Consider the following 72,089-nt stretch of genomic DNA (forward strand, 5'->3'; position numbering starts at 1 on the left):
GGGTGCAGTCATTGTCAATTGCTTACTCGGCTTCCTACAGTGTGTGATTGAGGCGCTGCACCCATGGAGATGTATAAGTACAGGCCCGTACAGAAAAAGAAAAGGACAGAAATGAGAAAGGGAGAGGCAGAGAGGGAAAGGAACTTTGGGCGAAAGAGTGAGGTCAGCGTGGTCAGGAGTCTCGTGTGGAGCAAAGGATCGGCGCTCGAGGGAAGGTTAGCACCCACTGACTGCGAGGAGTGGGTTCGATTGAGGTGGAGTCCTTCCTAGGGATCTGAGAGATGACTGCGTGTGTGAGAAGTAAGACAGGAGGACAACCGACCCCGAGCGGTTTGGCAGACGCCGGTGGAGGCAGCCAAGACGGGGGTCAGTAGTGTGAGGACCACAGCGGCTGAAGTCTCTTCAGCTGAGCAAACCTTGGGTGAGCTGGAGAGACTGGGAAGGAGCTGTGTTTGGCTGGTGTAGCCCCAATGTCTGCTGCAGGTTTTTATTCTCATGTTTTAGCCTGGTTTTAAACATTTGAGATTTTTACCTTTTTATGGATTATTTAACATTCTGAAGCACTGCACTTTCACTATGGACACAGTTTGAATTTGTTTTTATTTTAATAAAAGCACTGTTGCACTTTTCCACCATCCTCTTGCTAAGTTTGACTTGTCCCGATCAGACCAGCTCATCCGGTTACATTACCGACGGGGTTGGAGAGGCTTCCAAAAGGGAAGATGGCGTATGGAGCAAGACCCACATCGTCACAAGCAAATCACATAACACTTTAAGAATTTCAAAAACCTCTAAAGCCCTTCTAAGTAAAAAGGTCATGACCATTTGGTGTATTGCCATGTTAGAACATACATGTTTTTTATCTAGGTTATACAGTACCATCCATCTTGGGATGCTGTCTTTGTAAATCTAATGTCAAAGTCTTCAGTGAACAGTAGATTATGACAGCAGATTATGACATCTTCACACCTGTACTGCAAAGGAAGGGATTCTAGTGCCAATTGCCATAAAGTTTTTCTTCACAGCTCAAATCATTTTTCTGTCATCAACTATAGCTATTCTTCACTTGTCCAAATGCTGCAAAATACTGATATCTATTATGCCCAGTTTCTGTCTTACAGATCAGACAGAATGCTTTCCAGACTCAAATTACTTTCTTCACAACACAATTTTCTAGTCTTCTAGAATTTATATCAAAACAAATCAGTTTCTTCCTAGAGACAAATAATTCCTCAGAGGTCTCTGCAGGGATACTCTGGGAAACTCTAAAGGCCTTCTTAACACTAGAATTACCAGAGCCTACAAAAAAACTTGTAGATCCGTCCCACCTTAAATCGCTTCGCACCTCTCCATCAGCATCTTTTGTCCTGTAAATGTGTCGATAAGCAGCAAGCAGCCTGTTATCAAATCCCCCACCGCCACACAGTTTTCTCAGCTCAAGTCTGTTTACCTGTGTGTCAGTTGTTTAGAGTTATATAGAGTAAGAAGTCAAGCAAAATGACACCTTTTATAAATACTATATCGTTATTTGGAACACATGCATTTCATGTGTGTTCCGTGTCTACAACAATCTATGTACAGTAAACACACTTAAGAACAGAAACGTTTTTCATGTTTTAGTAATAATTAACAATATGTAAACATGAAGTGTATCATGTAATAAGCCTGAATTCCAAATATCAAATAAACACTTTCACAAAAGGTACAAATATAACAGAACAAGTGTGCTTCTATTCAAGAATATAACTGCAGAAAAAGAACCCGCGTTCGGGTGCGACATTGACACGCATTTGCTACGACCACTTCGGTGGCACAACGGTATCAACTGTTGACTGGTAATCAAAACTTCACGGATTCGACCCTGGACAAGTCTATTTTGAGAAGTGAGCTGCTCTTATTCTTACTATTTTAGAATAAAAACATACATTTGATTTCAGTCTGTAACTGCCGGTGTAAATGTATGATACTTGTAAAGGTTAGCTTTGTTTTGTTTTTTTTTTTTTAATTCAGTTTTATTCTCTCAGTCGCGTTCATGATTGTGGTGTTGTGGGTCCACAGCTCACTCAGCAAAGGCCAGTTTTTAAATAATCATCGCACTCGCGGCTTAGCGAGGGGGCGTGGTAGTTGTGGCTAAAGCGGGTCTCAGGACGATCTGCGGTGTGGGTGTTTCTCACCTAAGTGCACAGGTGAGAGACTGCCCACATTTGTGATTGTTCCTGGGGATGCTAATGTGCTGCAAGCTGCTATGCCCTCTCGACATAAATAGTAGCGTGAGCCAGCTAGGAGGAATGGAAAAAGAAAGATGTAGAGGAAGAGACGGAGGTTGCTGGAAGGAAGGGAGGAGAAAGCCAGTGTGAGAGAGAGAGTGCAAAGGCGAACGAGCGAGAGCATGCTCGAGTGCAGCTGGACTGTGGGCCCTAGCGAGGTGTGTAGCTAACACCTAGGACAGTTGATTATAGTCACTCCCGCTGAGCATTTGGAGAAGAGCGGGAGTGACTAGCGAGGAAGGTGACTCGCCGTGGAAGACAGCAGGAGTCGGGAGACTTAGGCATTTAATCTTCAGCGTGGGAGTCCTGGCCGTTGGAGAGAAGCTAAGTCCTGGTCTGGGATGAGAGCGAGACCGAAGCTAGGATCGGGAGGCCTCCAGACCGGAGTGATTGAGAGAAAGGTCAGCTGCAGAGAGAGTGTCTCGCCTGCTGCAGGGCCCAAACGGGAGAAGCAGGTGAGACGCTAGTATAACAGAAGCACTGGGCTTTTAATTGTTTTAAAGGACTGCTTCCAGCCATTGTTTTAACCTCGATTTTTAAAGGATTGTTTTTGTAATTATTTTAAACCCCCACATTTCTTTTATGGATTATTTATTGAACTTTGGACACTGCATTATTGCACTTTGTTTTCGTTGATTTTAAATAAAAGCACTTTTCCACCATCCCCTTTGCTATTGTTGCCTCAATGTTTAGCTCATCTCGGTTATAACTATCGACGGTGTAGGGTTCAAGGGCTCCCAAACAGTGGATGGGAGCATGGAGTCGAACCCGCATCGTCACAATGATCCCACCCCCCGCTCCCCATCTGACACTGCTGTTTTCACATAAAGACGCACTATAACAGAGGTGAACTCAGATGATGACGACAGTTCTACATCGGAGCAAGAACGCACGTCACACTTTTGCCATCACTGTACTTTGTATATGTACACTGGAAGCTCTGCAGTCTACTTGTGACTTTATGCTGTAGGAAGTAAACAAATAAAGGTAAATAAGTAAATAACATTCTATCTGGCTCTTATATACAAAGCACAGCAACGGCAGCTTCCACCTGCTGCTATAGACTCTTCAGTACGCAAGCGACTCTCCACGCTAGTGTTTAGATATGGACAGTGTATGTGCCCAAAAAAAAATTTAACTGCATTCTCGTACCATTGCTTGCATACTAAAGTGTCAGCAGGCACTTTCGTGGCATTACACATATTTTTTGAGCATGCCCGTGTCGATCAAACACAGGAAGCTCTGCAGTCTACTTGTGACTTTACGCTGTAGGAAGTAAGTAAATAAATCAAAGTAAATAACATTTGATCTGGCTTTTATGTAAGTAACATAGTGAAAAGTCAAGCAAAATTACACCTTTTATTGGCTAACCAAAAATATTACAATATGCAAGCTTTCGAGGCAACTCAGGCCCCTTCTTCAGGCAAGATGTAAATAACATATTAATGTTAATGTTTTGGGCACATGCACTGTCCAGATCTAAACACTAGAGTGGAGAGTCTATAGCTGAAGGTGGAAGCTGCCGTTGCTGTACTTTGTATATAAGAGCCAGATCGAATGTTATTTACTTATTTACCTTCTTCCTACAGCGTAAAGTCACAAGTAGACTGCAGAGCTTCCCGTGTACATATACAAAGTACAGCGATGGTAAAAGCGCGACATTCATTCTTGCTCCGATGTAGAACCGTCATCATCATCTGAGTTCACCTCTGTTACAGCACGTCTTTATGCGAAAACAACAGTGTCAGATAGGGAGAGAATAAAACTGAATAAAAAAAAAAAAACAACAAAGCTAACCTTTACAAGTATCATACATTTACACCGGCTGTTACAGACTGAAATCAAATGTATGTTTTAATTCTAAAATAGTAAGAATAAGAGCAGCTCACTTCTTAAAATGGACTTGTCTGGGGTCAAACCCGTGAAGTTTTGATTACCAGCCAACAGTTGATACCGTTGTGCCACTGAAGCGGTCGTAGCAAATGCGTGTCAATGTCGCACCCTAATGTGGGTTCTTTTTCTACAGTTATATTCTTGAATAGAAGCGCACTTGTTCTGTTATATTTGTACCTTTTGTGAAAGTGTTTATTTGATATTTGGAATTCAGGCTTAACACATTATACACTTCATTTCTACATTTTGCCAATAATTACTAAAACATGAAAAACGTTTCTGTTTTAACAATGTGTTTACTGTACATACTGTAGATTGTTGTAGACACGGAACACACATGAAATGCATGTGTTCCAAAAAATGATATAGTATTTATAAAAGGTGTCATTTTGCTTGACTTCTCACTCTGTACAACTCTAAGCAACTGACATGCAGGTAAACAGACTTGAGCTGAGAAAACTGCGGCTGTGGGGGATGTGATAGCAGGCTGCTTGCTGCTTATCGACACATTTACAGGACAAAAGATGCTGATGGAGAGGTACGAACCGATTTAAGGTGGGACGGATACTACGAGTTTTTCCGTAGGCTCTGGTAATTCTAGTGTTAAGAGTACAGATTATTTCATATCTTTCCCACAGCAATAAATTAGAAACCAAGAAGGTATCAGAGTTAACCAGCGAAATTACTAGAATAGATCAAGAACATGCCAGGTTTCCAAGCGAGGCTCTTCATAGGAAAAGACAGGCTTTGCATTCAAAGCTCAACCTCTTAACAACCAAAGAAACTGAACAATTCATTTTTAAATCAAGACATCATTACTATGAACATGGAGAGAAAGCTAATAAGCTCTTAGCTCAACAAATCCACAAGCAAGAAGTTCGCAATACACTCCCAGCAATCACCAACACGAATGGAGATAAAATCATTGACCATAAAAATATAATGCGCACATTTAGAGACTACTATAAATCCTTATATTCTACGGAGTTCAAATAAGACAACACACAATCTAATGCATTTCTGGATACATTACAGATACCACAAATAGATACTTTTATTGCAGAGAAATTGGATAAACCTCTGGCGCTATCAGAATTACTAGATGCTATAAAGTCACTTCAGAGTGAGAAAGCAGCAGGCCTTGATGGCTACCCTGTCGAATTTTATAAGAAATTCTCCACTCAGCTAGCTCCATTAGCAACATTTACAGAAGCTAGAGACAATCAAATTCTAGCTCAAACTTTTCGCCAAGCATTAATCACTGTCTTTCCTAAACAAAACCAGGACTTATTACAATGTGCATCATACAGACCAATTTCACTTTTGAATAATGATGTTAAGATACTCTCCAAAGTCCTAGCTAGAAGGATGGAGAAACTGCAGCCTTCGGCAATATCACAAGATCAAACTGGATTTATTAAAGGCCAACACTTAGCTTCCAATCTCTGACACCTGTTTAATGCAATATATTCACCTGCAAAGTCAAACACCCCGGATATATTATTATCGTTGGATGCAGAAAAAGCATTTGATATGATTGAATGGAACTACCTTGTCACTACATTACAGAAATTTGGGTTTGGCCCGAATATTTGTGCATGGATCAAACTACTGTATACCAATCCAGAAGCTTCAGTTTGTATTAACAACATTTGCTCAGACTACTTTAAACTAGAACGTGGTACCAGACAAAGATGTCCCTTGTCACTACTGCTATTTGCAATCGCCATTGAACCACTGGCAGTTCACTGTCGAAATGCTTATCAGATAAAGGGGATTATCAGCGAAGGACTGGAACAGAACATTTCTCTATATGCAGATGATATGGTTTTGTATATATCAGACCCACAAAATACTGTGCCTGCAGTCTTAACAGCACTTACAGAATTTCAAAAGATCTTTGGTATCAGAATTAATTTGAATAAAAGTGTGCTCTTTCCAGTGAATTCTCAAGCATACAATATTAGATTGGACACCTTCCCTTTTATTATTGCAGATCAGTTTAAATACCTAGGGGTAAATATCACAAGTAAACACAAAGCTCTTTATCAACAAAATTTCGCCATCTGTATGGAAAAAATTAAGCAAGACTTGCATAGATGGTCAACCCTCCATCTCACTCTAGCTGGAAGAATTAACGTTGTTAAGATGAATATCCTTCCTAAGCTTCTCTTTTTATTTCAAAACATTCCAATATACATCAATAAATCATTCTTTAAGCAATTAGATTCAACCATAACCTCATTTATTTGGAACCTAAAATATTCATGTATCCAAAGAGCGACCTTACAAAGACCTAAGACAGAAAGTGGCATGGCTCTACTTAATTTTCAGTTTTATTACTGGGCAGCAAACATACAAGCTATAAAAACCTGGAAACAAATAGATGAACATACACAGGCTTGGTCCGCAATAGAAATAAAATCCTGCAGTACTTCTCTGTATTCCCTGCTTTGTGCCCCAATAAATGCAAGTTATCGCCAATATACTAATAATCCAATTGTGCTTCACTCACTCAGAATATGGAACCAATGTAGAAAGCATTTTAAGATGGAGAATCTTTTATCTGTGGCACCTCTGCATGAGAACCACCTTTTTCAACCCTTGCAAACATATGCAATTTTTAATATCTGGAAAACATTTGTGATTAAATTGCTTAGAGATCTTTATATAGACAACATCTTTGCATCCTATGAACAATTACATTCCAAATTTAATTTTCCAGCAACACATTTCTTTCACTATCTTCAAATTAGAAACTTTCTCAAACAGAACCTCCCCGATTTTCTCCATCTCCCACCTTCCTCTATGCTGGAAAAAATATTGCTCAGTTTTGAGGACTGAGGCAGCATTTCTGTAATATATACAAATATTTTACAGTCCCTCCCTTTCAAAGATCCAAGAGGACAATGGGAAAAGGATGTCTCACTCAACATATCAGAAAAGGAGTGTAAGGTAGCAATGCAGAAAATTCATTTGAGCCCCATATGCGCAAAGCATACAATTATTCAATTCAAAATTATATATCGAGCACATCAGTCTCACTTGAAATTGTCCAAAATGTTTCCAGGGCAATATCCAACCTGTGAACGCTGCAATCAAGCTCCAGCCTCACAGGGTCACATGTTTTGGGCCTGCACCAAATTAACATCATTCTGGACAAAAATTTTTAGTGCCTTTCTGACAGCCTTGGTGTCACAATCCCTAATAATCCACTAACAGCTGTGTTTGGTGTACTTCCAGATGGGCTTAGAGTGGAGAAGGACAAACAAACTGTGATTGCCTTCACTACACTATTGGCACGCAGACTTATTTTGCTAAACTAGAAGAATCCCAACTCTCCTCTTTTTAGTCAGTGGGTAACTGATGTTTTATATTATTTGAAATTGTAAAAAAATCAAATTCTCACTTAAAGGATCTGTGCAGAACTTTTTCAAAACCTGGCAGGATCTAATCAATAATATTTTAGAATAAGCTTTTAAAGCACTGAGAAAGTAGATTCTCTCCCCATTTCTTTTTCTTCTTCATTTATCTATACTGCCTATTAAACTCAACAATTTATTTTTTATTTTTACTATTTTTAAGTTTTATTCCGTTGGCCATGCTCTCTTTCTCAGGGGTGGGAGTTGATTTGTTTTCAATCCTATTTTTTTTTTTGTAAAAATTGATCTATTTGTATGAAATGATTACAATAAAATTTATAAAAAATTTTTTTTAAAAATTCTAGTCTTCATGCTGTATTAGGCTTATTCACAGCAAAGAGATGGACACTTACACATAAGAAATACCTGCCAGTATATTGATCTAATACCTGTGGTCACCAGGAACAATAGAGTTTTTTTTACTTATGTGCATCTTGTACTTAAATTTGTATGCATACTTAAAATTGATTTTTTTTCTTTAACATCTTAGTAAATAAAGAAGGAATGTACTGAGTGAGAGCATATGTAAAAAAAAAAAAAAAAAAAAAAAAAAGTACATTTATAATTGTTTACCTATTTTTCACCCCTCTTAATCCTGAGGGAACAAAAAGCTTTCCTGTCAAAAATGAGCACAAGCCGGAAACCCACACTGTTTTGCATGTGGTACACTTACAAATCCACAGTTACTCATGTAGGGGTTAAGTTAGGGTAACCAATTAATTTAACCATCATGTTATTGGGATGTTAGGAGGTACTGAAATACTCGGAAAACTCCACTTGGATATAAGGACAATACACACAGAGACAGTGGCAAAAATTGACTGGAGGGAAAGGTAGTAGTACTATCCAAAGAGCCAGTGCTTAGTAAAATAAAGTACTGTAATGTTTTATATATTTTTGAGAAAGTAAGCGCTTTGTATAATAGAAAATTACTGCAATTTATTTGTCTATGTAAATCAACTCTTATTCACTTTTCCTGTTGAGAGCCACGATAGTAATATGCTGAACTGGAGAGACCAGTCCCTCCTATCCTTAGCTACTTATTCCAGGTCCTTCCGAAATGCTCCTAGGACAACCAAGATATATAATACCTCCAACAATGTCCTGGTTTTGCAATGAGGTCTTCTCCAAGTAAACCATGCTTCATCACCATGATCCAGATACAACTTCCTCAAAACTGTTTCTGCACCAGTTTTCCTGTCAATCTTACAGACTTCTCTGTTCTCACTCATAACAAAAAGATTCAAGGTATTTCTATTTCCCAGGATTGTGATATTGGCAAAGTGGAGGGATTTGCATTTCTCAGTGATCCTTACATCAGTGCTGACTGGAGATTTGCGGTTTTGATATGGTTAACCATTCCAAACTGGTCTAAGTGGACACAAGAATCTAAACATAAAACTCTCATAAAAAATCCTAAAATTAGCTTAATCCAATTCAGGATTGCAACATGCCATTCAGACATCACTGGACATAAAGCATGGACCAAGAATTACAGAGTCGTCACTTTTATGATAGTTCTAATAAGTCTAAATGCACCCCACATAGAACAGAGACACCACTCCTGGAGTTACAAAGCGTCAGGAAGAAGGATGAAAAATGATCTCTTCCTTGTTCAATCCAAAAAAACTTATGCCACAAAGTGAGCTCACCATCTACATGGTAAAAGTTGACAGTAACGTGCAATGTCAGTTTGATGACAGGCAAAAGTTTACTTTTTCCACTAATTTAAAGAGAAATAGTTAAGAGAAGAGCCGTCCCCAAAAACAGCAATTGCTTCAGTTTAATATACTTGTAAGTAGATTGCCCTCCATTGCCTCAGATGACACCACTTAAAGCAGCTCTTCAGCTACACCTAAAGTACCTTACACATTTCTTGGTATACCATCCTGTATTTAAGTTTTACTTTGTGATGGTGTCCAATAATAATTTCTACATATAGTATTATACATCTTTTTAGGTGCATTGGCATAAATTGCACAGATCACTTATTGTTGTTGCCATCATGTCTGTCTGACTGTCTGTATGTCTGCAAATAACACACTGATTTACCTGAAATTCAATAACACATATTCCTCAAGCAAAAATGCAGTTTTAGTTGATACATTTTGAACAGAGCATGTTGTGTACATCTTAGAAACCTGATAAACTTAATTAAAAGCATTAGCAAATTTTTAACTTTGTCATAAATCTGAGAAACCATCTGTACAGCTTCAACTACATAATAATTTATTATTCCAAATTTACTTTGATACAGGCAGTTTCAGCTTGCACATTTTTATATTTTCCTCTATTACCCATCCAATAGTTACTCCTGAAATCAAATGGATCCTCAATATAAGTTTCAGAAACACCAGTAAAATTATGCAGTGACTTTAGCTTGCTGAGAACCTCTACCACACAAACTAATTTTGCCTGCTGCTTGAAGTCCTTAAGTTAAATGACCCTGGCAACCACAAAAGTAATAAATGTGAGTAAAGACAGCAAAAGGTTATTAATCCTATGTAGAGAAGAATGGAAGAGGAAAAAGATCTCCCAAATCATGGCCCTGTAATCCATTACATGCATAGTAAATAACCATTTACTCAGTATCTACTTTATACTAAAAACAAACTTATAGATGCATTACCTACAGAATATGATTCAAAATTTCTTTGACACTTATTATTGTTATTGGCAAACCATGATCCACTGTTGCCAACAATGTTATCTTGAGACTGCAATATACAATTGACCTGTGAATTGAGCACTTTTTTCATAGATTTAATTTTTCAGAAATACAAACTAAAGTTAGCCATGGACTGTCCACGACCTACAATTACAAACAGAACAAAAAAATGCATTTTTGTATCACTTGATTTGGTGTCTGGAGTCTATGAAAGCTGTTTCAGCCACCACAAGTTTACCTGGACTTGTTTTTAGCTACAAGATATTATATAATGCTATAAATAATGTGCATTTTACATAATCTACGAATACATGTGACTGCTACCTAATCTTTAGCCAAATCAGCTTTTTTTTTTGTTGTTTTTAATAATTCTGTGTGTATTTCAAGGAAATTGTACTCGTTTGTTATGTAGTTTCTGTAATATTTCTCAAGCTTCTGTATCTGTTCCCCCAGAGGACAAATGAACAGATATCTACGTATGTAATTACACTCGATTATCAATGTTATTTTTAAATAGGGATCATTGTCACAGAAAAATATAATAAACAAAAAACCTGATATTTGTCTCTGTTATTAAGTAAATAACTAAGTTGATGAATGTACCTGAATCTTCCACCATGTATATATTCTCTAACTAGTGGAATATTTCAGTTGAACTATACCTCTTGCCAACTAGTTCTAAAAAAATAATAATAGTAATAATAATCATGTTTCAGCACACAGCACAGTTGGGGGTGTGTTGTCGAGCACCCATTGGTGGTGCCCCCCCCAGCTTTGTTCACCAGTGTGAACTAAACAACATTCCAAGCCAAGCTCCGCCAGACACGAGAGGACATCAGTATTGATGGGATGATGGCAGACATCAAAATCAAACGGCAGCTAGCTAATAAAACACTTAGTGAGCTGGGAGTTCATATCTTTCTGCCTGTAGAGCCACAGGAGTAAGGTAAACCACATACCCCACAAGTAATAGCGGAGCGACGGCACTGCCCACTTAATTACCAGACATTCTTTCTCGATAGTAGACTAATGATGCTCCCTGTGAAGCAACTTCCTGCTCAGAAACATGTTGGGATGCTCTTCCCCAATTAATGTTCTAAGACAGAACAACCCCCAAACCAAATGCACTCGCATCCATCTGCAGAATGAACTCCTTAAAAAAGTCCGGATTCCTCAGAACTGGCTATGACAAGAAAGTGGTCAGAATAGGATCATTCACAATCATCAGACCAGACAATGCCGCAGTACTTTTTGCCCTGTTAGGTCAGTTAGCGGGGCAGCTCTATGTGAAAATTCAGGATGAACCACCTATAATAACCAGTGAGGCCTAGGAAGCCTGAACCTGCCTTTGCGTTTCCAGACATGGATATGCAAGCACCTCACCCACCTTGTTCAACTGAAGTCGAATCAAACCGTTCCCCTTAGATTACCCCAAATAATGTGTTTCTGACATACCCTATTCTATACTTCTTAGGGTTAGCTGTCAACCCATTTTTACTCTTGTGAATCACACCCAATTTAAGCATCTGCTTCATCTCACTGCATTACACTGTCCTGTTTGCTTCCAGTATATGATACAAGTTCATTTGTACCTTAACACCAGGCACAGTCACAATATTGTGTTCCGTAAGTTCAGTCTAGCCAGGCAGGAATGAAAAGACATCAGAGTTCCTTCCGATCAGGGACAGTAACTCGGGTCTTCTAAATGTCCATCAAATCATCACCAATAGCCAACTCAGACTTAGAGACTTCCGCAGTAGTGGCCAAAACTTAATTTGGATCATGCCACTCCTTCAAAAGATTAACATGTAAGATCTGAACAGGCTTTTGCCAGCTGGGAATCCTAACCTTGTAGTTCACAGGGCATATTTGTTCCTCTACAACTGCAGAACCCAGCTTTTTTGCCAGAAACTTATGTGGGTCAGATAAGATCAAAACAAGAACCCAATCACCTTCTTTGAATCGTGAATTTTGCTTTTTCTATCATAATTGTGTTTTTGTGCCTCCTGTTTGCTTTGCTGATTCCCCACAGCGATAGAGGACAACTTACAAATGTGTTCCTGGAGCTGAGTGACCCAATCGACTATTTTCACCCCATGAGTTTCAGTGTGAACACCAGTCTATTCTTCCCAAAAAATGTCCAATACCCCTCATGGCTGCCTGCAAAATAATAGTATAAATGGACTCAAGCCTGTAGATGCCTGAGGAGATTCGAGAACAGTGAACATGGTTTTAAATGTTCCCCACATCAACCATCGTGTGACAGACACATTACACAGTGAGCCTGCGAATTTGCAGTCGAACTGGCAGTGAACAACCACCCCTATCTGTTTTAACAAAGTTTCAGTGCAAAAGCGCATTTGGGGGTTTGTTAAGCACCTGTTGCGGGGGTGCTGGGATCTCTCAACATATACTTAATGTGTTCTGTTAATGTTTTACTAGGTTTTTGACAATTAGATATTTGTCCTGTTTATTCTACATTTTACAGTATTGACTCCACTAACTGCAACATTTACAGTACATATTTAAAGGTTCCTTAACTCAAATCATAGACCTTTAATGAAGTTATACAGATTAATGCACAAAGTGTGGTACATTGCATACTTCTGAACATTGCAGTAATTTAGAAAAAGGAGTTAATTAGTAAAGGAAGTAGGACTGTATTCAGGACGTGTCTGTGACATGGACTTAATCCCATCATTATATACAAATTACTTTGAAAAGGTCATTATTCTTAAAACATACTGCAGCATTGTTGTTGTTGTTAGTAGTAGTTGTGTCCTCATGTGTAAAGAGTACAGTGAAACTCTGATCAATCAACATGCAATATCTTGCCACTCTCCGGTGCCATGACAAACAAAATGGAGACTATAATGAATTACTGGATTCGAAATAACCAGTAAATGAACTTTCAATGCATTAGAACAGTCTGCACAAAATGCAGGTAACCCAGTTTAAGTAAAACTGGAGACACTAATGTGTTTGCTACTGTAAAAATTTGCAGATTTTGCTTTTGTTAACTCTTTAACCTGATTTACATTTCCCAATCCAAGGGGTTAGCAATGCACTAACTTTTATATTCTGTAAAACAGCACCACCTTGTGTAATTTCAGAATATTTTAAATTGCAAAACTGAACAAATTTCCTAGTAAATCAGTCCTGCACTCATTCATATTTTCCAGCCATTAAATCTATCTGTAAAGACATATGCAGTATTTTGTTTTAGGAGGTCAGCTAATAACTTATATCGAATTACATTAAATTTATCCACTCTTGCTCTATCAAACCCATTTAATCCAATAAGGATTTTGAAGAGCTGGTGCTTAACTTGGCAGGACTTTAAAAAAGCAGGAATAAGCAGATCTTGAATGAAAATTTAGACTTAGAATGCTTAGAATGGTATTTAAAACCAAGCCTCTGGAGCTTGCTTAACCCAGTACGCCTGCTCATTGCAAAGGTCACTCACACATACATCCACACAGAGCCAGTTTAGATTTACCTAACACATACTGTACATCTGAAATTTTGTTCTTCTATATTAAAATGCATAAAATTAAAGCATAAATGGAGACCAACACTGCAAACAATACTCATCTGCATAACAAAAGTACACTAGAAAAAAGAAACCTCTCTTCAGGGCTTTTCTGAATACTACCCCAAATTAAAAGATTAAAATTTTAACAATTGTCATGTTTTACTTAAAACACTTGCTAACCTGACAAAAAAAGTAATCGTCACTGCCTGGTACAGTTCTACCAGTTCTACCTTAGACTGAGTAGCCAACTTTCAGATTAAGCACTGCTGAATTACAGCACACAATACAGTATATCAACTTCTTTAAAATTACTTTAGGGGTCATTTAAAAACTAGTCCAATTTAATAAAAATGAATGCAATGTACTAAAACATTCATTGTTTAAAGTACATAAATAAATATCACATTAAAATTTTAATGTTTGCAATATTCCAATTTTAAATATTTTTAATCCCAAAACACACAATCTTTATGACAAACTTCAGTTTGGAATTAATCCTTGTCACTGCCCATATATGGATTTATGTTCTGAATAATATTCTGACACCAACAGATGCAAGGAATGTCATCTATAGAGAGACAGATATGCTTAAAGTATGAGTTTTAGAACTATTGTTGATAACATTTGTCTGCTAATAGTTGAAAATGAGTCTTGCATTAAACCTTCATTTACTTTACACATGTCAAATTGCTTTAAATATATGCAAAAGTCTGAAGACTGTACAGTCCCATTCTTCTTTGCAGTTAAATATGGTGGTTAAATTTATCAGAGATCATTTCCTAATTACTTTTAAAATGTTTCCTTTGGAAATGTAACTCAGAAAAAACAGATGACATATTAGTGCACATAAATAAAATTGAACAATAATACTAAAATTACAGTAAGAGACACACTGCAGTGAATAGTTAATATATGCGTAAATGCACATCAGTGGCCAACTTAACACCACCACTTCCCCCACTGTAAGCTGCATATGTTTTGGACTGTAAAGGGCAAACCTGAGTACCCAGACAGAACCCATCTAGGCACGGGGTTGACACGCAGAACCCTGGATGTGAAACCCAAACCCAGTAGTCTCTTTGTGATGCAGCAGTGCTACCACTCTGCTGCCACCATATACAATACCTGCTTTAATTCTGAAATATTTCTGTGCAGACTTCTACAATGCTATTTCATTCATTTTACAATTAAAATGTTTTGCTGAAATATTTCTGTGCATACTTCTACAATGCTATTTCATTCATTTTACAATTAAAATGTTTTGCTTTGCAAAATAAGTCACTGCTCTACAGTTCACAATGGAGCAGCAAGCATTCTAACTATAACTAGGAACAGTGCCTGCGTAACTCCAGCTCTCATAGTTCTACACTGGAATCCAGGTAAGTTTAAAGTCAATTTAAAAATATACTCCTTTTGATATACTGTATAAAGTTATATGGCTTAGCCCATTCTTCCTTTACAGTACTTTGTAAAGCCAACACTTGTTAAAAACTCATTGATAAAGAAAACTGGGATAGGAGGTAAAACCTTTAGCTACCCCAAAAACCTGGATTGATATACTTGTCAATGTAAGAGGGGTTTCAATAATCTCTTAATTTTGTTTAGGGCTGAAGTTGGTTGAGACTACTCATATTTTTAAACAAATGCATGACTCATGAATGGCTATTACTGGGCCCATAACATTCTCTTCTCTACATTTTCTGTGGTTGCATTACATATTGTTGTCATTTTGATCACATTATCCCTTCTACCTAATCTTTGGAGATTGGGGTGGATTGTGTCATAGGCAAAAATGGACACGGTGTCAGCACTTTATTATATTTGATGGGAACCATCACTGTGTACCTGTGCTGTAATGTATTCTGAAGTCTTACTTTGTTCTCTCCGTCATCATCTGTATGCTTTAAGATGTTAATTTGTATCAGAAAAACTGTAAATTGTATAAAAGCATATTGAATTTAGGTGTTACACAGTATTGTGTATTAACTATACTACCGATTTAAATAACGTAAAAGCTGTTCATGCTGTTATGTGGAAATGTACTTTGTAAAGGTTAATTATAGAAATTGAAAAAAAAATACATTAAAATATTTGCTTTCATGAAGTATGAACATCTTCACCTCTCAAAACCCATTTTAAGAAATATATAATCAAATTCTACAAATAACTCACTTATACACCCACTTCACTGAATATCAGTAAAAACTGAAATATGTTAGAGAAAACATTTTGCTGTACCATTTGGAAAGTTATACAGAGATCGGATATACAAGACATCAATACAATGCTGTATGAAGAACCTGTTCAAATTTTTACGGTTTGGTTTGGTTTAATACTATCACCCAGCTATGGGGGATTAAGGATAATGATGGAAATGTACACACAAGCCAGAAGAGTGTGTTGAGCAGATGGAAAGAGTACATTGAGAGGTTGATGAATGAAGCGAGAGAGAGAGAGAGAAGGTTGGATAATGGAGGAAGTGCAACAGATTAGCAAGGAGTAAGGGTAGCTATTAAGAGGACGTAGAATGGGAAGGCTGTTGGTCCAGATGACATACCTGTGGAAACATTGATGTGTTTAGAAGAGATGGCAGTGGAGTTTTTAACCAGAAGTTTTCTTTTCTTCCTTGATTAAGACACACTAAACACATGGGCACAATTATGAGACAAATACAACAAAATATTTGTATAAATTAAGATGTGATTTGTTTTACACCATAAGAAATTATAAATACAAAACATTATACCACTGCAAATTCAAGCGTTGTAAAATAGTTTTCTAAAGCCTTCAACTTCTCCTCAGAAACAATGTTCTCTTGTTTTAAATTATTTATAAGACTAGCAAGAGAATTTAGCTTGGCTAATGTCACTTCTTCTTTTTTTTCCAGCTGTGTTATCTTTGCATGAAGACTGGCAATTTTATTCCAAAGATGATCCCGATCAGTGTCCTGTCTGCAATATGAATGCTCAGAATGCAAGATGTAACTTGCATAACTGTATATTTTTGTTTCCATGTCCACAACTGTTTTTTTTAAGTCCTGTTCCTCATGTACAGGAATAATAATAAATGAATTATTATCTCTAACCAAATTCTCCTGTTTAGCCTGAGTGCTATTTTTTTCAGAATTTTCACAAATAAACTGAGCTGTCACATTTAATAAATCATGCTCTTTAGCAGAATCTGATTCAGAGCTGAATTCCAGTGAAACAGATTTCAGCTGGTTACTTGGTTCTTCTGTCACAAACTCTGAAATGCATGGGTCCTGCATCTGAAGAAACATTTCTTGTTGTTTAAATAATTTTTCAAGGGTCATATTTTCTATTGTATTTTCTTCACCCTCTACAAGTGTTTTTTCATTTACTATACATTCTAAACTCGCTGTTACTTCTCTTCTATCTTCCAATTTTAGAAGTACTGATTTTTTCTTCAGGGGTGGAGAATGTTTGACATACATATCTGCCTCTTTATGATCCATTTTCTTGCCTTTGCGGAATGACTTTTTCTTTCTTGCATGACGATTTGACCATTCTTCCTGTGAATTAAGTTTACAAGATTAAATGATAAAGTAAGCCGTTGTGACAACCCAGTATAATACTTAATAAAACACTTTTGCACAATGAAAGTTAATTTAATTCTGACACCAGCAATCATTGTTCCAGCCAAAATCAAATAAATAAAATAGCAAAATGTGTTACAAAAACCATATTGCAAGAATTATAGGATATTCTGTATTGACAACAGAGGAGTTGTCAATATGTAATCTAAATAGAAAGGAATTAATGAGTATTTCTAATCCTCATACAAACTCCACTTTACCTAAAAATCTAAGATATTTGACCACAATTTTTATATATTAATCTTTAGGTCACTTGTCACTTTTATGCTTGTTATGAATGTCAGCTTAAAGGTAAATGACTTATGATTATTGTAAAGTAAACCTTTTAACCATTCTTTACAGCAAGAAAAATGGCAATTGGTTCTCTCTCGAAAATGACAACACAACATAATGATCATTTATCCCTTTTCTTGTTTTGATATTTTAATGGGCTTAAAATGAGGAATTTTGAAAGCCTTTTCAATTTGAACAATGCTCTTTTTAGTTACCTTGTCCAACATGCAGTTTTTTTTAATCTAGATGGAGCATGATACATATTCTCCCTGGCTGTTATTTTGACATGGTGTGCTTTTAAAACAATAAACCACAATTAAGCAACAACTGAAAATGGGGCTACTAAAGATTCTAATTATTTTAGTCCAACAACGTATTTCTCAACCACTTGCTCCAACTCACAGTAAAGAGACATGAGGCTCTGTATTGTTGTGGCTTGAACAAGCATGGCTGCCTGTGAAACTTACTCATCAACCGTTTATTACCGTGTCATGACTTCAGAAGTGCATAAAAACATTGTCAAAGAAGCAAAGTAGTTCATCAAGGTAACAAACCAGTAGTCTTACAGTAGCCAAGTTACACTCTTGAGTTAAACTGAAATAATGGCGCATTTTAACTTGCTGAACAGGTAACTTAAGTCAGAAACAAACAATAATTAAAAGTGACTGCAGTGGAGCATCTCAAAACAACATATCATGTACAAGGGCTGTGCAACTGCATGATAAGCGCTTTGTTAATTTTTGTTTAAATTGTTGTTCTATTAATGCTCATCTGAAAATGGGAAGATGTATAAGCAGGAACATTCAAAATATATTAACATTCTGTATATTTTTTTTCTCAAATTTAGCACTTTCAAATCTGATTTTTCAGCATAGAGAAATAATCTGTTTCATTATCCTAAAATCTATGAAAGATACTATAGTACAGACTCTAATATAATACTTGTTGGATAATGAATGCATATTAATACTCGAAGTATACCTAAGATAACTTCATTGTTTTCAAATCTGTTGATCATACTCAGCTCTGAATTTGGTGCCAGAAAAGACAAAAAAACTTGGAAACATAAACACTATGATTTTCTCAATAACAATGTAACCTGTAATCATGTATTAATTATGGTATAAAAAAGTTTAATTATATTTTTTAGAAACTGTATGTGATTACCTGCATTGCTTGAGTTTCATGATGGTCATGAGAGAAGGTGAATATTGTAGGAACAGCAGTATGTTTGAGATAACGTATACCCCAGCGGATGTCAAAACTGTCTGCTGTAAAATGATCGCTACACAAATACTGATGTTTACTTGGCACCCAGTTTTCTCGTTTCATGTTCATTACCCAATTCTTTAAGCGTTCTTTATCCTGAAGTGGAAACCTTGATATATATATATAAAAAAATAATTGTTAAAAAATTCTTTGACTTGCATATATTCAATAATGATTACAATATTTACACATAAGCACTTATCACGACATATGGATTCAACAGTTTTAAAAGAGACACTGTGGCATAGTATAGAACTTTCTCAAAAGGGGCATCTTTGGTGTGAAAGGTGTGCATTTTCTTAAAATACAAAGCATAACAAAAAATAAGTTACTGAGTATGCTCTGTGATTGAGAACTATCTAGACAAGTGCCATATCCTTTCTTCTTTGTGCCAGACTCAGTTAGGCTATACTCTTTCTCCATGCAGATCTGTAGTGGATAAATTGGATCAGGAAAATTGATCTACTGCTTTGTATATATTTTTATGATAAAATATACTAAAAACCTTCCTAGTCAAAAGGATACTAACAAATTAATAGAATAAATATCACACAATGACAGCAAGAATGAACATTATGATTAAGAAAAAAAAAGACTGAAAAATGAATATATGCCTTATATTATATTAACATTCATGAAAATCTGACAATGCACATTGTAAAATGCACATACATACTGCATATTTATTGCCATAACTGATGTTTTCTGCAGAAATAACCTGAATTTGATTAAAAAAAGAATATTTCATAGACTATTAAAATAAGAAATAAAGCAATGTTCTAACTTCTAACAAAGAATTCTAAATAAATATAAGTCTTGTTTCAAATAGTTGTAAATAAGCTCTTCCAAACAAAACTTAAAGCCTCCACCACCTTCTGTGAGGGCATCTGCCACAGCCTGAAAAACGCATTATTCCATGGAAACATTTTGTTTGCACAGGTATAGCCATCCTATCAGTTATTTTTCATAAAAGTGAACAAAATCAGTAAGTACTGATTAAAACACCACAGGCTTAATATAAAAGAAAAAAAAACACAGAGAGCAAAGATGTATTTCTTTAGAAGAACAGTATATACAGTATATACTAAACTTGCAGAATAAAATGAATAGCTAGTAAAACTTCAAACAATAAATTGTTATACAGAAGTACTTGGTTTAAAAGGGAACAAATTAAAAGGGAACAAACTATTTCAAATATCATAAATACAAAATACATCTATAAAAACAGAAATTTAAAACATTCTATAAATCAAATGTGATGATTTGCTGCAGTTTACTAGCATACATAATTTACAATTTAACCAAACTGCCATTTATTGGAAAATTTAGAAAATTCTGTGGAATAAAGCCCTTGTTTGCCATTTAACATACTAGCAATTCTCATCAGTACTCCAGCAATCTTAATAAAATAATTTCTTCTTGTATGTCCACAACTTTCTGGTAAGTTGCTCTTATTCACATACTAAGACCACTTTTTATTTGCACTTGGGTAAACGGCAAATCTTAATAATGGCTAATCACTATAAAAGATAAGAGAAAATAGGAGAAAAGTTTAAGTTATATATCCAGCCTCTGTTTTCTAAGGCCTTAAAGTATGCTACAGTGTACTTTTACTTTATATCTACATTGAAAAATAATCCTGGTATGCTGTTATGCATGACATCAGCATGTTAATAAAATTTCTTTTCATTAAGTATAAAAAAAATCTTACAAATTAATAACAAAAAGACAATGGCTAGAGCAATATACTTTGTTATAATGAAGGATTAAGTATAAAATGTTCTGCTATTTAACTTCTGCAAACACATTTAAGAGTATACAGGGGTGGGCAAAAGTAGGTTTACTTGTGTATTACTAGTATTCATTAATTATTGTATTATTAATTTTTCTTATTTGTCTGTTTCTTCCTCTTATTGTTATTATTTCATATCCTCTTATAATTTATGTTTTAGATAATGATGGCTGTAATTTAACCAATGACACTGTGCCATTGTGACAGTCTTTTGAGTTAATAAAGTTAATAAGCACATTGTATTAACCACAGCCTTTATGTCTTTTTCCAGACAAACAACTATAAACCTACTTTTGCCCACACCTGTACAATATTATTAAGATTAGAAAATATGCAAAATATTTTACTGGGAAAATGAAATTCTGCAATAACTGGTAAATACACTGGTTTTGGTTGAAACAGCTGTTCAGTCACTGCAATGGAAGGAAGTCTTAGTTTCATCCTTTGAAACATTACAAGTTGTAGCTGAACAACTAGCATATTGCTTCTACAGCATGCAGGACTTCGCAGAGGTGACTAAAAGGAGGAGATTTTGATTCTGTGGATTAAACCGAAGTGCAAATCAATGTGGCACGATGCCTAGTATCACTGTGGGACTTATGAAGACATCCTAGCCCTATGTTTGTGTGTGGGATTTCCTTGGGGACTTCAGTTTCTCTTCATCTTCAAAAGTGAAATTTAGTGACCCTAAATTGGTATGAGCAATTGACATGTGTGAGACCTACGATATGCTGGAGATGCAACCAAACTTGATTCCTGTTTGTATATAATATGATTCCAGCTCTCTGCAACCCTAGAATAGAAAATGCAGGTTAAAAAATTTGAAAAGTGAAACTGTGGGTCAAACACCTTTACTTGCTCTTTGTGCTGAATTGTGCTACACTAAATAGTACATAAACACGAAAGAAAGAGAACTTCATGCAGAGAAGCCTCTGTGTAATATCACATATCTGAATATAGTGGAATTTGTCACCCCAATTAAATAAAAAATAAAACATTCATGGCTGAGTGGTGTATGCTCATGAACTCACCAGGCTCAAAGTTTCTGCTTTACAAGCAGCCAGTGCACAAATATTATTTGGAACATTTTCTGTTTATGGCCAAAAGAAAGAAAAAAAATCAAAAGGTAGTCAAATGCATGTGTACAATGTGCCAAAAACATGCTACCTTGTTATGGAAAAGTTTACAACTCTATGTGCCCTTTTCATAAATTCTAGCAGTTGTGGAAGATACAATGGGAGATATGGACTTAGAAACAAGAAACAAGTTGCATAATCATTTTTACTTAACCTTTCTGACTGATGTCAAAAAATGACGAGTGTTGTGCAACATTGTCATCCAAAAATATTACACTGTGTCAAAATGCAAAAGATCATCAGCAGTGCTGCAGTTAATGTTAGGCTATAATACATCTATCTATATATATAATTCACTAAGCAGCCGACAGGGCATGCAAGACAACCATGGGATACGCACGACATAGCCACGCCCGCCAACTCACAGAGACCCGCCCACCAACTATAAGAGCATGGGACAAGAACGCCTGCCCGCCCGCCCGCCTGACTGTTACCAGCACCCCGCCCACCAACTCTAAGACCATGGGATACGACTCACAGAGCCACACTCACCAACTCTAAGAATTCACTAAGTCCATGGCATGCAAGACGCACGCAAGACAGAGCCCCGCCCACCAACAATTACTAAGCAGCCGACCATGGCACACGCACGACAGAGCCACGCCCGCAAACTCACAGAGCCCCACCCACTAACAATTCAAGCGAGAGCAAAAGCATTTGCCAAGAATGTTTTCATTAATCAAGAACAAAAGTCAGAGGTTCGAAGACGATCACATACCGTCGTAGTTCCGACTATAAATGATGCCATATGGCGATCCGGCAGCGTTATTCCCATGACCTGCCGGGCAGCCAACCGGGTATCCAAACTCTTTGGGTTCCGTGGGGAGTATGGTTGCAAAGCTGAAACTTAAAGGAATTGACAGAAGGGCACCACCAGGTGTGGAGCCTTTCGCTTAATTTGACTCAACATGGGAAACCTCACCTGGCCCAGACACAGAGAGGATTGACAGATTGATAGCTCTTTCTCGATTCTGTTGGTGGTGGTGCATGGCTGTTCTTAGTTGGTGGAGCGATTTGTCTGGTTAATTCCGATAACGAACGCGACTCCCTCCTGCTAAATAGTTACGCGACAAAAGAGCGGTCGGCGTCCAACTTCTTAGAGGGACAAGTGGCTTTCAGCCACGTGAGATTGAGCAATAACAGGTCTGTGATGCCCTTAGATGTCCGGTGCTGCACGCGCGCTACACTGAATGGATCAACGTGTGTCTACCTGGCGCCGAGAGGCATGGGTAAGCCGTTGAACCCCATTCGTGATGGAGACCGGGGCTTGCAATTGTTCCCCACGAACGAGGTATTCCCAGTAAATGCGGGTCATACGCTCGCACTGATTAAGTCCCTGACCTTTGTACACACACCCCCATCGCTACTACCATGGTCGGGTGACTTGGTGGATTATATATAGAAAAGCAGCCGGAACCGCAAAGAACAATGATAAGTCAATGTGGCTCAGAGGTGCATGTGGACTGTAGCAGAGACGAAAGCGACTGAGGCGGTGTTTGGAAAATGAACAGTCAACGTGACTCACAGGTGCATGTGAACTGTACACAGACGAAAGTGACTCAGGTGAGGAGTTGGGGGCGGGCACATGAGCAGGCAGTGTGTACTGAACAATGACTAAGAGATAACTAAGAAATCAGCAGACTAGAATGGTGGGGGGGCCGGAATGGGCATCCTTCCCCTCTCCCCCCGTTCCGCCCTCCTCGCCCGAGCACCGTCCAGCCCCGTCCCTCGCTCTGACGGCAGTCCTCCAGTTTTGAGTCACGGACAATTGTATGTTGCCCTCTCCAGAGTTCCATCTTTTCATTCACCTACAGCCGTATCCTCAAACCCACCCCATTTGGACAACTGTGTCTTTCAGGAAGTGTTCACCCATCAATACATAATTATGCGGCGCATACGCCGCGGGTTGGCTAGTATAATAAATTTCACAAAAGTAAGATTTTTTTTTCCTCCAAAAGCTCTCCTTCTGTAACAATGGCCAACAAACAGGGTCTAGCAGCTTTGTTTGATTTTTGGTTGCATGATTATTGGTTGCCTGAGTGTTTCTCCTAGTATAGAAGTAGCTGTATTGTGTGAAAAGACCCAACTCTGTCCAGCAACCATGTCTGCACAGTAACTTGGACATTTTAAACCTCAAAAGGTTCTGACTCAGTGTTTAACTAGTCAACTTAACTTGATTGTGCTCCAGATGTTTAAAAACACCACATAAACAACAATGCTATAACTCTGTACATTGGGACATAATTCCTTTCTGTACTGAAATACTATTTAAAAAAAGTAAACCAAAGAAATATTTTACAACAAATAAGGCTAATACGCAATACAAGAAAACAGCAACCCATTGAAGGCAGGTAATAGAATAAATTTAAAAATATTTGATATGTCTTGCAATACATGTGCCAGCATTCATTCTAAGGATTTTCTCTGTATCCTGGATTGTTTCAGACTCACTGGCCCAAGCACAAGCGCAATGACTGAATAACCAAAGCTAAACTGACCAATCAAATTTCTTGGAGGGCCCAGACACACACTGTAGCATTTTACTATACAGTAGATAGATGGCACGGCAAAAATAATTATTTAATAAATACAAGTATTATACATTCCTGACAGCTGAATTGGGGCACTGCTCTATTAAAAATAAAAAAATAATCGTGAATGTAAGTATGGTTCATTGCATATTGCTTAAAATTATTATTTTTAACTGTTAACAATGACTACATTTCATATATTTTCCTGTAATCAGGTCAATGGAAAAAAAATATACTGGGATGCAATGGCCATTAAAATTAAGAATCTACTACACTTGATAGAAAAAAAATCCCATTAAACTATCAGGATATATATATATATATATATATATATATACACACAAAAACTCAAACACACACACAAGTCATTAGAGAAATTAAATAATACATTAGCTCTACTGCAAAGAATGAATCATACAGTTATCGACATAAAACACATGCTCACTGTATTGATTTTATTAACCGAATCTCCTGAGTAACACAAAATTTTAATACATATAACTCAAGAATTAAAAACAACTTTTAAGGATGTATTCAACATATCACGTTATATAAATACGTTTACAAAAGCAAAAGCTTAATATAGTAGTGATTTAGTAATCTATTGTATCATTTAAAAGAAAATGGGTCTACAGTAAGTACAAACGTAAAAGAAATGGAAGATGACACTACTTATATTTAAGGTGCACCACGATATTATCCTGTTAGTGCACGTTGTTCAGTCTAAAATATCAAATTAAAACTTACGGATAGAAACTAATTTTTCTATTATCTTTCGAAGAAACACCTCCGCGATTCTGACAACAATCAGCAGCACAATATCGAGGCATTTTTGATAACCCTGCAAAATAAGTAATACATTATAGACCTAATCAAATAGACAACACTTTCCCCTCTCCAGCTTCCTGTACGTATAATTATTACTTCCGGGTTTCGCGTCACATAGTATTGGCGCCTCTGAAAGTGGAGCGTTCCACGTGCACCAGCTTTTTTGATCACGTGGTTAGAAAGTGAGCCAATGAGGTAACGCTTCGTGTTGTTTCGGTTCTGGAATGTTTTGTCTCAAAGTTGAATGTCAGTGGGAGTGCTGCGTCACTGAAAACTCGGTAGCCGAGGCGGTAGTGGTGCTGGTCAGGTTAGTGTGCTTTTGGTTTTATTTTGTCATTAATTAAATAATGAGAAGTGGTTTTTGTTTTGTCAGTACGCATCTTGCTTTATAGTGTCGATGGTTGCTTTCCGAACCTTTTATTTCTGAAGTAAGAAGCAGTTTTGTTGAAAACTGAAATTGAATAAAATTATTCAGTTATCCTTGTGCGTAATATAAAGCTTCAATTTTTATTGTATGTTGGGTTTATCCACTGGATTTAAATAGTGTGTTATGTTTTTAATTCATGTTCAAATACGTGATGCGAGCCTTATTTGGGTTTCCTCTTCTCAAATGCCCATCCTAGTTATTTTAAAATATAGAATGGCGAGTTGATGTTTTTTAAATATTAAACATTACGTGAGTGAATTATTTTTAATTATAGTTCTAATTATGAATTTCACCACATTGTGTATGTTTAGCCCGCTTTCTGATTGCTGCCAAAGGTACCCCGTTATTTTTATTCTGATTAGGGCTCGTCTCGCAGTTGACATTTCTTGGGATCACTATACATCTCATGACGTGCAGAAAGTGCATCGAATTTACTACTACGTATCTGCATTCCATAAAGCAGATACCGCAACACAAGATCTCTGGTTAAAGCCGGAAGTTAATGAGAGTTGAATATTTAGTGTCCAAATTGTGCACATTTTAGTAAATTTAATGTTTGTCGGTTGCGACTAACATTAAATGTTACAGGTTAATTCATTTTGACGGATAAAATATTGTGATGTTTGGTATGCTTTGTAAATTCACGTGTAATATAGGTGTCGATTTTTTTCAGCTGATTTGAAAAAAAATACGTATGATATGACGTAATTGTGTTTTTCAAGTTCTGAAGTTTTTTGTATATCCACAAACAGTGTGGTATGGTAATTTCCTAATTGTAGTAATATTTTAATTAAATGTCAAAGTGACATTTGGGGGAGTCTAAACGATGTTATTTTATTACCTACTGTTGAGCACCTATTATTTTGACCTTTCTTTTTTTATCACCGATTTTGTCAGTTTATATTGTCAAACCCAATACAGGTGAGGGTTATTTAGTTTGTTTTATCATTGAATGTCTCCAGCCTAAAAGAGAGCGCAGAATACTACCGTTCTTATGAAACGAACAGATTAAGGTGATTCTTCAGCACTAATCTTGCACGGTTTGTGTTTTCAAATTTTATGTAATTGTTTTTTAAAAATTACAGTGAATTTCTAGTGGATATTATAAAGGGTTAACTTTGAAGTAGTTTGCCTTGGACTGATCGTGGAAGTTGCTATGGCTATAGTTGGTGTGTAACTCGCATGCAAATTCAAAGATGCTTGGATTCAGATTGGTCATATTATGGAAATTAAAGTTTTTGTTTTGTTTTTTAAGTTGTGTGTACCTATTTGTGTTTTGTTTTATAATTATGAAAATGCACTTTTTTGTTTTCAGAGTCAATAATTATGGCAACTGCACAGTCTGTGTTCATGTTTGCAGTATGTGTTTTATTGATTTCGGAGTTGATATTGGCAAAGAAGGACTATTATGAAATTCTGGGTGTACCAAAAAATGCATCTGAGCGTCAGATTAAGAAGGCCTTTCATAAACTTGCAATGAAGTATCACCCTGACAAAAATAAGAGTCCTGATGCAGAAGCCAAGTTCCGGGAAATTGCAGAAGGTATGTGAAATATATTTTGAAATCTAACAAATTTTTTAGTGTTTCCTCAACCACATTTTTAAAATGTATGTTAGTGTGACTGAATAGAACATCTGCCTCTGGCACCTTAGCATATTTGTTTTTCCTGTTTTGTTTTGTTCTTTATTTCACCTTATACAATTTCTTGTGTTAGGAATTTGTTAGTTGGACAGGTATGTGTAGGATTTTGTTAATATGTAGTTAGAGAGGTGCGGTGTGTGTGTGTGTGTGGTGTGGTGTGCGTGCGTGCGTGTGCTTGCACGCATCAGTGGTACTGTGGCCTGGCTGTGCACTGAGGTCTGATACTGGTTATAAAATACTTTTTTGTTATTTGAATGTTTCAGGCAAGCTTGTAATGTACTCCGCAATTGGCAACAAAGCTCAACCTAAACATTTGCATCATTGAAATCCTACAAAAAATTTATTTTTTATTTTTATTTTTTCTAAAGGCCCATAGCTGATTGGAAATTTATAGATTTATTTTTTTCATAAAAAGCAAAGAGCTAAGCTTTAAGTGATGGAATCTGCTGTATCTTTTAATGGCACTTGCTGAATGGTGTTACAGCGTTTTTTGTTTTTTTTGTTGTTTTTTTTTTTTTAAGAAATGTGGTTTTTGAGTTTTAATTTTTCTAATGTTTAAAAAAGACACCCGGACACATGTTAGATGATTTGAAGTTAATGTTTGAGTCTTGTGTCCCTGAGGTTGTCTGATTATATTTACTAGTATTTGCAAAGGATGACAAATTACACAGCTCCATGACAATCTTTCAGGATGTTTTCAAATTTCCAAAGTGTCATGAGCTTGGTGCCTCCTGGCAGTGTTACTGCCTGTATGTGGGCTTTCACTTGTGGCAAGTTCAGCGTCATTTAATCCTTTTTCCAATTATTTAATGGCATGACAAACCGGAGATGTTAGACAGGTCTAGAACACCCCTGGATCGCATGTATGCATTATACTATTTAGTGTCCCCAAATTGTGTTTCAGCTATTGGGAACATACGTAAGCCTTCTCCTGTGAGTTAAGGAAAGAAGAGAAATCTGAGTGCTCTCTGTGAATCTTAAAAAGTAGGGTAAATAAAACAAAGAGAGCAGTAGTACAGTCATATGAAAAAGTTTGGGAATCTCTCTTAATTCTTTGGATTTTTCTTTATCATTGGCTGAGCTTTCAAATTAGCAACTTCCTTTTAATATATGACATGCCTTATGGAAACAGTAGTATTTCTGCAGTGACATTGTTTATTTGATTAACAGAAAATATGCAATATGCATCATAACAAAATTAGACATGTTCGTAAATTTAGGCACCCCCAACAGAGATATTACATCAATACATAGCTGAGCCTCCTTTTGCAAATATAACAGCCTCTAGACGCCTCCTATAGCCTTTGAGTGTCTGGATTCTGGATGGAGGTATTTTTGACCATTCTTCCATACAAAAATCTCTCCAGTTTAAGTTAAAATTGATGGCTGCCGAGCATGGACAGCCTGCTTCAAATCATCCCATAGATTTTCAATGATATTCAAGTCAGGGGACTGTGACGGCCATACCAGAACATTGTACTTCTCCCTCTGCATGAAGACCTTTGTAGATTTCAAACTGTGTTATGGGACATTGTCCTGTTGGAATATCCAACCCCTTTGTAACTTCAACTTTGTGACTGATGCTTGAACATTAACCTGAAGAATTTGTTGATATTGGGTTGAATTCACCCGACCCTCGACTTTAACAAGGGCCCCAGTCCCTGAACTAGCCACACAGCCCCACAGTATGATGGAACCTCCACCAAATTTGACAGTAGGTAGCAGGTGTTTTTCTTGGAATGCGGTGTTCTTCTTCCACCATGCAAAGCGCTTTTTGTTATGACCAAATAACTCAATTTTTGTCTCATCAGTCCAAAGCACTTGAATCTGGCTTGTCTAAATGAGCATTTGCATACAACAAGTGACTCTGTTTGTGGCGTGAGTGCAGAAAGGGCTTCTTTCTCATCACCCTGCCATATAGATGTTCTTTGTGCAAATTGTGCTGAATTGTAGAACAATGTACAGATACACCATCTGCAGCAAGATTTTCTTGCAGGTCTTTGGAGGTGATCTGTGGGTTGACTGTAACCATTTTCACAATCCTGTGCATATGCCGCTCCTGTATTTTTCTTGGCCTGCTAAAAATCTAAAAGAAATGCATGTTTATTCTCACTTTGATAGTTTTTTCCCAAATTTTTGTTACTTAATCTGAAGTTTTACTTGAATTGGTTAATTGTGTTCAGGTGTTACTTATACTGATCTTTGCACTAATGGTGGATTGTTAAACAGATTATATATTTGTGTGTTTTTGAAATCTGATTCAAACAAACTTGCATTTTGATTCAAAACAAACTTGCATTTTTGCACCTGTTATACCACTAAGCAAATATGATCTGTAATATCCGATTCAAAGAGCACTACTTTTGCCATCAAACGTTTGTTAACTGGAATTATTTTGAATTTGAAAGATTTTGAGTTTGCATTTCATTTCGCACTTTATTACACAATACACTGTTGATAATCTGATATTTTTTTAATGTTTAATCCATGAAATAATGTTTTTGGTATTTGTTAGATTTTTTAATGGACTAATCCAAAATTATTAATTGTTGAATAACAAGTTTGTTATATGTTCTGCCGCTTTATTCTGTTAAAAGGACTCTGAACCACAGGATGGCTTGTTACATGTGTTTGTTTAATTCCTCCATCTACATCCCATAATATGCAGTTAATCCCATCAGCCTTGCATGTAAAGTAACAGATGACTCTGTAGATGCTACAAGTTATTCATTAGATTAGTCAATGAATAATAAAAAAAAAAAAATGTTTTAAACCTACCACAGGCACTTATGACTTTATTTGTTTTGACCTTTTTTTTATTTTTTAGATTATCTTCACGTTGCTACCTTCTGTGTGCAGCTTTTAACTATGCTGCACAGTGCTTCGCATACTTAAAAGCTCAAAGGGCACGTATTGATTTTTTTTATCTGTCTCTCTCTCTCTCACTCTCACTCTCTCTCTGCTCCTGACGGAGGGGGTGTGAGCTGCCGCCTTCAACAGCTTTGTGCCGCGGTGCTTCGCATACTTACAAGCCAAACAGCCCTATTGATTTTTTTGCTCCTTTGAAGAGGAAGAATGTTTGCATTCTTTTAATTTTGAACTGTCATCTCTGTCTTGTCATTGAGCACAGTTTAAACTTTTGAAAAAGAGACAAATGTTTGTTTGCAGTGTTTGAATAACGTTCCTGTCTCTCTACAAAAAAACTTGTAATCCCAGCCCACCTTAAATCCCTTCACACCTCTCCATCAGCGTCTTTTGTTTTGTAATTGTGTCAATCAGCACAAGCAGCCTGCTGTCCCAACCCCCCGACCCCACCTTGACAGAGCTCAATTAGGGCAAAAGTTTCTCCCAGCTCAAGCCAAGGCTCCTTATCTGCGTGTGAGGTGCCTGGAGTTGTATAGAGTAAATAGTATTGTATATTGTTATTTGGAATACATGCATTTCATACATGTTCCTTGTCTACAAAGACCTAGGTAAGTGTAGCATGAAAAGAAATGTGAGGCAAGAAATGCTGAATGCTGAATACCTAAAGCAGAATCTTTTTCCATGTTATACTAATAATGATGTGAGGTGTGTAATGTGTGAAGACTTTAATCCAAATATCAAATTAACATGTGCAGTTTTATTCAAGAATATAACCAAAGAGGGAAAAAAAGCATTTGATTTACATGTTGCTGTTGAGTTAAAAACCCAAGCTCAAATGTCAATCAACAGGGAGTTTATATGTGTTCTTGAATAGTGCAGAGATAAGAACCCCACTGCCTTTAAACCAAAGATTCTCGGTTTTATTCTCTCAGTGATGTTCACGTTGTACAAAAAACTTGCCTCTCCCTCTCTTAGTTGATGGCATTTATCTCCATTCTTTTCACGAGAGCAGCGATGACCACAGTGGGTGCTGTGGCTGGTACCTGCTCAGAACTGTTTGTTGTACCGGCAATCAAAGATACGATGTCCCGTGACCGCTATCAGACTGGACAAAGGCAGGAATGTAACAACAGACAGCTTCTTCACTGCGATTCACTGGCTAATATAGACTACTGCACTAGTCAATACAACTGTGCTTGGCATCATAAAGTAAAATGGGACTTTCACCTGCAGCTGTAGTCACTTTAGTACGCAAGCAATTCACCATGCCAGTGTTTAGATCTGGCAGTGTCATGTTGATGGTGTATGCGTCCATAAAGAAGAAGCTTTTGATTTCAGTCTGTAACAGCCAGTGTAAAGTTTTGCTACCTGTAAAAGACATTGTTCAAGGAATATAAGCAGACATACACAAGCTGGTGAATCATTCCTTCTGGGTATTGTTGTCACTTGAATTTTTTGTTATTCAGTTTCATCTGTATATATAAAATCCCTATGTGCATCCAGGTGTCCGTGTGTGGGTGTCTTCTGGTGAAGTGCACATGCGCGGGGCATGGTGCGACGCACGATATTACTGTCGGAGAAAGTTAGAGGCGTTTTACGGAAATACAACCCAGTATTACTGCGAGAGGAAATTAAAGGTACACAATACAGTGACGCATATTACAGCCACATACAAGCCAGTATTACTGTCAGAGGAGATTAAAGGCATATTACCGACGCGCACACCTGCATTACCGCCAGAGAAAATTAAAGGTATATTACGGACGTACAAGACGGTATCCTTCAATAAGGGCGCACACAAAAAGGTGAGCCTCAAAAGGGCGACCTCAATTGGGTGCAGCGAATAAAGGTGCACGTAAATAAAGATCTGCACTTTTGTTACTCTTCACATATTCCAGAGCCATTTGAACTAAATTATCTACGAACTCCTTTATTCGCCGCACTCAATTGAGGTCGCCCTTTTGAAGCTCGCCTTTTTGTGCGCGCCCTTATTGAATAGAGCCGTACAAGACAGTATTACTGTCACAGAAAATTAAAGACACACAATACACGGCGGCAGCCCACAAAGAACGGTCAGCTCAGCAAGTAAACATCAACAAAAGAAAGGCTGAAAAAGAAAAATACGACCAACAAAAAGAATGAGGTCAAAGTCCCTTTCCATTTAATATAGACTGTTCCTACTAATGTTTATGCACTACTGTTCTAGCGCCCGTTATTGTAACGGGCTAAATGACTAGTTCCTGAATAAAAGCACACTTGTTTCATTATACCTTTGCAAAAGATTTTATATTCCAGTAACCATTTGATTGAGATCAAATTTGTCTTCGCCTCTGTTGCACAGATGCGCGCGCACACACGCATTCATACATGAAATGTCACTATTTGAAAACACTATGCCATGGAGTACAGGCAAGATCAGAAAAAAAACATTCAAATGACAACACATGTTCAAATGCCATAGTGTTTTGGCATAGTGAAAATTTGCCCCTTTAAAAATATTTATTGGCATGATTGTACCCGTTAGCAGTGTTTTTACCAAAATTCAGTTAACAATTTTTAAATTATTTTAGTCTCATTGTATTAAAATTCATTTTTGTATAAATAATACATCAGGATTTAATAGAAATAATTTGAGTGTAAGTTTACAATGTGTTTACTTTAGTACAGGAAAATGAAAGGGTAAAAATGAACATGGTAGCAAGACATGTATATGCAGTCTTGCCACAACACAGTGGTAATAGCTGTATGCTAAATGATGGGTGGGGGTATGATTTGTTGTGGTGTGTGGCTTTGAAATTGAAAATCTCAAGAAATCATGGCTCATACAATATAAAAACATCAATAACTCAAATAATCCATTTTAAAAGCTGCATTTTGAAGTGGAGCAAAAACTAAATAAAATTGGGTCTAAAATGTGTTGGGAAAGGATTAATGTATTATTGAAGCTATCCATCCATTACTCCAGTTTCCTAAATCTGCTTATCAGTTTGAATTTAAAGGGAGCCATAGCCTTTTGTTTTGCATCGACTATTTTCATTTGGACCACCTGTTTCCTATTAAAATGTAAATGCTCAGATTTCCCTCAACATTATAAATTGTGAAAGACTCCTGGTAGTGTACCCCTTGCACATCTTAGAACCCTTTGCTACTTTGCTTCCATAAGTTAAGTGTTATTTCTTTAAATGTCTGAAAGATTAGATTGATAGGTTTCTACAGCCATAGGAAAAAAATAGGGATGGTGAGTCAGGATTTTATTTGTACTGTATTTACTGACATATTGTGATCCTAAATAGAATTAAACTCGCTTCGCTCGCCAACCCCTGGTGTTGGGTAACCCGAAATACATTGATGTATGTATGAGATATATTGGAGTGTAAAGGTGTAGATGACGAACAAAGGGAGTAAAGATCCCATAGCATGGCACATTAGAAAGATATATTGGAATATTTCTTTATACACAACATTTGTAGAAAAGATGGTGTGTTGTCCTTGAATGAGTTCTCCTTGGTGTGGAGTATCTATAACTTTAACTGTAATGTCAGATGAACGCCGAACTCTTTAGAAAATGGATGATTTGTACTGTAATAATGGCAAAATGTAGTCTTCTCTTCACAGGCAACATGACCAAAGTTCCATGGAATTTCTTCATATGGAATTGATTATTTAAGAATATACCGTTTTTGTTAACAGTTTAGAAACAAGGCATCATGTATCAATACAAATTTTCAGCTGACTTGTAACCCGTTAACATAGTTTTAAAGTTTGCTTGTGTTGAATAATATCTGTAGAATAAGATGAATTTACTGTTTTTGCAATGGTGTTTATATGAATGTTTGCAATCTTTGTACAAACTCCAGCTGCCATTTTGAATTCAGTCAAAATTTTGACTTCTATTGCTCATAGTAAATCACCTTTTCTGTTAGGATTATTTGTACAGTATAATTGTTCCTTTGTATTAATGGGAATAAAAGGTGTTTATTTCTGCCTCTCAAAATGCTTAATTTCCATACATTTTAGTAATATATCTTGAATTGATATTTATGTTTACATTTATCTGTTTATTTTTAGCATATGAAACACTCTCTGATGAGAAAAGAAGAAAAGAGTATGATCAGTTTGGACACCAGTCTTTTTCAAGTACAGAAGGTGGAAAAGGACCACATTTTCATCAACCATTCACTTTTAATTTTGACGATTTGTTTAAAGATTTTGATATGTTTGGACAGAATCAAGAATCCCAACAAAAAAGGCACTTTGAAAAACACTTTAGGGCCCACCAGGAGGCACAAAACCGTCACAAACAGCATTTTCAGGAATTTTCTTTTGGAGGTGGAATGTTTGATAATATGTTTGAAGATATTGAAAAAATGTTTACTTTTAGTAGGTTTGGCGATAACCATAAGCACACAGTGAGGACTGAAAACAAATTCCAAGGATCTGCAAAACAGCATTGCAGAACTGTCACACAGCGAAGAGGAAATATGGTCACTACCTATACAGACTGTTCAGGAGCATAGAGTTTAAATATTTTTTGTTTGTTTGATCAAACTCAGATTGTATCTTGCTAACTTTAATCTAATTTAACATGGCAGACTAAACTTTAGTTTTATACATGAAATATTGTACTTTTAACCTCATGAATGGATGTTTATAGAATTATTTTTCAGGTAGCATGGTGCTGTTTATGTACAGTTGCAATAAAATGAAATGTCTTTGTTGCTGACAAATATTTTTGAGGCATTTACAACTGAAAAATGGTGTGTATTATGTATGCTAGAAAGACAATTACACAAAAGGTAGATGTCTGCAACAAATATTTGGATCTATAGGGTTTAGGAGGGCAGGTAAGAATGTTTATATATTCAAGAAAAGAGCTGTATTAAGTTTGTCTTACTGAGCTAGTGACCTTTTGTATACCTTATATTTACTCTATCCCTGTGATTAGGGCATTGTCATGGACCGCATGGGTAAATGTGTTTCTACATAGCTATCATTTGCATTGAATGCACATCAGTATTGGTAAAAGTATTTAGCAGTGTTTTGTGTACTTTTATAGTTTATTTTGGTGTGTATGATAAGCGTAGTAATGCAGATTTATTAATGGAACTGTTTCTAAAGCAGTGAAGTGAACTTAATACAGTACTAATACGTATTTGAAGAATCATTCAAGCACCAGGACATTTAATAGAACAGTATGACTATTTAATAGATCAGAATGGTCTATTGTCAAAGCCCTCCTTAAATAGAATAGCAATATTAATTTCCTGCCATACAAGAGCTTCTGAAAGAATTAATTCCCAAAATTATTTCAGTAATTTGAAACAACTTTTGGTACTCGTTTCCTCAGGAAAGTTTTGAAATGTGTATCCATAATTTTTACCCTCCTCTCAGAAGTGTCTAGTTTTATGCAACATTTTTTTTTTTTTTAGCCTTGCTGCTGCTCCTTTCTATTTTGTGTATTAGAAAAGCTGTTACCTCATATATTTCTGTGATTTGCAAGATTTATGTGCAATATGTACAGCATTTTTTCTTAACATCCATATAATTTATGTAGTAACTTTGGTTACTATGGGTTCATCAGTTATGTGCAATGTATCCACAGGTAAGTAAGGCTGTCTTGCACTTTCTTAATGGCACTTGTATTAATCCTATGGATATTGTGTGTGTTTTGCTCACTCAGACACTTCTTTTGAGTGTAGTTGTGTGAAAATAAAATATCTAATCAAGTCTTTTTGTGTGGGTGTGTGCATATTTTGTTAAACCACTGGTCTGTTTGAATTACACATTTGTTCAGGAGACAATCCTACAAAGTGTGTGAAACTGTTGCCAGTTGCTGCTGTGCATGCCAAATTAATGTGGTTAAATTCCAGAATATCTTGATCTCTGTTCTTCATGTGGTATGTTCTAGTTTAGCAGGTGTTCACATTTAATTATGTTTGCTTTATTTGCCTGTGTAGTTGTTTCAGATCATGGCTGCAAGGATTAAGCATGACAGTCCCTTCAAGTCACCACTAGGGAAAGACCGATCATGTTAGTTTGGGAGCAATTAGCCAGTTTTTACAGTGCTCTTATTAATTGTTCACAGTACAAATAGGACAGTGATAGACATTTGTCAAATTTTCATATTAATTTTTAATGATGTTCAACACACCAGGAAATCAGTATTTGAGATGCATGTGTTGGGGTGGGGAGTGGCCATTTCATTGCCATGTGACACAAGGTGGCATGTGGTGGTACATGCCAACTGTAGAGATGGACAACAAAGAATGCACAGCGGGTTTTTAATCACATACATATAATTGCATGTATTGTATGTTGCTACCCAAATGTCAATTGCTGTCTCACTCTGCTCCAGACAACTATAAAATAATCAAAAGCAAAAGTATCAGGTATAATTGCTTATTTTTTCATAAGTATATATAATAAGGATTATATGCTAATCTGAAATCTATCTGTACTCCAATTATTTGTTTACTTCAAAAAAAAATAGAAACTCACCTGAAACTGCATTGTAGTGTTTTCACAGAGCTTAAAATACAAATTACATTGCCAACATCAGTTTGATGTGTGAAATGGGGCAAAGGTGAGGTGGTACATTGTCCCTGGAGTGAGCTGCATGTGACCAAAAAAAAAACTCTTCATTTGCAATTCTTCCACTCTTTGTAAACTTGGATGGGCTGATGAAACCTGGTACAGTAGAACCTCGGGTCACGACCGTAATTCGTTCAAAAACTCTGGTCGCAACACGATTTGGTCGTGACCCAAAGTAATTCCCCCCCCATAGGATTGTATGTAAATACAATTAATCCATTCTGGACCGTACAAGTTGTATGTAAATATATACTGTATATGCTCGCTCGTGCTCTCTCTCTTACTCACTGCACAGGGAGAGACTGAACACGTGCGGAAATAATCGGCGCATACGAACCGGAAGGGAAGGCATTGTTCGTCACCCGAGTGTGTGGTTGTGAACAGATGCAAAAGTTAGGCAAACTTTTTGGTCGTAACCCGTTTTTGTAAGTGGTCTGAGACGTTCGTGACCCGAGGTTCCACTGTACTTGGCCACAAATTAGGTGATAAGAGTAAAACTGTTGAAATGCTGCCACGTGTGTTAAATAACACATGCTCAGTTTTACAGCAGATACATGTACAACCAAAGAACACTGACTTCGTCTTTTTGTATATATCACTGAGTATGCTGTCTGTGTACTGCAATGTTTTCACACATTTTAGAATAAAGTACACAGTTGGCATCAATTTGGTGTGTGCTGTGCTCTTTACAAAATTGCTCTCTTACATGCAACTTGTACCATACACTGCATTAACATCTTGTGTTCTTTCCCACGTCAACTGCATATACTAGCAGCTTTGCAGTTGTAAAACAGTTGGTTTACTTTGATGATACGTGTGCACTTTGCCTTCCAAGTTGTGTGAAAATATTATATGCAAGGGGGTACATTGTGGATTTTCTAGTTAAGTGATTTTTACATTGCTGCCAGACAGGTTTCATTCTAAAACAGTATTTGTTACTTGGTAAATTTGCTGTCTGCCTGATTTATTTGTATTATGCAAAACTGCAGTTAAACAAATGTTGTGTTTGATCTTATATTAAAAAAAAAAAGACTTCAGCAATCGTTGTGATAGACATTAAGTCAGAAAGGACTTAATTTTAGACATTTTTTGATTTTTAGGTCTATACCATGATACCATTATGGTGTAAAAGTTTTAGAATATCATGATAATAGAAATTTGCATGTATTGCTCACCCCTAGCAGAAAGAGTTATTATAGCACAGCATACTCTTCATTATTAGAATTTATGGCAACAATGTTCTTATTACCATTTTAATAATTGTTAACAATAAACACTTACTGCTATTGAGCCCTTTCATTTTCTTTCTTGCCACCCCACGGTGGCATTTGCTGCTACCTCCATCTTTATCATATACCTTTTGTCCTTTGAACACAGTTTTCTAATGGGTGTGTCATTGCTGATGTCAAATTTTAGTTTTATTTAGCCAAATTAATAAGACCTTTGTCTGCACCACAGTGCAGTGAATACAGGGATAGGGGCTTGATAAGTAAAATTTTATTTTTTCCTTTTATTGATGTGGTAAAGTGAGGTCCATGGCTGATCGGCATCTTTTTATATAAATAATTGCTGCACTCGTGTCTTGGTAGGAAGGGGTGTGGTAGCGTGGGGAGACCGGTTCCCAAGCGCAATGCGGGAATGGGTGGCCCTACACTAAGTGCACAGGTGTAGGATCATCCATGACCCAAATTCATGGCAGGAGCTGATAATCGCCACAGCTGTTCCATGTCCCCATTTTAAGTGGGGAAGTGCAAGAGGGGGGAAAAAAGTTTTTAAAAAAAAAAAAAAAGACAAGGAGAGTGAAATATTAGAGTGGAGAGAACGAGAACAACAACAAGGGCCTTTTGAACCACAAGAGAAGGGCTTTTAAAGGCGGTGATCAGCATGAGCTGAAGCGCGTGCAGAAGGAACTTGGAGTCCAGCTCAGGGCGGCGAAGGAGCAGTACAGGAGAAAGCTGGAGCAGAAGTTGCAGAATAACAGCATGAAGGAAGTGTGGGATGGGATGAAGATCATCACTGGCTGCAGCTCGAAGCAGGGTGCCACCATCGAGAGAGACGTGAAGAGAGCAAACCAAATGAACAACTTCTTTAACAGGTTTGACCACCCTAACCCACTCTCACCTTGGAGTACTGCACCCTCCACACATCCTTCTGCTGATACCAGCATAGGAGAGACATCCCCACCCACAATTACAACAGTGCAGGTGAGCTGAGGAGACTTCGTGCCAGCAAAGCAGCGGGTCCAGATGGAGTATCGCCACGACTGCTGAAGGACTGTGCATCGGAGCTGGTGGGTCCCCTACAGCGCATCTTCGACCTGCGCCTGGAACAGGGGAGAGTCCCGAGGCTTTGGAAAACATCTTGCATCACCCCAGTCCCAAAGGTATCACATCCTAGTGAGCTGAATAACTTCCGGCCTGTTGCTCTGACGTCACATGTGATGAAGACCATGGAGAGGCTGCTGCTTCACCACCTGAGGCCACAGGTTCAACACGCCCTCGACCCTCTGCAGTTTGCATATCAGGAGAAGGTGGGAGCGGAGGATGCCATCATCTATATGCTACACCGATCCCTCTTCCACTTGGACAGAGGCAGTGGTGCTGTAAGAGTTATGTTTCTAGACTTCTCTAGCGCCTTCAACACAATCCAACCTCTGCTCCTTAGGGACAAGCTGACAGAGATGGGAGTAGATTCATACCTGGTGGCATGGATCGTAGACTATCTTAAAGACAGACCTCAGTATGTGTGTCTCGGGAACTGCACGTCTGACATTGTGGTCAGCAACATAGGAGCGCCACAGGGGACTGTACTTTCTCCGGTCCTGTTCAGCCTATATACATTGGACTTCCAATACAACTCTGAGTCCTGCCACGTGCAAAGGTTCGCTGATGACACTGCTATCGTGGGCTGCATCAGGAGTGGGCAAGAGGAGGAGTATAGGGACCTAATCAAGGACTTTGTTAAGTGGTGCAACTCAAACCACCTACACCTGAACACCAGCAAAACCAAGCAGCTGGTGGTGGATTTTTAGGAGGCCCAGACCCCTCATGGACAAAGTGATCATCAGAGGTGACTGTGTGCAGAGGGTGCAGACCTATAAATACCTGGGAGTGAAGCTGGATGATAAATTAGACTGGACTGCCAATACTGATGCTCTGTGTAAGAAAGGACAGAGCCGGTTATACTTCCTTAGAAGGCTGGCGTCCTTCAACATCTGCAATAAGATGCTGCAGATGTTATATCAAGACGGTTGTGGCGAGCGCCCTCTTCTACGTGGGTGTGTGCTGGGGAGGTAGCATTAAGAAGAAGGATGCCTCACGCCTGGACAAACTGGTGAGGAAGGCAGGCTCTATTGTTGGCATGGAGCTGGACAGCTTGACATCTGTGGCAGAGCGATGGGTGCTCAGCAGGCTCCTATCAATTATGGAAAATCCACTGCATCCACTAAACAGTTTCATCTCCAGACAGAAGAGCAGCTTCAGCGACAGACTGCTGTCACTGTCCTGCTCCACTGACAGACTGAGAAGATCGTTCCTCCCCCAAACTATGCGACTCTTCAATTCCACCCGGGCGGGGTTATAAACGTTAACATTATTCAAAGTTATTGTCTGTTTTTACCTGCATTTTTATTACTCTTTAATTTAATATTGTTATTATCAGTATGCTGCTGCTGGAGTATGTGAATTTCCCCTTGGGATTACTAAAGTATCTATCTATCTATCTAACAACAAGCCAGTCGGCTACAGAGTGAGAAAAGGCAGTGTGGTCAGTGGTCCCGCGAAGGATTGGCACTCTAGGGACAGATTGTCCCCACTGAATGTGTAGAGGAGTTGGATGGAATCAAGGTGGGGTCCTCTCCAGAGATTTGAGGTATGCTGAATCGAGCTTGAAGGAAGACGAGAGGACAACTGACCCCAAGTGGTTTGGCAACAAGGCAGCCAAGACAGATCAGGATGGAGAGGGCCGCTGCTGTTGAAGTCTCAATGGGCCATAGCTTTAAAAGAATTCTTTCTCTTGGTCAAGGGAGCTTACAGATGAGAAGCAGCAGTTGGACCAATGTTATGAGAAGGAAGTTCAGAAGTGAGAAGAAGGAAAGGTTCCAGCAGTGGGTAAGTGGACCAGCCACCCTATGAGGCATTTTTGTGCCTGATGGCTTTGTTTTATGTTGTTTTTACTTTGTTATTTAAGGACCTTATTGTCCTACATGTATTTCCTTTGTTTTCTCTAAAGGCTATTTTGTGTGTTGTAACTTTGCAAACAAGACATTAAACACATGCTAATCATAGGATAGAACCACAATTCTGGTAATGCTAAATTAAAATAGGAAGATAGGTGTGTTCAGAGATGTGTGAAAAATGATGTTAGTGAGAGTCATGAATATGAAAGAAAAGTAAGTAGCAAAGAACAAAAAGAAAATAATTTTAATGTATCTGAAGTTAAGTGCATGCCAAAATGCTGTGCAGTGAAGGCTAGAGAACTTCCTCCAGCAATTCAAATTAGAAACACAGAGGCCATGTGTTTTACATATTGTATGCAAAACTGAAAGATGTGAGCAAGGAGGACATAAGGCTGACTGTAATACTGTGTAATGAAGAAAATGCAAAGGACTTTTAAAAATGTTTATCTTTAAAGACTGTCTTCTGTTATGAGTGGCCACTATATTTGAAGCTGAAAGTTGGAAATTAAAGGGTGAAGCTCAGAGCCAGATACAGTATATAAGAAAAGAAAAGGCAAGAAAAAACAAAGGCAAAACATAAGCTTGTGTGCAGTGAACTAAATGCTAGAAATAGCATGAAACTTTGATTTAAGTCAGCTAAATATTGATAAAAATGGGAGGATGAAAGAGCATAAGAAGAGGGAGAGACACGCAAGTACCACTGAACAGCTTCATTGAATTTCATTAAATAAATAAAAACATGATATGCTGGAAAATGAAAAAAAGAAAATGGTTCAGTGAGGAGTGCATGGCAGCAGAATAAAGGATGAAAAAATGGCTTAATTCAGCTTGCAAGAACAGTTAAAGATGGAGTATTTTTTCGAGCCCAGGCAAGGTATTTTTGCCTTTCCAAACACAGAAATGTTTGAGGTGGTGTTTCTAAATATCTTCAAGTCCATGGAGAGAAATGGGAGGCAAAGCTGATCCTGAAATTTCCAACAAAGTTTGCTCAAGGATAAAGAGAGAGTAAACCATGAAATAGTGTATTATTTAGGGATGACATTTGGGAAATCTAAAGATATTCCTGGAAAATAAAAAAAGTGAAAAGTACAGAATCTTCTTTTTGAGGAGGATGATGTCTTTAAAGATTTACAATAAACTACTGGTGATGTCATTCCAGTCCACAGTTTATCACAAGACTATTTCAGCATAGTAGAAAGCCAATACTTACCTGACACTTAAGCAGCACTGCACATTGGAGAAGGTGTGACTGGTGGGGTCGGGTAACACAGTTAAAATCCAGTAGAAGCATAGAATGATGTCACTAGACGATTGATCCATTAAACAAAAGTAGTAGACATTATAAGATGTACATGAACATAATTACCAGAATTCACAGTTTCTAACATATCATTATACTGTATCTCTTTCTCTCTCTTATGTACACTGCTCAAAAAAAATTGAACAATTTGAAAACACATCAGATCTCAATGGGAAAAAAGTCATGCTGGATATCTATACTGATATGGACTGAGTAATGTGTTAGCAACGAAAGGATGCCACATCGTTTGAGGGATGAATTCAAAGACACCCCGAAAATCAAAGTGAAAAAATGAAGCGTCAGGCTAGTAAATTTTGCCAAAATTTCATTGCAGCAACTCAAAATCGTACTCAGTAGTTTGTATGGCCCTCACCTGCTTGTATACATGCCTGAGAATGTCAAGGCATGCTCCTAATGAGACGACAGATGGTGTCCTGTGGGATCTCCTCCTAGATCTGGACCAGGGCATCACTAAGCTCCTGGACAGTCTGAGGTGCAACCTGACAGCGTCAGATGGACCGAAACATAATGTCCCAGAGGTGTTCAATTGGATTTAGGTCAGGCGAACGTGGGGGCCAATCAATGGTATCAATTCCTTCATCCTCCAGGAACTGCCTGCCATACTCTCGCCACAGGATTGCATTGTCGTACACCAGGAGGAACCTTTTGCACCAGCATAGGGTCTGACAATGGGTCCATGGATTTCAACCCAGTACCTAATGGCAGTCAAGGTACTGTTCTCTAGCCTGTAGAGGTCTGTGCATCCCTCCATGGATATGCCTCCCCAGACCATCACTGACCCACCACTAAACCGGTCATGCTGAACGATGTTACAGGCAGCATAACGTTCTCCATGGCTTCTCCAGACCCTTTTACATGTGTCATGTGTGCTCAGGGTGAACCTGCTCTCATCTGTGAAAAGCATAGGGCGCCAGTGGTGAACCTTCCAATTCTGGTATTCTATGGCAAATGCCAATTGAGCTCAGCGGTGCAGGGTAGTGAACACAGGGCCCACTAGAGGACGTTGGGCCCTCAGGCCACCCTCATGAAGTCTGTTTCTGATTGTTTGGTCAGAGACATTCACACAAGTGGCCTGCTGGAGGTCATGTTGTAGGGCTCTGGTAGTGTTCATCCTGTTCCTCCTTGCCCAAAGGAGCAGATACCGGTCCTGCTGATGGGTCAAAGACCTTCTACGACCCTGTCCAGCTCTCCTAGAGTTACTGCCGGTCTCCTGAAATCTCCTCCATGCCCTTGAGACTGTGCTGAGAGACACAGCAAACCTTCTGGCAATGGCATGTATTGATGTGCCATCCTGGAGAAGTTGGACTACTTGTGCAACCTCTGTAGGATCAAGGTTTCACCTCATGCTACCAGTAGTAACTTTGACCGTAGCCAAATGAAGAACTAGTGAAAAAACAGACAGAAAAAATGAAAAATGTCAGTGGCTTCCACCTGTTAAACCATTCCTGTTTTGGGGGTCATCTTATTGTTGCCCCTCTAGTGCACCTGTTGTTAATTTCATTAACACCAAAGCAGCTGAAATTGATTAACAACCATCTGCTATTTAACTGACCTGATCAATATCCCAGAAGTTTCATTGACTTGATGCTATACTCTGATTAAAAAGTGTTCCTATAATTTTTTTGAACAGCATATATATAACCGTGGGTGTTACAGGTGTGGTAGCCTTAGCGCCACAAGCCAGATGGATGTGAACATCAGATCAATTATCCAGTTGAAGCACGCTTAGAAGGAATCAACAGCAATCCAGTATATCACTTTGAAATAAGAAAAGAGAATATTCTCAGTTCCTTGATCTCCACAATGCAAAGACAAATGCACACAAATCAGGCATCAAGCAGGAGCAGGCAGTCAAAAGAAAGTTTCCTCCAGTGAACCACAAAAAGATTTCAAAGCAGTTGTCCCAGAGGCTGCAAACCCAGAAAGGTTCATAAAAATAACTCTAAATTCAATACAAAAAGTATTCAGTTGCATCCATGACCTACACATGCAGTAAGAGAAAGTGAGAGAAGTGCAAAAAGTACAAGGTTAAGTAGTAAATTTTAACAAAAAGTGACGTTGACAAGGAGGAGCGGCAGCAATTTTCTTTTTTATGTGTCACATGCTTTATTACCTTCCCTGTAATAAATGTTAATGGAACCTGAATGTTGACCTTTAAGGCCGCTCCAGCTGAGAGCCTTGAAATTCTGGAAGTAGGATTTTGAAAAGTGTTATAACAAGCTTGACTAGACACCATAACAATGCAGAATCAAAATCCAATACTAGCTCATTTGCTTTTGCAGTATAAAATCTCTTTTGAGAGAGAAAGAATAAGAATAAAGTAATAGCAACTGACACTCTGACAAGAAGAATCACGTAGAAACATCTTCAAATCAGGAACAATAATAATACAAATAATAATGATAAGGGTAGCATGGTGGCGCAGTGGTAGCGCTGCTGCCTCGCAGTTAGGAGACCCGGGTTCGCTTCCCGGGTCCTTCCTGCATGGAGTTTGCATGTTCTCCCTGTGTCTGCGTGGGTTTCCTCCAGGTGCTCCGGTTTCCTTCCAAAAATATGCAGGTTAGGTGGATTGGCGATTCTAAATTGGCCCTACTGTGTGCTTGGTGTGTGGGTGTGTTTGTGTGTGTCCTGCGGTGGGTTGGCACCCAGCCCAGGATTGGTTCCTGCCTTGTGCCCTGTGTTGGCTGGGATTGGCTCCAGCAGACCCCCGTGACCCTGTGTTTGGATTCAGCGGGTTGGAAAATGGATGGATGGATGGATGGAAGCACAGGGGTAAGATAATGACAATATCAAAAATAGCATTACCGGGTTCAAAGACCAAATTACCAAGGACGAAAGTAAAATGATGCTGGTTGATATTTTAAATTTTACCATGAGAAATTATGACTGTATGCCAACCTAATACTCCATTAGAAATTCTTTCAAGAGTAATAAAGAAAATGAATTGTCACATTTTTAAGGAGACTGGCACAGCAGCTGGTATTACTTTCTCACAGCTCCACTACCGTGTTTTCAAATCCCAACCTGAGCACTATCTGTGGATTTTAGAAGTTCTCCCTATGACTTTATGATTTTTTAACTTTGTTTTTTTGGATGTTACAGTTTTCTTCCACATCATAAAGGTATACTTGTTAGTGTGACTTGCAACTATGAAATGGCTCATTACAGATATATTTGCAATACCCCCAGTGACAAACTGGTTCCCCATCCAGTCATAGTTCCTACCCCACATTCCATGTTGCCAGGTTAGGCTCTATCCTCATGACCCCAAACTAGAATTAGCATATTCAATAATACATACGTATATGGACAATTTTTGGAGAAAAAATATTATTCCATTCAATTCAGTTAATTTATGTATGGCAGTCTTCACTGAGTGCATGCACCGAGTGCTATAACAAGTCCTAAGATAAAATGCAAATTCAAAGTTTTCCAATCACCTATTACATAATGAGTACACATAAATATCTGTTTAAACAGACAGGAAGACAAATTCATTTGAAACAGATTAACATGAATGGATCCCAGTAATATCTGTTTACTAATTAAGTAATTGCTGAATTATAGCCAGTTGAGAATGGAGGAGAGGAAAATAAAAACTCTAGTCAGCCGCAGCCCTGGAAAAAGTAAACCTCCGGTGGGTCTGTGATCAGTTATAACAAAGTCACTATCTATCTATCTATCTATCTATCTATCTATCTAACAAAGTCACACCCAATCACAGTCTTGAAAACCTTGGCCAATTTGCCATCCACCCTTCTCGGGCATTCTACAGCATCGTCTGTGCTAATTTGACAACACAATCTTTCCATCTGGTGATTTCAGTGCTCTCAGTGAATGAGATCTCTTTCTATGAGAAAGAAAACAGATTGGAAGTAGTGCAGTGGCAGTAATGTCACAGCAGGACAATGAGAAAAATAACAGAACAGAGGAGGGTTAGTAACAGTTTATAAATATTGCATTACTTATATTTTTATACAAATGACTAACAAACAAAGATGCAGTATGCACAACTAATTGATAGCTCTAGTCAGGGTGGGCTAGACTAAAGTAGTGAGTCTTCAGCCTGGATTTAAGAGCTAAGACTGAAGGGGTACCTCTTATAGTAGCAGGCAGATCATTCCACAGCCATAAGTAAACTCTTGACCTCCCACTGTTATTATCTTAATTATTAGAATCTTTAGTAGACCAGCATCTTGAAATCTTACGGTGAGCTCTGGTATGTTCAGATAAGCAAGGTAGGGCCTTGGCCATTTAAGGTTTTATATGGAAGAAAGAAGATTTTGGAATTGCCCTTAAGCTTAACAGAATAAGAACTTGAGTTATGAGGTCATACTTTCTAGCTATTGCAATGATTCTTGGAGCAGCATGTTGAATTAAATAAAAGCAGCATAATGAGCAATTTGAAGAGCATGTGAATAACACATTGCAGTTCTACTAGAAATAAATGCATGATTTAATTTCTCAGCACATTTGTTTCTGATACGAATGTGAGCAACACTGGAGAACCACAAAGAACAGTCTCCTTTACTCTGTACACCTCAGACTGTCACTTGCAGAAATTCTCAGTTGATTGTGCATGTATGGGATGTATGGATAAAGGAATTGTCTGCATCTTAACATCAACAAAACCAAGGAACTGGTTATTAACTTTCACCACACCAAATAGCCTCTATGTCTGGTCACTATTTGGGTAATGGATGTGGAGATGGTTCACTTCTACAGGTACTTGGGGGTCCACATTAATATCAAGTTGGACTGATCTCAGAACATAGAGGAACTATATAAGAAAAGGCAGAGCAGGCTCTTTTTCCTTAGGAGACTGTGTTCCCTTAATGTTGGAAGTATAATCCTTCATATTTACTATAACTCTGTGATGGCCAGTGTAAATTTCTATGCTGTGGTGTGCTGGGCTGGTAACATCACTGCAAGAAAGGCCCACCGAATCAACAGGCTAATTAAAAGGGCAGATTCAGTTATGGGACTGACTCTGGACCCCCGGGAGGTAGTTGAGGAGTAGAGAATTAAATCAAAACTGATTGCAATCGTGAATAATGTCACACATCCTCTCTCTGACTCACTAACACTGAGAACTTTCAGCCAACATATTATTCAGCAGAATTGTGTCAAGAAACTCAACCTGGGCTCTATACCAACAGCAATATGTCTGCATAATGCTTCATTGTGACTGTGACAGCCAAGCCCAAACTTTTCTTTCTTTGGAATTTTTCTTGCTTTATAATAACTCCAGTTTGTGTTCAGATCAAAGTGTGTGTGTATATTTATTTACTTATTTATCTACCTACCTACTTATGTATTTATTTATTTAAAGAACTTCTGTAAACAAAACAAATGTCCCCCTGGGGTCAAATAAAGTTCTATCTATCTATCTATCTATCTATCTATCTATCTATCTATCTATCTATCTATCTATCTATCTATCTATCTATCTATCTATCTATCTTTAGAAAATGCCTTAATTTCCAACATTTTTAACATGGAAAAACATGTCAGCAGCACATTATTTGTAGTGGGATATAAGGAGAAATCAGTAGGAAGATTGTAGTACAAATGGAAAAATTAGGCTTGCAATGATATCAGACTAAGAGACAAGCAATTGGAGAAGACACTGCAGAATAGAGATGTTGATTGTATTGAACACATAGAGGAGAAAAGCACTAGATGTATTTAAATAACAATTGTATTCAAAATAATCAGTTTTCTACCACTACGAATAATCAAATCACAAATACTATATACTGGTGAAAACATACATCAAAATAGGTCAGTAGAAGTGGAAAGATGAATGGGAGAACAATGTTTAAAGAAATAATGAAATTAATTATGTAGAAAATTGGTTAGAGTATCCCAGAACCATCAGTAAAGCTATCACAATAGGAAGGACTTATCACGCACCATGACACCAAAAATAAAAAGGTATTGTCAACAACAAAATATCATAAAAAATAAAAACCAAAAAATCCAGTCCTTGAGCAAATGTCCAGTTTGGCTGTTTGGGGTCTTTTGTATGATTCAGAGAAAAAGTATACAGTTGTAATGAAGTAATGAAGTTTGGTGAACTGAAATCTGTATGTATCCTATCATAAATCATATTTATTGCTGGGCAGTTCATAGCCAATATACTTTTCCTGGAGAGATGGTTCTCAATTTCAAATATGCATTGCAGATAACAATACTCTGGGGACTCACAATGACCTGATGCAAAATAGGACAAACCAGGCCCCAGCATTTGTTGATTTAGGGAGTCCATTTATCTCAGACATTAAATGGGTCATATAAAAACACATGCACAGAAGCTACATTCTAATTAAAGCTAACTGTATGGCAAGGTGTTCCACAATATTCTGGGAACTATCCATTCTTGCATGGATAATATGAAGATGAATGTGAAAATTGTAAAAACTGCAGTGGCGTGTGCTGCATGGTTTGTCCTGGCTGGCAATGCGGGAGCATCCAGCCAAATGTAAAGCACCTGATGAAAGAATAAGCACCCACACCGCATGGCAATTGCCTTTATTTGTCTGGCTGTACTATACTTCCTTCTTCAGCACCCCATAATATGGTGAGTACTTTGATGGAGAAGAACTTGACCAACTTTTTTGTCATAAAGATATTGGTATTTTTTGGTGCTCTTGCACTGTAGTTTTTTATTGTCGCTCTGTCCATGCTGTATGATAAAACAAAGTAATTTAAAATATGTACAGTACTTGTGGGCATTTTACATATGTCATCCTCTTTCTTTGACAGCTAATGTAGATTTCAGACAATTACTCCATCAATTCTTGATAATTGAAATTGCATTCCCATACTGGCTGCATTATGCTGACTCAAACAGGAAATTCTAACACCATCCTGATAAAGAGACCCCCAAACAGTCTGCATTACAAACACCATCTGCAGCACCATCATGCTGAGCACCTGCACACCCGCAGGGCTACATACAGTGGTGTGAAAAACTATTTGCCCCCTTCCTGATTTCTTATTCTTTTGCATGTTTGTCACACAAAATGTTTCTGATCATCAAACACATTTAACCATTAGTCAAATATAACACAAGTAAACACAAAATGCAGTTTGTAAATGATGGTGTTTATTATTTAGGGAGAAAAAAAATCCAAACCTACATGGCCCTGTGTGAAAAAGTAATTGCCCCCTGAACCTAATAACTGGTTGGGCCACCCTTAGCAGCAATAACTGCAATCAAGCGTTTGCGATAACTTGCAATGAGTCTTTTACAGCGCTCTGGAGGAATTTTGGCCCACTCATCTTTGCAAAATTGTTGTAATTCAGCTTTATTTGAGGGTTTTCTAGCATGAACCGCCTTTTTAAGGTCATGCCATAGCATCTCAATTGGATTCAGGTCAGGACTTTGACTAGGCCACTCCAAAGTCTTCATTTTGTTTTTCTTCAGCCATTCAGAGGTGGATTTGCTGGTGTGTTTTGGGTCATTGTCCTGTTGCAGCACCCAAGATCGCTTCAGCTTGAGTTGACGAACAGATGTCCGGACATTCTCCTTCAGGATTTTTTGGTAGACAGTAGAATTCATGGTTCCATCTATCACAGCAAGCCTTCCAGGTCCTGAAGCAGCAAAACAACCCCAGACCATCACACTACCACCACCATATTTTACTGTTGGTATGATGTTCTTTTTCTGAAATGCTGTGTTCCTTTTACGCCAGATGTAACGGGACATTTGCCTTCCAAAAAGTTCAACTTTTGACTCATCAGTCCACAAGGTATTTTCCCAAAAGTCTTGGCAAGCATTGAGATGTTTCTTAGCAAAATTGAGACGAGCCCTAATGTTCTTTTTGCTTAACAGTGGTTTGCGTCTTGGAAATCTGCCATGCAGGCCGTTTTTGCCCAGTCTCTTTCTTATGGTGGAGTCGTGAGCACTGACCTTAATTGAGGCAAGTGAGGCCTGCAGTTCTTTAGACGTTGTCCTGGGGTCTTTTGTGACCTCTCGGATGAGTCGTCTCTGCGCTCTTGGGTAATTTTGGTCGGCCTGGCCACTCCTGGGAAGGTTCACCACTGTTCCATGTTTTATGCCATTTGTGGATAATGGCTCTCACTGTGGTCGCTGGAGTCCCAAAGCTTTAGAAATGGCTTTATAACCTTTACCAGACTGATAGATCTCAATTACTTCTGTTCTCATTTGTTCCTGAATTTCTTTGGATCTTGGCATGATGTCTAGATTTTGAGGTGCTTTTGGTCTACTTCTCTGTGTCAGGCAGCTCCTATTTTAAGTGATTTCTTGATTGAAACAGGTGTGGCAGTAAATCAGGCCTGGGGGTGGCTACGGAAATTGAACTCAGGTGTGATACACCACAGTTAGGTTATCTTTTAACAAGGGGGCAATTACTTTTTCACACAGGGCCATGTAGGTTTTGGATTTTTTTTTTTTTCTCCCTAAATAATAAAAACAGAAACATTTTGTGTGACAAACATGCAAAAGAATAAGAAATCAGGAAGGGGGCAAATAGTTTTTCACACCACTGTATGTAGCCCACTTCCGTGGTTTTGAGGCCAGCCATGCAAATGTAAACATTTGCATGTCCTTTACTCTCATGGCTGCTACTACAAGGCTGTATATTGAACACACCTTGGAAATGGGTGAAGTGGTGGATCTGAGGCTAGGGATCTGCGATGGTATCCGGAAGGTTGCCGGTTTGAATCCTAGTTAGTGCCAAAAGAGATCCTACTTGGCTGGACCCTTGAGCAAGGCCCTTAACCTGCAATTGCTCCAGGGATGCTGTACAATAGCTGGCCCTGTGCTTTGACCCCAAGGGGTATGTGAAAACTAACAAATTCGTAATACAAGAAATTGTGTAAGTTGAAATAAAGAACAAAAAAAAAAGTGAAAATTGGAGAATGTAAGATCATGTTGACCATTGGATTCTTTTACTGTACCTCTTTTACCAGAATGCCTGAATGACGAGTTCCTCAGCCATGATAACCATTTAGTAAGTTCAACAGGGGCAGAATTGTTAGCGTTTTAGAGGCCAAGGGCCTCATGTATAAACGGTGCGTATGCACAGAAATGTTGCGTTTCCACGTTCAAATCGCAATGTATAAAACCTACATTTGGCATAAAGCCACGCACTTTTCCATGGTACCTCATACCCTGTCTTACGCAAGTTCTCCGCTCAGTTTTGCAGACTGGCAGCACCCAGCATCAAAGCAGTGCTACTGTTCCTGTGTGGTTACCCTTTCTTAGATCCACTGAAATTAACCGCATATCGTTCATAAATTTAATGCATTTGATTGTAATTAACCTGTAACAATATAATGGTCCACAGAATGGTCAAACTATTCTAAATACCATAACTGCTTTAGTGTTGTTACTCTCACTGCACCTTCTTCTTCTTCTTTCAGCTGCTCCCGTTAGCGGTTGCCACAGTGGATCATCTTTTCCATATTACTCTCACTGCACCACTCAGAGTATTTATATCACTGTATCTGAGTGTGAATCACAGATCTACAGCGATTGGAAAGAGAATTATCGGTATACAGCATCAAGCTCTCCCTGCCTCAACCATTCGCTATTTGAACTGCTCTCATCCGACCAATGCTTCACAGCCTTTCCTGTTCAGACCTCATGGTTCACAAACAGTTTCATCCCAAGAACTATACACCCACTCAATCAGTCCATCAAGTGCTCCTTGTAGAATTGTGTGTACTTGCAAGTTACCTTGAAGTAATTGTACTTATGATACGGTTATAATATTGCACAACCTGAGCCACTTTATAAAGCGTGTATTTACATATGATGACGATATAATTTTTAAGATGAAATTCAGCAAAATATGTTGATTATATTATACAGATAAAACTTTAACTTTAACTACACGGTGCCGCAGCGCTAGCAAGCTTGAGCTTTGTTCACAGATTGTTCCTGCCTCGCGCTGTATTCATGCTGTGGCTGGCGTGACACTGGAAGGATAGATGGATAGAATAATTAAACATTACGAAGATATTTCTATGTTCCTTAAAAGTTTTGAAGAATCAGTGTTCTAAGCTTACAGATGGCTTAACGTCTATTACAGAGCTGATTGTGTGGGTATTTGGAGAAAGAAAAGTAAGGACAGGAATTGGGGGTTAATACGTTTGAAAAAGACAGTACTTCTGTAATAAAGCATTTCATTGAAGGTTGCGCATGGCGCAGCAAGCATCTTGCTGTAAGATATGAACAATCACTGCGCCACCGTGTTCCTATGTTTAATAACATGCTTTAACTTATATCATCATGAAAATGATATCACGTATACTTCTCAGTATTTTAATTATTCAGAGAGCTGTAATATTACGAACGTAATGGATTCTGTGTCCTGAAGGAGGAAAAGCACGTAGTGATTCAGGCACATAGAGCACATATAAGATCAAATACACAACAAAGCATTTAATGTGCTACTTTAGTTACGAAGGGATTTGAGAAACTAGTAAATTAAACAATTTTAAGATGAAGTTTATGATGTTCTACTTTAATGACAAAATAAACTACGTGATTAAAGTGGAAATTTCGAGATTAAAGTTGACATTTCGTGCTTTTTTCACATTGTGTGCCTTTTTGTTCACTGTACCCTAATAAGCTTTCATATGACACTCAGACGGTGGGCTACGAGTCACCTTTTTACGCCAACTTTGATATGTGACAACTTTTTTATTTCCGGGACTGTGCGACTTTGTGAACTTGAGCTTTCGAGTTTCTCCAACACGCTATGTCACCCGATCAACTTCCTTTTGTTGCTTATATAACTGTTTAAACCAACAAATAGTACATTTTTCTTTGCCTCCATTTGGTATTCGCTTAAATTCTTCTATTTTTCCTCGTGCTTTTGCCATTGCCTTTTCACAGAACGCTGGGCTTAAGGGCTATTTATATTGATTTGCATATTCAAAGATGCGTAATTCTGGGAGGAGTTGGGGCAAGACAGCAAGCGCGTGCACGTGTGTTTATTTCCACGCTGAGCGGGATATATGTAGAGGAAGAACGTGGAAGATGACGAACGCACAGATTCCTGCATCTGGATTTTTCTGTGCGTAAGCACATTTAGGCTTTTGTGCTTACGTCATGTTATAGTGCGAATTCTACGCACGGCGTTATGCATGAGGCCCCAGGTGATTATCCCAATATATTATAACATATGTTAGACATACAGATGAAAAGTGGTATATTTTGTGGCAGCAGTGGTTACAGGAAGGCAGACGCATCAACTGGAAAGGATCTAGGAGGCCCAGAGGAAAAGCACCATGCATGGCATGATCGGTAGAAAGTGCAAAGGGTCATGACTGCACTTATGTTAATAAACCATTTATGGTGATATAATTATAATGAAAGTAATATATATCACTCATAGTGTGGCCTTACTTTTGTTTAATGTGGTTGATCACCAAGTAAATGTCACAGCCCACAGGACTGCAACTTACAAAAGTTGAGGATCCATTCATTACATCCATTAAAATGTCTGCTTTGGCAGGCTTATTATTAGAGGCTGCCTCTAGACTCGGGTCAGATCTCATTGAACTCTTCAGCTGCCATAGACTCCCATTAAGTTATTATCTAGATAAGTCCTGCTTCTCTGTTGGACTTAATGACATCTGTATTCACACCCTGAGATGATGTAGAAAATGCTGAAAACATTTCATTGTCTTAATATGGCCTGTTAATACTCGACTATATATGGCTACAATCTTGCAAGAGTGCCTATGTGATGTCAGCACACTTCCCTTGTATGTGTAGGACATTCTGTGCCATCAGTTACAGCCTGCTGTATGTACTGTGTGGATTGCTTCCTCTCTGAGGTAATTTTTTTGTTCATCCCTTAGGTAGATGTGGATCAGTCCATTCAAAGGCAAAGCTGTTGTAAAGAGAGCTGGATTTCTGTTTTTTTTTCCAAATATGTTTTCAAGGAATAATTTTCATTATTATTTGTTAAATTATATCAACTTGATTTTTTAATATTCTTTACAATGAAGATCAGATTCATGTAAATATGTTGAAAAACACATACCGTTTCATGTGGGATTTGCCTTTTCCAAGCACTGTACATTGAGGATATGTGCTGGAAACGGCACTTGTTCTTAAGTAATTTTATCTGTTCTTGACATCTATACTATATAAAATCTATACTAATGACTATTTTATATACAGTATATAAACCACAGTTACAGGACAATCACAGGAGAGAAAAAGTAAAATATAGCACTCTTTTTCATACAAATTAATTTATGTTTAATTTCATCCACCATTTCATTATCAGAGTGGTTGTGAGTCAAAGCCAATGCCAGCACCAAGAGGCATAAGGCACAAACAAGCCCTGGATGAAAAGTCTACCCAATTCAGGCCACATCCATCCATTTTCTGACCTCACTTTTCTGGACCAGTGTCATGGGGAAGATGCTGCCTATCCTACCAAACACTGGACTTAAAGCATAAACAATTCCTGGGCAGGACGCCAGTCCATCGCAGGTAACACACACTCACTAGGGCCAATTTAGCAGCAGCAATCCACCTAGCGCTGCATGTCTTTGGACAGTGGGAGGAAACCAGAGCTCCTAGAGTAAAGTACAATGTCAGAGAGGAACCCACATGAATATAAGAGGACCATGCAATATTTACGTACTGTAAAGTTGGACTGGGCTGGAGTTTAATTCCAATTCCTTAAAGTTATGAGGCAACTCCACAGTAAAGTCCGATATTGAAATATACTAAAATTTCAATCTATTTACAAATCATTTTTTAAACTGATTTATTGATGAATACTTGTTTAATATTTTTTTTATTATTGTTCTTGCTATTTGTTTTCAGAGTCAGTCATAGATATGGTATCTGGACATTCCCTAATCACTTTTGCAGTACGTGTTCTATTGCTATTGGAGCTAGTGTTAGGCAAAATGGACTACTACACAGTTCTGCCAGTACCAAAAAATGATCACAGTGCCAGATTAAGTAAGTCTAATATAAACTTGCAGCAAAGTATCACCCTGACAAAAACAAAAGCCGTGATGCAGAAGAAAAAGTTCAAGAAATTTTGGAGGGTGAGTGGCAGAGAATGTAACAAAAATGAAAATAAAAACTGTACTGTAGTCTTTCTTTGTGAAATGTAGAAATGCAGATCTATCTAAATTTTGTTCTCTTTTTGTAAGTGATATTTACATATGATAGCACACAAGGTTGTAGAATTTCTGTATATTTAGCCTCCATTCTTAGAACTGAACCATTTATAAAATAAATACTGTACTATGTCTTGTTCAAATAGGGCGTACATTGGTGAATTTATTAGTGGTTTTAAATTAGTAGCAGACACTGCTTACATATTCGCATAGTTCTCCAAATACTCCCAACATTTTTTAACCTGCTATAGGCTGGCATTTCACCCAGAACTGGGGTTTTGCCCAGCGCTCAATGCTGCTATATAGACTTAGCCAAAATGTTTCCCACAATAAGAGGTAAATTATAAGCAGGCATTTGGTTAAGGAAGACCAATGGTGACCCCTAGTGATGAGATATGGTTTTTGGAAAGTGTCTGTGAGAATAGGTTTATAATGTTTGCCAATGGTAAAGCTAATGGCATATAATATAAATTTAAATTCTATGTATTATGTGATAAAATTTAAATAACTTTGGTCAAATGATAAAATATAAATAATTTTTGTTTATCATTTTTATCATGATGGTATTTCTGTTTTCCTCACTATCACAGGCTATTTGTGCAACATAGTCTTTCAATGATAATCTGACATGCAGCAACCATCTGTATAGGTTCTTCATTTTTTAAATTTTTTTAGTTCTTCTCCTTACAGTTTCTAATTCCCTAGATTTAATATAACAAGGAGATTACTGCATTGATAGTTTCTTGTAACTAAGAAAATGGAAATTGCTGGCATTTTCTTCTGAGCTCTTCACTTGTGATTATCAATTTTGTACTCTTGTCCTGTAACACTTGTTCCAAAACAGTCCCCCAGACAGATGTTTACTTGATTATGTTGACCTCTTTTGTAAGTCGCTTTGGATAAAATTGTCTGCTAAACAAAGACCTGTAAATGTAAACAATACATTATTAGAGTTGATTTTCTCATTCATTTTTCATCCAGGCTTGTTCAATTACAAGGTAACATTTTTAACAATGACAGTATGTTTTTGTCTAGTTTATCTGGTTTTCCTTCCACATACGAAAGATGTGAAGGTTGGTTAACTGATGATGCTAAACTAGCCCAATGGAAGTGGACTCCACAATACACAAGTGCTGGTTCTTGTGTATTGTCTGGCACCCATCAATTCTGAAAAAAATAAAGCTATTATTTTTGTCATCTTTCTGTTTTCCTTATAGAAAGAGTTGCTCTAAATATGTTAAGTCTTTCATCAGTTACAGCACTGTTACCTAAATACCTTATATACTCGTGTATAAGTCGGGTCTTCAAACCCGAAAAATTGATCATAAAATCAGACCCGACTTATGCGACCGTTCAAAAATACAACACTTAATTTTTTTTTAACATCTTCTTGCTTCCTCCAATCTCACACCAGTCTCTCAGACACAATGAATTTGTTGCAGCAGCACAGTTACCAATTTCTTTTGCCTCTTCAATGACTTTTATTTTAAAACCAACTTCATATCGCTCCATCATAGATAAGGGATGCTCTTATGATAAAGGTGTATGAGGGTGTGAGATACAAAATACACAAAACAGTGCAAACGTTGCTTCGGAATAGTTTGGATATTACCGTGTGGTCACGTAGGCACAATACATAGAAAAAAAGGAAGTGTGCTCCGTGGTTACTCTCTCAGGTGGGCGTTAGCATATCATAATCTCTTGGACCAACAGCGGGAGTTTTCTGCTTTCGACTTATACGACTGACATTATAAAACACAGGAAATTATACGGTAAAATCAAGTCTCCACTTATCTGCGGGAGAACTTAAATGGTATATACGGTAAATATACATGGTCACATGGACAGTTTACTTCAGTGCAATTTATTGGGCCTATTAAAATTATTCACCACCTTGGAAATTTTCACATTTTATTATACAATTTTGAGTCATATTGAATTTAATTTGGATTTTTTCACACTCATCAATAGAAAAAAATTCTTTAATGTCAAAAGGAAGACAGATCTCTGCAAAGTAGTCTAAATTAATTACAAATTCAAAAGACAAATTAACCGATCACCCCCTTCAAGTCAGTGTTTTTTGATTCTTCTTTACAAAACTGCTGAAGCTCTGTCAAGATGCATGGAGATCATGAGTGAACAGTGTTTTTCAAGCCCAGCCACAAATTCTGAATTGAACTGAGATCTGAGATTGGGACTCAGCAACTCCTCCAGGACATTGACTTTATTGTTTTTAAACCATCCCTGAGCAATGTTGGCTTTTTGCTAGGGGTCGTTGTCTTGGCTAAAAATAAATCTTCTCCCAAGGCTCAAGTATCTTGCAGCCTATATGTGGTTTTCCTCCAGGATTTCACCATATTTTTATGCATTCATTCTACCTCACAAACTTTCCATGGCCTGCTGCAGAGAAGCAACCCTACAGCAAGATGCTGTGCCACCACCATGTTTTACTGTAGGGATGGTTCGTTTGTGATAATGTGCAGTGTTTCGCTTACACCAAACATGGCATTTAGTATGATGGCCAAAAAGTCCAGTTTTGGTCTCATCAGACCTTCTTCCAGCTGACTTCAGAGTCTCCCATATGCCTTCTAGCCAAAATATCATGTACGTTTTTTTTAACATTGGGCTTCTCTTGCACTCGGTCAACAATTGTTGTCTGCACAGCCCCTAGAATCTTACCCACTGCAGCTTGTAAATCCTTCAGAGTTATGATCGGTCTCTTGGTGGCCTCCCTTACTAGTTGTCCTCTTGCACAATCACTTTTTTTTGTGGATGGCAGATTTACACTTGAACAATACCCTTTCCATGTCTTAATGACTGGATATTCAATGACTTACGTAGATAATCTTTAGTATCCATCTTGTATCTTGTGCTTTTCAATCACCTTTTCATGGAGTTTCTTGGAATGTGCTTTTGTTTTTTCATTGAGTAAGTTAGGCCAAAATACTGGCTAACCATAAACTGGAGCTTCCAGATGCAGGTGCATTATATTACAATTAGTTAGAACCCCTTGGTGTGACTTCTAAAACCAACTGGACACCAGTGATAATTTTAGATGTGTCATTGTTATGGTCTGGTGTCACAAAGCATGCAAGTCGCAAAAGCACTTCCAAAAATGCCCACTAGCGGGGATTTCCCATTAAAAATTCTGACTAGATACAAAAAGGGCCACATAGACTATTTATATATAAAACAAAATATTTATTATCAAAAATGCAATCTAAAATGAACAGGTCCCAAAATGCAATCCAAAGGCAAAGTAAAAAACAGAGCAACATCCAATAAAGCAAAGTAGCAAAACCACAGCAAAAACCCTCACCCGCTCCCTAGCACATTCAAAATAAAGTGCCAGGAACAGTGCAAGACCTTCTGGATTATAGGGTGGTGGGCAGTTGCTAGCAATGATTAGCAGGTTGCCACACCTCTTGGGGGACCACCCACAAAGGACATGGAACATAGCACAGTCAATTAAAACAAAGAAGGCAGTAAACAAAAGGAATATTAACATACTGCATGACTCAAAATTGAACTAAATAGACATAAAACAAGACTTTGAACCCCAGCCAGGGAAGGAAGCCTGGCTAAGATATAACAGTCATATTAAAGGGGGTAAATACTTGCGTGATCAATTATTTTGTGTTTTATATTTGCATTTACTTTAGATCACTTCACACACATCATTTTCCACTTTAATATAATATAATAATATAAATTCAGATATATTGGTTCAGCTCAGTATGCTAAAAGTTTTGATTTTTTAGAACTATAATGTTTTGCATTGATAGTGTATTAGGAATGTGCTGCTCTTAAAAGTTTGATTAAAACAACATACTTATATTTATTTTTTTTTAATCTTCATTATATTGACATAGGGTGGCATGGTGGCACAGTGGGTAGCGCTGCTGCCTCACAGTTGGGAGACCTGGGGACCTGGGTTCGCTTCCTGGGTCCTCCCTGCGTGGAGTTTGCATGTTCTCCCCGTGTCTGTGTGGGTTTCCTCTGGGCGCTCCGGTTTCCTCCCACAGTCCAAAGACATGCAGGTTAGGTGGATTGGCGATTCTAAATTGGCCCTAGTGTGTGCTTGGTGTGTGGGTGTGTTTGTATGTGTCCTGCGGTGGGTTGGCACCCTGCCCGGGATTGGTTCCTGCCTTGTGCCCTGTGTTGGCTGGGATTGGCTCCAGCAGACCCCCGTGACCCTTTGTACGGATTTGGCGGGTTGGATAATGGATGGATGGATATTGACATATGAAACACCGTTAGATGAAAAAATGAAGGAAAAACTACAATCAAATTGAGAATTGGTCATCTTCAAATCAAAACAAGAAGAATTCTAAGCAGCCATTCCATTCTATATTTGGCGACATATTAAAAGATCTGAATTTGTTTAAGCAGTATCCAGAAGTTCAGCCATAACCTTACCCGTATGGGGCTCATATTCAAGTTAGTCAAAAACACAGGCAACATTTTCCAGACTTCTTATTTGGTGCTTGGATCTTCAAAGGTGCAATTTTTGAACATATGTTTGAAGACATTGAAAAGATTTTGAAAACAGATAGTTTCCATGTTTCAAATAATCAATCTGTGAGATCTCAAAGCAAAACACAGCGGTCTGGAAAACAGTATTGCAGAACTTTTAAACAGCACAAAGGGAATGTAATTTCCACATTTAGTGACTGCTTGGAAGTACAGAATTCTAAATGATGTGTATATATTTTTTTCTGATCAGGTTTGTGTCATATTATTAGTGTGAAATTAAGAAAGAACCTAATTTTCATGTTGATACAACACATAGCATTCTAAAGCAGATTTCCTAAACAGCATACAATTATTCAATCCATTAAATTTTCTGGAAAATGTGTTTTTCTCTTAAATATATATTTTTTTTAATTTATTATTTTAATTATCTATTGTTCAATTTCATTCTTTCTTTTTTATATTAAGGTGTGCCTACCACATTTGACAAATGCGAAGATCGCTGTTGCATCATACAAGGGTAAAGGAAACATTTCAAGAGCAGCATGAGAAACTAATAAACCAAGAGGTGCAGGGAAAAAGCAAAACAAATACTGATGGTGTCAAACACTAATAAAGCTCAATTGACTCCTAAACAAAAACAGGAATCTAATTTGCAACATATTGAAGTGTTTAGAAGAGCTTGTTTCACCTAAGCAGCCCTAAAGCAGCTGAATGTAACCATCTGCCTTCAATAAGTGGTTGCTGTGAGCAAACAAAAACTAAGACACCACCATGGAACTTGATATAGGAGCATGGCATGAGTAGAAACCTCAAATCCAACAGTAAAAGAACAACAGCAGCAATGAAGTTTGTGTTTACAAGTCTACAACAAGATGCTGAGTGATCAGCTCTCATTCATCTAAGGAAGTGAACCCCGGCTATGACCCTGAAACTCTGGAATAGCTGTAAGAGTGGCTAATTACCCAAGTGCCAATGAGGGAAAACAAAAGGTAAGCCTAACAAGACAAACCAGAATCAAGATAGCTGTTGAATCTAAGCCTATCATTAAAAATACTTACTTGACCTCTCATAACAAATAGTGGTTCTAGTGGACAGAGTGAGCTCTTTTTTCTTAGGAGCCTGCATTCCTTTAGTGTGGGATGTGACATCATTCACATCTTCTATAACTCTGTGATGACCACTGCAATTTTCTACACTGTGGTGCGCTGGGCTGGTAACATAACTTCAAGAGAGGTCCAGCAAATCAACCCGTTAATTAAATGGGCAGGCTCAGTTACAAAACATACTCTGGCTCCCTTGGAGGTAGTAGCAAAAGAGAGAAATAAAACAAAACTGAGTGCCATTATGAACAATGCTGAACATCCACTCTCTGACACACTAACACGGAGGACTTTTAGCCAACAAATTATTCAGTAGAATTGCGTCAACAAACAATATTGTGGCTCCTTCATACCAACAGCTATACATCTGCATAATGCCTCACTGTAGCTGAGTCTGCCAAGTCAGATGTTTTCTTTTTATTTTAGTTCTTTATTAGTCATTCTGGTGTGTGTTCAGACCATAATGTGTGTATTATTTATTTATTTATGTATTTATTTATTTAAAGACCTTTTGTAAAAAGCGAAACTTTCCCCTTGGGGACAGAAAAAGTGCTATCTATTTAACTACTCCATAAAATAAAAAATTTCTGACAAAATATCTGTGGTGTACTTGGGTTCCAGTGGTTTCTATAAGTTTAGAGCTGATTGCAGTGCTGCATTTTTTTCTGATTTCAAACCAATGCATTTCTTACCCGCAGCCATGCCTGTTTCCTTATGCTTGTTCAGAATCCCCTGGAGAGCAGATGCCAAATCTCCTGTCTGCTGTGAAATTTTAGGACAAGATCTTGCTGATGCAGGATAACCACCTTGTGTGTTTGTGCTGTGCTTACTTATATTCTGGTGTAAGAATTGATGATTTGACTGTCACATCTGCAACACCTTCTCCTCTAAGTTTGGTTGTCCTTGACCCATCCTGATTATGTTTACAAAGGTTTTTGTTTCAGTTATTAGTGTGGTTCAATCAACTTGTTATGTCAATGATCATTAGTACTGGTTTGTTATCTTTACTTCATCATGCACTAGGCTATATGGCTATATTCCTACAAAGTAATCAAGTTTATATCTGAAAAGTGGTCTGTTACTTAATATATTACTTACTTTAATTAAATATAAAAATTTCTATAACATCTATTTTTTTGTAAAAATCAACACTTGCATGGTTGGCACCTTTACCATTCCATTTTATTAACTTTAAAGAATGATCAATATTATGTAATTTTTTGCATTTTAGAGTTCAGCTTTTAAGATAGGAAAAGAAAAAACAACATATCTTCCATTTTTAAGCCTTCTTCAATATATTACATCTATTGCTTCCAATGTTTTCAGCAAATTTTCAGAACAGCATATGGGCATAAAATAGGATATATGTAACTTTCTCTCTTTCTTCCTTCCATTTGCACCATGTATAACCCTACCCCCTAAATGAGGATAAGATCAGACACTTTTGAATCTTCTGACACATCAAGACACACCTTGGAACACAGTGTTTCCTTTCCAATAACAGTGTCTAATAAGTTACTGAAAAAATTATGCTCTTATACTCTTACTAAGACACTGAAATTACTGATTTAAAGATGTAGTAAAAAATAAACTCATAAAGACAGTAAACAAAAAATAAACTAAACATAAGTGAGTAATAGAACAATCTGAAAAGTAGATTTTAGAACTCATATTAGACAAGTAAATAATGAAAATAAAAATAAATGAATAGTTTACATTACACACTTATATGGTATATGTGAATTATACTACTTATAATGCTCATTATAGTCTACGAAAACTTGAAAGTCTTTAGCTTCTCATGTTTTAACTAGGGTCTATTCCCTGGTGTATGTGTGTTTTTTTTTTATTGTTTTTGTTATTTTTAAATAATTTTTATGTATTAATGTACTTTGTGTTATATTTGTTTATTATTTGGTATTCATGTATTGTCTGGCAGCACGGTGGTGCAGTGGGTAACGCTGCTGCCTCGCAGTAAGGAGACCTGGGTTCGCTTCCCAGGTCCTCCCTGCGTGGAGTTTGCATGTTCTCCCCGTGTCTTCATGGGTTTCCTCCAGGTACTCTGATTTCCTCCCACAGTCCAAAGACATGCAAGTTAGGTGGATTGGCGTTTCTAAATTGTCCCTAGCGTGTGCTTGGTGTGTGGGGGTGTGTGTGCGTGTGTGCGCGCGCGCGCGCGCCCTGCCCAGGGTTTTTGTTTCCTGCCTTTCGCCCTGTGTTGGCTGGGATTGTCTCCAGCAGACCCCCGTGACCCCGTAGTTAGGATATAGCGGATAATGGATGGATGTATTATCTTTTTAAATGTTCGTATGTTGCTAGTGTTCTGTGGGAGGAACCCCAAGAGGAGGAGCCACCATAATATCATGCCTGAGATAAATGAGACTCCTTGTCATTGAGTCTTATTGGAATTCATTATAGTAAGTATTGTTTTCTTCTGTTTTTCCGATTTTGTGGATTTTTCAGTTTTGTTGTTGGATTTTTGATTACTGGTTTGTAGAATTTGGCATACTGTATATTTTTGTCTTTTTCCATTTTTTTCTCTTTTTGCTCATTTAAATAAATTCTTTTTTTAAAGATACACTGTTTGCATTTGTCTATTTAAACCAGTCATTTCTGGTAATTTGCTCTCTTGAACGGCATTTTAGTATGTTTTTGGAATATGTATAATTTGAGCTTTTAAAGCCTGCTGCCAATTTTTTGGTTGGTGTAGGCTAAAGCCTGAAAGTAGTATTTGCTGACTGGAAGGGATAAATCCATATGAAGATGAGTCTGTGAAGGTCCTGGCCTGCCTTTATGGATTTTTTGTAGACACTACATGCTTTTGCCATGTTTTTATCTCCAATTCCCAACATTAGCAGTTTCCTTCTGATAGGTTAGTGAGCGAAGTTTACTTCACTTTGTTCTTTCACATTCTCAGTCCCATACCATGGTAAGACTCCATTATGGTTTTATACAATAACAACATTTATAACACCCCAGTAACGGTGTACTGCACAATAACGTGCAGTGAATACACTTGACTTGAGCATTCATAGTTTTCATACTCTTTCTCTGTAGGTTTAGCATTTGTTTGCTCAGAGGTTGATGCGCTTGCTGCTTCCTGAGCAGCTCTTCTTTTCTGTACCCTAGCATCCCGCTTCTTCTCTCCTTTCATCGGCATCTTTTCGTGTTAAAACTGATTAAGTCAGTGTTTGTGTTGCAATTAGTTAGTACGTTTTTTTTTTATTTTTCATTTAAGCTAGCACTTAAGTCTTCAATCTGCCTCAAGAATGATTTATGATATGAAGAGGTAGGAGAGGAGGTGGTAGGGATGAAAACAGCCCTGCTGGCTGCTGCCGAGAGTTGATTCTACAATCAAATAAAATAAAAAGAGGAATAACCTTGGAGGTCAGTTATCACCCTGACAGCGGATAGTAGATGTCACGTAGTATACGTGTACCAAATTTCAGGTCAATAGGACAAGCGGTTTGCAAGCTACAGGTGATTTAAAATCCTGGACAGACAAATGAACAGCCATGGTAGCGTATTATATACAAAGATTTTTAAAAAGAGTGTATCTCAAAGTGCTTTACAAACAGTAAAACAAAAATCCCTATAACATATAAATGAATTCAGGCAGTGTTGGGTCTTTAATGGTTATAATGGGATTACTCAGTGTCCAATTTGATTAATTTATGCTACAGTCAGATGGCCTGCAAAATAAAAACTGCAGTCAGCATGAATACTAGAGAAAATAAACTTTCATGGATTTCAAGGCCAAAAAAAACAGCTAAGCATTGCCTTGGCATTCCACTGTCATTAATATCTACCTTTGATGAAATATTTTATAAAATTTAGCCTGCAAGCCTCATCATAACCAGTTCTTCTTATATTTTCCAGCACCAAAGCTAGCTGCCGAGTACTTAGGCCAGTTGAAGGTGCTAAAAAATGCCACTGCAGGAGTTAGGAAAGACAAAAGAAAAGAAATTATTAGTACCTGAAATACCTGACACATAAAACTTAAAATATGCAATTATGATGCATTAATTTTAATCTTTAACAGTAAATGTACAGTATTTTAAATCATGACAAGGCCAAACGTGTGTTTTTATGTGTTTGAAAATGTTCATCTATACTAGCCTGACATAGTATAGTTTTGGTGATTAAAAGCAAAGGGCTGCCTGACTAGTTCTATTATGCTTTAATTTTAAGAACATTGAGTTCACTATCTGAGATTACTATTAGGGATGTACAGGGACAGGTATTCCAAAATAAGGAAGGTTCAACAACTTTATAATACACTGTATATGAATCTGAATTCTGAACAGGTCTTATCCATTTCAGGGATCCTGGATTCATTTGGTACAATTTGGTTTTTAAACCATGGTGTCATGATAGTGTCACAGGTGTCTGGTCACACTTATAGGTAATCTAACTTAGACACCATTAAAATATCCGACTACGCCATCCAGTTTTATTAAGAGACTGGGAACTCCTGAAATTTACCAATAATAGCACACAGGTTTCTTTAAATTGGGCGGTGAGTAAACACACAATGAAAGACACAATAGTAATTTCAGAAAAAGGCAACAGTAAGTTCTATTGTACAAGACAATATAAGGTACATTAAAAAGACAAATGAACATAACAGAACATAAACATATCAGGAATTAATTTCCTTTTTTTAAAAGGAAAATACACAGTCCACACTCAAAGTCCGTAAAAACAAGAATTGGAGGATATAACCTTTAGTGGTGCAGAGTCCAGTTTGGGCACTGTGTTACCCCAACACTTAATTGTTCATGGATGCACTCTGTTTCCCGGCAGAAGTTGTGTCATATTGTTGACTCCCTGTCAGCGTCTCTTCGTTGTTCCTTTTTCTTCCACTCTGGGCTCCTTGTGTGGCTGGGACCTAGGCACGCCTCATTTCTCATCTGTCAGCTTCGCTTGGTCCTCTCATGCGGCTTCCCTCTTTCGCTGGACCCACAACTGGCGTCTCCTTGTGGAGCTGTCTCTTCCTACCTGGAAGTAAATGTTGCCGTCCTTGTGCCTCACGTCGTGCCAGCCAGGTACCCTTGTCTGCCTGCGAGCCCCTGTGCCCTCTCCGAGTGTCTTGGCAGCGTTTCCTGTGGACTCTCCCTCCTGCCTTCTGCTGGCCAGCAGTTTATATTTACTTCACCCCTCTGTTGTCAGTCCTGGACAAACAGTTTAATCAATGGCACATCTAAATTGCCTGGGTTTAACAATTAATAAAAACACAAGTTAACAAAATGTATTGTTACCAAACATTAATAAGTACAGATATGCTGATTAGAAACCAATATTTCCAAGCCAGGTAAATACAGATATTCTCTAAGGCCAAACTTCAAAGCAGTGATTCCCTTGCAGGACAGCAAATACCATTAATGAGTACAGATAGCCTTTTAACTTCTCACCCCCCAGTCCCAACAGTGGGTGCCTAATGGAACCACCCAGTGCACAAAAAAATGTAAAAGTGTCCCCCTCTGACATCAGTCTGTCACAGGGCACACATTAACAGTTATTTAGAGATGCCAACTGAACTAGCTGAGAAAAAAGAGGAAGGTTTACTTCAGCATTCTTTCACAACAGTGTTTTGGAAGCATAAGTGTGGATAAACAAAGCACAAATTATTTTTTTTGTTTGCGTAGGCATGCACATTTTGAGGCGAGATTTGATAAAAGTGCTGCTTACTGTATGCATGACAAAAAGCACAATAAGCAGTTTATATGTTTGACCTAAATCAACAGAGTTTTTTTTGTAAGTCTTGTGTTTCCTCAAACTGCAGGTAAAGGCAGAAAGATTCTCTGCTCTCAGCAATCAACACGTTATTTTATTCACTTCTTTCAACAAACTCAAGTAATCATGAACAAATCTGAGTATTTACACTTTACATTTTATTTAATATAAATTGACATCTCACTTGTTTTATATATGTCCAATGAGGTGAGTTGATACTGTAGCAGAGGGAATGATTGATAACGCTAGCACAGCTTTGTGTTTACTTTTTTGAAGTTCACATTTTGCAGTTTCCTTGAAATAGACAGGTAATTTGGCAAGGACTAAGACTAATTCCTATCTTGTGCCCAGTTCTGCCAGGACAGATACCACACATCCCTCGACATTATATATCTTATATTCTTAGTCTGATCACAATCTCTGTGGTGTTTGCACAATTTCACCATGCCTGTCTAGTATTTTCCAGTTACTTCACTCTAACTACAAAACTTGAATTGAAATCAGCAACAGCATTTTATGCTTTTTTTTCTGTTTTCCTCTCTTTAATCTGTATGGAATTTGAGGACAGAGTTCATTTCTTTAGATATATTAAGGCAGTCAAAACTACTTGGTTAAGATTGCTCTGCAAATTAGTTACACATGGGATATTATTGAAATTGAAAAGCAAACGTTTAGCACTGCTACCTAACAGATTCAGTATCCTGAGTTCAAATTTCAGGACCCAGTTTATATGGTCATGATTGTGTGGCGTACAGGCAGGGTCCTTGCCCGGCCAGGACACCTCTATGCTGGAAGGACCGGGAGAGGGAACGTATCCAGGGCATTATCTTCCCCTGGAGTGCTAGGTGGCAGCCTCCCCCGGGTTGCAGCTGTGCCTCGGACTCCTGCAGGGCTCCATGGAAGCTGGCGTTTGGTGCAGCCCTGTTGGGTTGTGTGTGGGTGTCGCCAGGGGGTGCTGCAGCTACTGCTGAGCCCTTAACTGCAGCACTTCCGCCACACCCGGATAGCTGGACAACTACAACAGAAGTGGTAAGGAAGACAGCTAGAAAGATGCTAGGTGTGACAGATGGACAGAAGAAGGAGGACAAGGAAACCTGGTGGTGGGAAGGGTGAAGTACAGGAGAGTATACAGAAGAAAAGCTTAGCGAAGAAGAAGTGGAATAGTCAGAAATATGAAGAAAGAAGACAGGAGTAGAAGGAGATAGGACGTATGGTGAAAGCAGAGGTGGTGAAGACTAAAGATAAGGCGTATGATGAGTTGTATGAGAGGTTGGACACTAAGGTGGACCTGTACCTATTGGCTAGACAGAGCAACAGGTTAGGGTAATAAAAGATAATGATGGAAATATACTCAAAAGCGAGGAGAGCATGTTGAACAGATGGAAAGAATACTTTGAAAGGTTGATGAATGAAAAGAATGACAGAGAGAGAAGGTTGGATGATGTGGAGATAGTGAACCAGGAAGTGCAACAGGTTTTCAAGGAGGAAGTAAGGACAGCTATGAAAAGGTTGAACAGTGGGAAGGCTGTTTGTCCAGATGACATACCAGTGGAAGCATGAAGGTGTTTAGGAGAGATGGCAGTAAAGTTTTTAACCAGATTGTTTAATTAATGCAATCTTTGAAAGTGAGGGGATACCCAGGGAGTGGAGAAGTGTACTGATACCAATTTTTAAGAATAAGGGTGATATGCAGAACTGCAGTAATTACAGAAGGATACAATTCATGAGTCTCAGCATGAAGATATGGGAAAGAGTAGTAGAAGCTAGGTTTAGAATTGAGGTGATGATTAGCGAGCAGCAGTATGGTTTCATGCCAGGAAAGAACACTACAGATGTGATGTTTGCTCTGAGGGCGTTTATGGATAAGTATAGAGAAGGTCAGAAGGGACTACATTGTGTGTTGACTTGGAGAAAGCATATGACAATGTGCTTAGAAAGGATTTATGTATTGTATGAAGAAGTTGGTAGTTATGGAGAAGTATGTAAGAGTGGTACAGGATATGTACAAGGGAAGTGTGACAGTGGTGAGGTCTGAAGTAGGAGTGACAGATGCATTCAACGTGGAGGTGGGATTATATCAGGAATCAGCTCTGAGCCCTTTCTTATTTTCAGTGGTGATGGACAGGTTGACAGATGAGATTAGACAGGAGTTCCTGTGGACTATGATGTTTGTGGATGACATTGTGATCTGTAAAGATAGTAGGGAGCAAGTTGAGAAGACCCAGGAGAGGTGGAGATATGCTCGAGAGAGGAGAGGAATGAAGGTCAGTAGAAACAAGACAGAATATATGTGTGCAAATGACAGGGAGGTCAGTGGAATGGTGAGGATGCAGGGATTAGAGTTGGTGAAGGTGGATGAGTTTAAATACTTGGCATCAACAGTACAGAGTAACGGAGAATGTGGAAGAGAGGTGAAGAAGAGCGTGCAGGCAGGGTGGATTGGGTGGAGGAGACTGGTACCAGCAAGAGAATAAGGGAAGGTCTACAAGACCATAGTGAGACCAGTTATTTTATATCGGCTGGAGACAGTGGCACTGACAAAAAGCTGGAGGTGGCAGGGTTAAAGATGCTAAGAGTTGCATTGGGTGTGACGAGGAGTAGCACTTGTTCCTAATCCTTTTCATCCTTGCCACACTGACAATGCCAGAGAGGCAAGATTGTCTTGGTTTAGACATGTGCAGAGTAGATGTGCTGGGTATATTGGGAAAAGGATGCTAGGGATGGAGTTGCCAAGCAAGAGATGAAGAGGACGTCCTAAGAGGAGATTTATGGATGTGGTGAGAAAGGACATGCAGATGGTGGGTGTGACAGAGCAAGATGCAGAGGACAGGAAGATAGATAGATAGATAGATAGATAGATAGATAGATAGATAGATAGATAGATAGATAGATAGATAGATAGATAGATAGATAGATAGATACTTGATATGGGCTGTGGCGACCCCTAATGGGAGGAGTCAAAAGAAGAACAAGCACAACATACAGCATAAATGTAAATAATAATGTATAATGTAAATAAATGTTGAATCTATTTTCCATATACTGCATGATGATCCTTCTAAATTGTTAAATATACTGTACAAATTGCTATACTATTAACACAACTACTGCTCAGTAAACAGAGTTAACAAAGAAACAATGTCAGTAAATTGATTGTAACTTACCTAGAAACACCCCCTCGCCTTCAGTTTGAGGAGAAAACACACGATGCATGCCTGCCTTTTTGTGTTTGGGGCTAAGCTGTCTATAGGATCGAGGCCTGCTCTTTGCATGCAAACCAGTAATGGAATCAGGTCTGGCTTTTGGTTTTTAGAGGCCTGCAGCCCATTTTTGTGTGGCAGGATCTCAGCATTTTGTCGAGCAATTGAAAAACAGTTTACAAAACACACAAAACACTATTCATGAAAGAACAAAATATTTAAAATAAAAAAACACATTTTAACCTGGGATGAGACCCTGACTGAAACATAACACTTTGTATTAGGAAGGTTTGAGAATTATATATTACAGTTGGATTTTCATGACATGCTATGTCAAAGCAAAGTTACCCACAAACTCTAAGTCACTCATACAGGAGCACTCTACACTCACATATTAGCCTAGAAGAATGACTTTGGAATTTGGTGGATTAAAGTTATACAGTAACTGTAGAAGGCCTCCACAGACATAGGGAGAAAATTAAGAGTTCTCCTTTTGCCCTTTCAATTTTCTGAATCAACTGTGTAGGGTTTGCATGTTCTTCTGTGTGTGTGTGTTGATTTTTCCACAGGGTACCCTGCTATTTCCTCTCACATCCTAACATGTGCATTTTAGGCTAACTAGTGACAGTAAATTGGCACAGTATGAGTTAGTGTTGGCATGTGTGCGAGTATATTTGGAGATGGACTGTGTTACTCCATTCTGTGGTGGTTTCTGTCTTATGTTCAGTGATGCCAGGATAGGTTCCAGCCTCATGATTCCAAACTGGACAAGTTTAGAGGAGAAAGTATTTTGTGTAAAGGATTTAATAATAGCTTAAAAGGAGAAATCAGCATGTAAATTATGAATGTAATGGTGAAGCAGCATGCATGTCCCCTGCATTTATAGAGCAGATACAGAAAGCAGATTACAGTTTTTCTCAGTTGCTTTGGTGCATTTCTCACAACAGAATTGCAGTTCTCAAAACTGCTCGTTCAATTCCCACAACCTTTAGTCAGTTGTGCACATCATAACAGCAATTTCTGAGTGTTTTCGTCATTTTGCAATTGCTTTAGTTCACTCAGGCAGATGCTTATGTGCAAGTCTCAGCTATATCATGCATCAGCGGTTGCTTATGTCATGATGATCAAAATGCATTGTGTAGCCCTCTTTTGCATAGTCTTACACTCCAGACAAACTTGTCATTTTTTCATTGTGTAAGTCATTGCAGTCAAAAGTGTTCAACAAGATATCATTGGCTGTCAAGTGTATTTTATAGGTTTCTACAAAACATTTTTTGGTTTGTATTCACAATACTAATGATTCCTGCACCACCTTAAATTGCTCTCAGGTGACACATTATTCGGGGCAGGTGTGAGATCTTAGATCAATCAAGCAACTAATCACTGAGCAGTCCCCTAAAATTGCTCCTGAACCTGCAGCTGGCAAGCATATAAAGACAAGGCACAATGCAGCATGGAAGCACATCAAGGAAGGACAACCTGAAAATGGAAGAACAGCAAAAAAATGAACAGGGCCAACAGCCCAGACCAAGAAGAGTAGGGGTGTGTGGTGTAAGGAGACAAAACAGAAGAGGTTCAACACATAGGTCAGTTTCTGATGAAATAAGGGCCACAATTGTGGACCATGTTAGGTCAAAGGGTGCAGCCAAATTTGGGGAGAACAACCGTATCCTCGATTGTTCAGACATTTCGCAGAGAGAACAGGTGTGTAAATCAACGATTTTACTCTGTATTTGTGTATTACTTTTATAATGTTACAGTATGTCATATATTTACAATAGTTCACACTAGACAATATGTATGTTACTGTTGTCCATTCAGTGTTGTATTTTTACTGTGACACATAGGACTTCAAGAATTCCTGGAAGAGGTGGCAGGGGGCCTATTTGCACCCCTTGACAGGAAGAGGCTATTTGTGCTATGGTCATAGCAAATAATGCCATAAGACTCAAGGAAATACAAACTGCCATTATTGCTGACAACGATGTGTTTGAGAATGTCCAGTCTGTCAGCATCTCAACTATGACAGAGTGCTGAGGAGAAACCAAATGAGTATGAAGCAGTTATACTATGTACCATTTGAAAGGAATAGTGAAGAAGTGAAGGAACGTCGGTACCAGTATGTGCAGGTAAGACTGAACATGTACAGTAATACTGGAACTGTAATCTACTGTACAGAAAATGGTCCAACAT

General features: G+C 38.0%; 2 protein-coding genes across 2 annotated transcripts; one reads left to right on the plus strand and one right to left on the minus strand.

Moving 5' to 3' along the window:
* Nucleotides 1–16,465: 16,465 nt before the first annotated feature.
* Nucleotides 16,466–25,323, minus strand: LOC114658953 (THAP domain-containing protein 5-like). The gene is made up of 3 exons (XM_028811107.2): nucleotides 25,150–25,323; nucleotides 18,842–19,052; nucleotides 16,466–17,317 (listed from the first exon to the last, which is right to left on the minus strand). The coding sequence occupies exons 1-3, from the start codon at nucleotides 25,230–25,232 to the stop codon at nucleotides 16,526–16,528; spliced, it is 1,086 nt and encodes a 361-aa protein (XP_028666940.1). The 5' UTR covers nucleotides 25,233–25,323; the 3' UTR covers nucleotides 16,466–16,525.
* Nucleotides 25,324–25,434: 111 nt separating this feature from the next.
* dnajb9a (DnaJ heat shock protein family (Hsp40) member B9a) lies at nucleotides 25,435–35,893 on the plus strand. Its single transcript, XM_028811118.2, has 3 exons — nucleotides 25,435–25,537; nucleotides 26,973–27,200; nucleotides 34,233–35,893. The coding sequence occupies exons 2-3, from the start codon at nucleotides 26,984–26,986 to the stop codon at nucleotides 34,679–34,681; spliced, it is 666 nt and encodes a 221-aa protein (XP_028666951.1). The 5' UTR covers nucleotides 25,435–25,537; nucleotides 26,973–26,983; the 3' UTR covers nucleotides 34,682–35,893.
* Nucleotides 35,894–72,089: the final 36,196 nt, after the last annotated feature.

The sequence above is a fragment of the Erpetoichthys calabaricus genome, chromosome 1 (assembly GCF_900747795.2).
Source record: "Erpetoichthys calabaricus chromosome 1, fErpCal1.3, whole genome shotgun sequence".
Classification (NCBI taxonomy): Eukaryota; Metazoa; Chordata; class Cladistia; order Polypteriformes; family Polypteridae; genus Erpetoichthys; species Erpetoichthys calabaricus.

Bases quoted from the DNA above. Each gene is read 5' to 3' on its own strand.
- LOC114658953 (XM_028811107.2), bottom strand. From the start codon at position 25,232: ATGCCTCGATATTGTGCTGCTGATTGTTGTCAGAATCGCGGAGGTGTT. The intron at 19,053-25,149 runs GTAAGTTTTAAT...ATATATATCAAG, and splicing joins AGAAAAATTAGTTTCTATCC to GTTTCCACTTCAGGATAAAG. The intron at 17,318-18,841 runs GTAATCACATAC...CTTAATTCACAG, and splicing joins ATGAAACTCAAGCAATGCAG to GAAGAATGGTCAAATCGTCA.
- dnajb9a (XM_028811118.2), top strand. From the start codon at position 26,984: ATGGCAACTGCACAGTCTGTGTTCATGTTTGCAGTATGTGTTTTATTG. The intron at 27,201-34,232 runs GTATGTGAAATA...GTTTATTTTTAG, and splicing joins GTTCCGGGAAATTGCAGAAG to CATATGAAACACTCTCTGAT.